Source organism: Coccinella septempunctata, chromosome 1 (assembly GCF_907165205.1).
Source record: "Coccinella septempunctata chromosome 1, icCocSept1.1, whole genome shotgun sequence".
Taxonomy (NCBI): Eukaryota; Metazoa; Arthropoda; class Insecta; order Coleoptera; family Coccinellidae; genus Coccinella; species Coccinella septempunctata.
Window position 1 is genome coordinate 35926052 of NC_058189.1, and position 72089 is coordinate 35998140.

Below are 72089 nucleotides of genomic sequence, written 5' to 3' on the forward strand. Positions count from 1 at the left end.
GTAGGTCGGACGAGGCTGATAGTGCGGTGTTGAGTCCGGGAACCATTGCTGCTTGGTACTTCATTTTTTTGCATCTTTTCATTCATACATTTATTATTGTGATAATATAATCAGGTACCGCTACTGTCGAGAAATGGTGGCCGATCACTTCTCGACTCTCCAGCCAAACCAACCGAAGATTGGCGGGCCAGGTGCTGTGGTCCAAATAGATGAAAGTCTATTTGGACACCGCAAATATAATCGGGGGCGGGTTTTGCAAGGTCACTGGGTATTAGGAATGATAGACAGTGTTACCAACGACGTTAGAATGGTGGTAGTGGAGCAGCGAGATGCTGATACATTACTGGCTGAAAAAGTCAGTCATGTTCTTCCAGGATCTGTAATCCACATAGATTGCTGGAGAGCTTATGACGGATTGTCCTCATTGTCCGGCCAGAATTAGACCCATCGAAAGGTTAATCACAGCGACCCGGAGCATAGATTTGTTGGTTGATCGTTCATTCATATTGAGTATTTTATTAATTTGAAAAATATTTTTTTTCAGCTGTGGATGGTACCTACACGCAGCAGATCGAAGATACCTGGCGTCCTGCGAAAGAATTTTTTTGTGGGCGCAGTAGATTTGCAGACACCCACTTCGCAGATAGGCTCTGCGAGTATTTGTGGCGCAGAGAAGAATAACATAGACCTTTTTGAGAGTCTCGAAGCCATACGGGCAGCCTACACGCGATGAACTTATGTGCTTAAAAACCGCCTTTCTCAAGGCGAGATCCTGATGATGAATCGGAGTGAATTTGGAAGGGTCTAGAGAATCAGCTACCAACCTCCACGTGGTATTCTCTGGACAACGTTCATTGAACGCCTAATGTTGGCACCATCATTTCATTGAGTATTAAAATTGAAGTTTGACGTTATTTTTGTTCATTATTCACCATTATGAACGGAATACTAGAATAATATTATAGTTAACATTAATGCAATCCATAAAAGCCCTTTGTTAGATTTGCCCATTATAACACCCTATCTCTTCAACATGTCACTGCAACCTTCTGTTTTTCTTATGGAGAGTAGAGAGAAGGAGAACGATCGCCGTACTAAAAATGCCTCCCCGAAAACGGGGAACGTAGGCTAGAAGTCGCTGCGATTGCTACGTTTATCGATAAGGGGTGGGGATTTTAGCGTCAATTTTAAATGAATCAAAGATGTGTGTAATATCTTTGAAATGAATGTTTTTCTTATGAAATACTGAGTGATATTTCACTTGTGAGAACAATATCTGACATTAAAAATACCTCGATTTTTCATCATATACATCCGAATATCAAAGAAAAAATTATGTTCAGTAAGAAAGTATGACGATATTTTGATGACGTTCAAGGTGTTAAGTAACTTTTTTTTAAATGCCTCATTTTGGCCACTTGAAGGAATTCATCAAATTCAGTTTCTCGTGCACTCAAATAGTATCAAGTATCTTGTTTGGTGATCAGGATCTTTCAACATTAGATCTAGCTACAAGAGATAATATTTTTTATTTATTTATTTGCTTAATGAAACCACTTTAGAATTTCATTTATTTCAATGAAATTACTATCCGCATCTTTTTAGAGTGCGAAAGCAAAGTGGAAAAGTTCGCTATTTCATATTTATTATTAGTTTGATTATAGTAATAATTTTCGTTGCCTTTCTTTCTGCTGGTGTCTTTTTACAACTATGCTTACTGCTAAAACAGGGCGAAAGTGTACCAAGTGTCATAACTCCTACCGTTCATTTTATCGGTTCCCGAATCTAAATGGAAAAGATATAGAGAAGTACTTTATTCAGTTCTATATTTTTCGAAGTTTATGCCCAACCTCATAATTCGATGTACCTACTCGTTTATCGTACAATGACAAGCGTTTGAAAACCTACTAACTTCTAATCTTTTACAGTTATATCAAACAAAACAAATCTCAAGGTATCTTTAAAATATCTCAACAGTAATAGTGATACATAAAAGTAACGTGTTGTAACGGGCCTCTCCTGTGTCTAGGCGGGGGGTTATTGGGGCTATAGCCCCCCCCAAGGCTTTTACAAGTGGTCCCTCATTAATATTCGACACCTAGAACTTTCAAGTATTGTTCGAGTAAAATAAGATAACATTATTATATGAAGCTACAAGTACAGCCATCTAGCCATCTTTTGAAAGTCAAGGTAATTCGCAAGAATTTTGTTCGTGCTGTCATCTAGTGCTTCTTTCGGGATGGGTGGTGGAAAATTCTCTACAGCCATCAGGGTGAATGAATTGGCATCCAAATATTCCTCAATTATCAACAAAGGTTTTTCGCTGCAGTGCATTATTCCAGCCAGCAACGTTAAATAATCATTCCGACAGTCAAATAGAGCAAGAAATATCTGGTATTGATGAACCAGACATTGACAAGGGTCTTCTCTCCAGTTAATTAGAAAGATCGAAAAAAGTGGATCACTTCAACACCGAATGATCCCGAATAATGTCCCTCATCAGCACTTGAGAAATGTTGCTAAGATTTTTATCCAAATTTGTACATATTACTTCAAATATTTTGTGTACTTCCTGTAACAACAGCTGAAGAAGCAGAGCACAGTTTTTATTAAGGAGACTTAAGACCTGGCTCAGAAGCACTGTGGCAGAAAACTGCTCGAATAGATTAGCTCTAATGCACATAAATTAAGAGAGTCATTAATACAAAAATGGTTGTGACCAGCTTTGCTAATGCTGGCTCAAGGCGCTTGGAGCTTTTATTTAATAACTCAAAACTAGTAAACTTTTTAATATTTGTTTTTTCTCTTTTATAGATTTATATTAATGTTTTATTTTATTTATAACGAAAAACTAGTCAATTCTTACATAATTTGATATTTTTTCTTTTTGTTCTTCATAATTTTTTATAGTTATAAGAAATAAATGTTTTTGTTACATTTTCCTCTTTTAGTGGATGATAGCTGAGCCCGCCCAACACACCTTTCTGGGTGCGCGCCTGAATGTGTCACGTCAGCAGCATTCGAGAAGACTCTGGACTACAGAATAGACCATGGTTCGGTTCTGATACGCAATGTGAAATTTTCATTGAATTATCAAGAAAAGGGCCCCTATGAAAATAAATACGTGACGCGACGAAATAGGGGTCAGTACAGTGCAAGATAACGAAAAGCAACGAAGTAGTGAAAATTCATAACTGGAAATAAATTGAGTGGTATTATTATTGTGATTAATATAGTACTAGTGTACTATAAGAGTGTACATAATTTAGTTAAAAAGTATATACTTATACGTATGAGTCCTGTGTGTCAGAAATTTTCACGTAAGCTACTGTTTGGTTTTTTCCAGGGCACGAAAATGGGCTACATGGGCTTACCCTAATGAAAAATGGGATGATCCGGCAGCTTTGTGCAAAAAAGGCCGAGTCATCTGTAGTGCTCACTTCAAAAAGGATTGTTTCACTGACCATGCTGCTCGCCACCTACACTCATATTCTAATCCAGAGGGCACAGTTGCTTTAAATGAGGAGTTAACTCAGCCAAACACTCCGCCAGCCTCTGTTTGTGTTGATGAGATTGTTGCTCTAGATTTTACACTCCCCAACGCCCCAAACAACTCACAGTAAGGAAAAACTAATCAACAGGCACCTGCGAGTTGAAATAGTGCACAATGTCCTACCTCTATCACTCCTGTTCGTACGAACGTCAGTACTTCCCCAACTCGTCTGGACTGTTATGAAACACCATCTGTTTCTTCTTTTAAAGGTAGAGCGGCACCTAAATCAATTTTGCGTCAAATTAATGCAACAAGAGTAGCACATCTCACTCCACGCGAACAATTTCTTTATCGGGGTTGGAAGAAACAAGCCAGAGAAATTCAGAGGTTGCGTAAAAATTCCAGCCCGAAAGCTGCGATGGTGGACTTGAATAACAGCCTCAAAATCAATTGGCAGAAAATGACACCAGCAGCTGCAATTTTTTTCAAGCACAGCTAAGAGTCTCTGGAAAGAAGCCAAAGGGAAGGTGAACTTTGGATGAGAAACTATTAGCCCTTACTATATTCAAGAAATCACCTTCAGGCTATAGATTTCTATTCCCATAGCCAATCCCCAGTACCCTCAACACCCTTCTGAGTGATTTTCATTTGAGGCCTGGAATAAGTGAAGAGATCCTATAGACTTTGAGAACATCAGTGGATAGTATGGCAAAAGGGCATGAAGTCTGCGCTGTAATGTTCGATGAGATGTCCATCAAGAAGCACCTCTCGTACAATCAACGCGAAGATAAAATTGATAGTTTCCAAGATCACGGCATCCAAGAACGATCACCCGAAGTTGCGGGTTATGTCATCGTCTTTATTGTTACCGGGCTCAGAAAATACTGGAAGCAACCAGTGGCCCACTACTTCAGTGCCTCTGCAATCTCGTCTACTAGGTTGAGACTTTTATTGCTTGATGTTATACAAGAATTGCAGTCGATCAAACTCAAAGTGGTGGCGTGTATATCAGATATGGGGACAAATAATGTAGCTTGCTACAAAAGTCTGGGAAAAAATGAAGCCGACAGTTTTTTTGCGGTCAATGGAGAAGAAGTAGCTATCATCTTTGACTACCCGCATCTCCTCGAATGTTTTCTCGCAATTAGCTTCAAGCCCATAATCTCACCTGCATCATCATCACTGAACTGAATGAACAAGACAATGTCTTAGGTAATAGCATGAATCTGATCATAAGTAAGAGTATAAAATGATGAAATGTTTTTCATTTCTTAATTTGGGTATATGAGGTGTTTCCGTCTAATTAATTTGTTTATTATATCCTACTTACAGGCAGTTCCATAATCGTCTTTATAATTTTAAAGTTTTTTTTAGTCTTACTAAAAATGATGAAAAAAGAAGCTTCAATCTCGAAGGCACTTTGAATTTGATTATGGAACTGGCCTTACATGGAATTTCTGCCTTTTACTGATATTTATAATTCCTTATTTTTTTGGTTCTTCAAGGTACTGCTAAATGAGAGCATTTGGTTAAACTTTATGAGGTAGACAGCTCTGAAGTACCGTGTCGAAGGGTACCGAAATTGACCAAAGCACATTTATAGACCCTCAGTTTTCTCAAAAAATGAGAGTTTGTTACGCCGCTCAAACTCTAAGCCATTCTGTGGCAGTTGGCATCCTATCATACATGGGTCGAAGTGAATGAATTATTCTCTTAACTAACATGTGTTATGCTGATATGGAAGGCCCCAATGGCGTTTAAAGACAGTCTGAGAGATATTTTATAGAAATATTTATATGTACCATTTTCTCCTCTATTAGGGCATTCCTAGAAACTGCCATTACATCCTTATATTGTACTTTTTATATGTTTCAGATGAAATAACCAGTGAAGCTTTAGCGACAGCTTCCATCTGTACGAAAGTTGATAATTTATTTGATTTGCTGAACGGAAGCTCGTCACATATAGAAGAAGGGAAGTTCCTGAAAACGCGGATCACACAAAAAAATTCTAACCTCCAATTTTGCGCTGAACACAAAGAACGCATCAAGTCTTGGAAGTTTGTCCATAGTAATCCTTCTTCCGTGTCTGGTTGAATGGAGTCGAATTAGTTTGGAGAAAATGTGAATCCTTAGATTTCAAGTTCATAGTTCCTCGGAGACTAAATCAGGATGCTCTAGAAAATTTATATGGTGTTTTGCGTGCTCTCTGTGGAGGGAACCGAAATCCGGTTGCTATTCATGATACTAAAACCATGAACTTCGAACTCGATGATAGCAGCTTTCAATGCAAGCTTTGAACTCTTCTAAACCAACCTTCTGAAGCAGAGGGGTCAAGTGAGGGAGATGAGGAAACCAGCGATGACGACTCATTTGACATTTTCACACGAGAAATTAAAGAGAAGTGTAAAAAAAAAATGAAGGAATGGGACGAAAAATATCTCAGATGTCTTATCAATTGCATACGTCGCTGGTTTCGTTGTTGACTTCTTGAGAAGAGAAGCTGTAATGCTTGCCTTAGATGGTTAACGTCACCCGCAGATGAGATTTTCAATGAGTTCATCAACTACAAAGAATATAATAATAACGGAAACAGTCTGACACGGCCCTCTTTTGAGATTGCTACAACTGTTTGAAATTGCGCCTCTTTGAATACCTGAATACCTTGATGAAAATTGTCATCTGCCCAGTGTCAAGGCTAACATTATTGCTTGTCTGCAACATTTATTCCAGAATGTGCTAAAGTTTTTAAATAATGTGAAGATTGAAAGATGAGAATAGAATAAAGTTGTATATTTTTTCTTGGATTGAATGCTATATTGAGAAACACTTTCGAAGCATATTTCAAGAACAGTTGAAGTGTTTTTGTGTGAAGTGTTGATGTCGATGTTCATTTGCTTGAAATAGGTGTTTAGAAGTCATCACTGTGAAGCGGTTTTTAGTTCAATCACTTCCCAAACAACGATGTCTCCAAATAAATACACAAATCTCAATCCAACCCCTCAAAATTTGATGATTGGGATTTCAAAGAGCGATCATTTCCACAAATTGACGATTAACATTTATCCATTTCTCGATTTTTTGAGAATAAAAAAAGAATTGCGGAAGAGATGTGCCAATAGAAGAATTCATATTAGAGGCACTAGTTGTGGTTCTCCACTTCCAGAAAAAGACAAGTGATGATTTGCTGCTATCGATCGTAAATGCGAAAACTGCGTGCGGAATGAATCCACCATATGGAGGTAATGTTGAAAGCGAATCTGAAGATAAAATTCAGAATGAGGCTGATGGGTTGACAAATCAGTTAGGGAATGAAATAGAATTTGTATCTGACCCACCAGGCATACCTGATATATCGATATATGTAAGTGGATATATTATTATACATTACACTATATTATCCTGATTCACTTGATATAGAAATTACAATTTTGGTACCATAGCAATTCACAAACAAATTATAGAGTAAAGCACTGCAGATCAAAATGCCCTTATTCTTTGAATCGAACTGGTCATTTTTTTTATAGAATGAAGAATCAAGGCCTTCGAATACTCCTAGAGTTGAAATTCCAGAAACTTCAGCACATACACAGGAGAATGTGAGTTATGTAACAATATTTCAAACTTTCAACTAAATTTTGTCGATAACACAAGTTAAAAGTGAAATAAAAGCATTGAAGCAATAAACCAACTCCTTGATTTTAGATTTAGAAAAACGCGACACGGGCATCGTATAAACCGTCAGATTCATCAGAAAAGCCTAGCACTCCTCAAGTGTTCCATCTCATTCTCGAGATGAAAATTATTTGGAAATTTTTAAAATCTATTCAAATTTAGGTCCCTCAACAGTTCAGAAAACACAAAAAAAAAAAACTCCCGTGGACGACCTGCAATTGTTGGAAAGTCACTCACTTCCTCAGATGTAGCTGCAAAATATGACAAATTATTAGATTGCCGCCTAGAAATAGCTGCATATACAAAAAAAAAAAGAGTTGGAGCAAAGAGTTCTACAAAATGCTGCTAAACATGAAAAGAAAATGTTGCTTGCAGATATTCAACTTGAGATTGAAAAAGAAAAGTTGAAAAGAATTAGGAAGGTCGGATTATCTATAATAGAAAAGGATTTATATGAAAAAGCACATGTATTGTAATGAAACTTTTGAATAAACGTGCATTTTGGTATTTTTTAAAATATTCATTATATTCAACTCATAGAAATAATGGTATGTAATAGATATGGACAGATAGATCTAAAAGTTTGAAAAATATTCATTGATCATTTGGTATTGGTAACTCTCATTTTGGATGAGGATGTCTTGTATTTGACTCATAGAGATAAGGTAATTCAGTTCTTCTTCATCGATGTCAAATGGCTGTGGAGTATCAGGTTCATTGATATATCTAGCTATGTTCTGCAAAACTGAAACAATCCTCATTCAGAAGCTATTCTCACCACACTCATTGATTCATTAAAATTTCTTCGATAAGTGGGTATTTCCAGAAGGTCGATTTGGGAATGGACATAAAAGCAATTCCATTATGAGATAGGCATTATCACAGTGTAGAACAAATTACTTAAAATTTGGAAATACTTATACATCTTATAAGGTAGGGGCGGGTAATAACGCCTAGCTAAGGATGATTTGGAATTATTCGAAAAATTCTGAACTCCAAACTCCAAATTTTATTGTTGATTAAACTTGAACATCAAATACTCTTAAGTGAAGACAAAAAAGGCAACTTCTGATGTAAGGAAAAACAGAGTTGGACAATTTCAAAAACCTTGTTATAGGCCTTATCATACTACAGAAGGATAATAAAGCCCATTAGACTTTTAGATCCATAAATATTCAAAATAAGCTTATTTTATTTGATAACTGGGACAATTATTGAATAATTATGCATAAGTTCAAATCCCAAGAAAACATATCGAATTTCTATGTGCAACAGCCTTCAGGACACTCAAAATCAACTGCATCATTCGCTGACTCTAACTAAGGCATTTGATACCATTCTGATACCGCGTCATGGCTGCTTTGAGGGCACATCAATGAATGTTTGCTACCTACAACTGAGATTTTGGACGCCGGCGACCATTATTAATTGGATTTCTGTTACTTAGGCCTTATAACCCGACATGCCTTATTACCCGCACCTACCTTAGACCCCCATACAAATTAGATCATCGAAATGTCTTCGCCCTTTGAAAGTACCCTTCAAATTAACAATCGTCCCATCTCAGCACGAAGCTGATTGGTATTTAATTCAATTGTAATAAGAATTAATTCAGACGTATACCATCCGCCTATATGAATATCGACGATCTCGTCTGTCAATTCCAAACGTTACTCCATCGGAGAAGAAGATATGTTGCTCTGACGAGGTCCAACGAGACCGAAACCATGGTCAGCATCTGCTCTTCTTCGATGGAGCGTACTCTTTTTGGTGGCCCTGACGATGGCAAATTGGCCAGCTCATTCAGATCGTAACACTTGTTGATATTCATATCGGCGGGTGGTATGCATCTGAATTTAGTTAAACTATCGATACCTAATGTATTCACAAGTACTATCATTTTACAGTTCTACATAAGAAAGAATACAAATCTCACAAATACTCCAGATGTAATAAATATTTTATGTGAATGCGCAATGACAATACTTTACAAAAATGAAATTTCTTGTGACCAGATAAAATTCTTCTTGGTCTATTGTTGGCCAGCAAATTGGTCTAGTATTGCGCCATAGAGGCGTCTCTGTATTGCGCAGTGGTATCTACATTAGAGCGGCGGCAAAACCCGGTCAAATTCCAGATATCCTAAGTATGATATTAATAAAGTTTTCACGGAAGAACATGAAGTTTGACCGTCAAAGAATTTGTCGTTTGAAATGGCGAAGCGTAGTGCCGCAAAATACCAAGCTTATCAATTCCTTCAAGAAGAGCCTGACATTTCGGTGAAAAAAACAGGAGCTGTACCGACAGCTAGACCTCTAGCTTGAGCTACCTCATTTAATAATGAAACGGTGGCAATATTCTTCAATCATTTGAAAGAGGGCACCATTACCAGATGGAACTCAAATATTCAACCTTGACGGAATCGGCACAACCTCCGTCCAGAAACCTCAGAAAGTTGTGGCCACAGAACGTAAACATCATGTTGTGGCTCTAGTAGGAGCTGTGCATATTTGTATGTGGCGCCCTTGGTGGCAGTTTGATTTGAAGCAAAATCGTTAGTAAAACAAACCGGATTTACTTTGCCGTAGCAGTTGAAAGATGATATAAAGTGGTGTTAATATTTCTATTATTTTCGACAATATTGAACATTGGTGTTTATTCAATTTTTTGATAACGTAGAAATAATATTGAAAATCAATTCTCAATGTCCGGACGTACCATTTACTGCAAGGAATTCTCGAATTCAGTGCTGTGTAGTTGGCTGTCACAATGGTTATTATAATACAGACAATTCAATAAAGTTTTAGTTTTCCGAAAAAGTGGTTCGAGAAAGAAAGGAGGCAGACATGGATTAACAGTGTGAGAAAAGTAAGGTCATAGTAATAATATGAAAGTGAAATTTTAGCAAATTGTATTATTCATTTGAAACTTTTATTGCAGTGCTGGTCCTAGTACCTACTTCGAAAGAATGGCAACCAAAGGATTTCCATAAGATATGCAGTACACATTTTGTAGGAAATGTAAAGAGCAATGATCCTGAAAGCCCTTCTTATAACCCAACCATTTTTCCAGTGGTTAGTTCAGTTTTAATTATGTGTAACCTGTCTCATTGCACTGATTTCAGGGGTACAGAAAACTGGACAACTCTTGTGATAAAATGGGAAGATACAAAAGAAAAATGGCTCGATCCTCTAAAAAAAAATATGAATAAGGAAGACTGCTCAATCTCAAACCATATGAATTAGTGGCAGTTGAAGAAGGAACGAAGGAATTTTCATGCCAAACTGATGCAACTGAATTAGAAGATGAAATCTTCTTATTTGAAAGTAATTTTATTGGCCATGGTTTAGGGGGAATGTGTGACGTTTCAACTTAATGTAACATTGTTGGTGATGGTAAAAAAAAATTATTTCTTCAAAAAGATGACAAGTGTGTTGGTAATGATGAACCCATTGAATGTATAGGATTTCACGGTATAAGATCCTTGAAAACCGACGAGGATTTAAAGTGTCTTGCTGGAGTTTATTTTGACCGATTTAATTTACTTTGCTCACTATTAAACAACAGTCATCAAGCTTAATATTGACAATAGATTGTTGCTTTTTTTGATTAAAATCAAACTTGGCATGTCATTTGTAGCATTAGGTGCTTTGTTTCAACTACACCATAATAGTTGCTATAGAATTTTCTCTTCACTTTCGGAAGAATTAGTGCAAAAGACAAAAAACTTCATATTTCGGCCTTCTCGAGATGTTGTTGATAGTACTATGCCAAAAGCAATGAAATTACTATATCCCAAGTGTAGAGCAATTGACTGCACGGAAATCAAAATAAAACAGCCAAAGGGCACAAAATTGTTTTCTTAGATTTATAGGCTACAAAATTTATTTTATCGATCGATCGTTCGGTTTTTCGAAAATAAATTTTGATCAATTCTCTAAAAGAAATGAAGAAAAAGGCCAATCTTCAAAGGCAGCTGGCCATGTTTTTGGATCATCAAGATCATTCTTTTAAAATATTTTTCAATTCAGGTCAAACAGTATCCGCTGACAAAATCGAGGACCATTGGCAATATTTAAAAAGGGAAAAAGGTCAACTAGTGTTGAAAAAATCGAATAAATATTATGCCCAGGTCCAACTGAATATGGCAGTTTTCAATTTGAAAAATTGCGACTTCGTGATTTTTCCATCTTGGGTTAAAAGTTACAAGAATGTGAATGTGCCGTTTAATGAAGAATTCACAAGAAAACTCCTTGTTAAACTGAAAATGATATATTTCAGACATATGCTTCACACATTGTGCACTTTAAAACTTGAAGTTTTCAACTCAGGCCATATTATGGTAATAACCTTAGAACATCTGTGATACATGGAATGGCCATTTTTTGTAGTACACTCATTCTATGTTTCTTTGTCTTGCACGACACTAAGGCAGAGGCATTCTTCTTATTGAAAATGGATGTGACAACAATGTCTGAGTCCACTGTCCCATTTGTAATTGACGACACCAAGCAACTATCTCACTCCAGTCTTTGGAATGTTTATTTTCCATTCCATGTATCTATGGTCTAAGCTAATACTGTATATCTTTACCCATATGGTGGTTGAAATGATAAATAACACTGTGCGTTTTCACAAATGGCCATCGACCAAAGTCCTTCGGCCTGGTTAAAATAACTAACTCATTTTAGTGAAAATTATGTATTTCTATTTTCTAGTTCAATTATTGATTTTCATCAAGTGTCAGGCACATCAATTCAATATACTAATAATAATTGCGGAACTGATCTTATGATCCAGTCCGCAGATCCCTGGGATCCACAATCGACCAGCATCATTTCATTCCTGAAATGAACGCCAGCAAACTGGATCCCCTTATCCTGGCTCTGGCACATCTCCTCCACCAGTATATATTCCAGGGAGGAAAGTTGCTTTGCTTCCAGGGTAGCCTTAGGGTAGTCCTTGTGCATGATTCCAACCCTGGAGGTTTTCTCAGCTTTGACAGCAGCTGCATAGCCAGTGACTTGCCCAGTCTTAGCTATAGCTGTCTTCTGCCTCTATGGTAGAGGCCGTGTCGGAGGTGTTATATGCACGGCCCTCTTTTATTCTGTTTTCCCGTATGTGTGACCCTCGGGGTTGGGCGCGAAAGAGCTTGCTCCTAGCCTTCTCAGGTGCAAGGCCCTGATGGAGCTGTCGCAGGTACCTTAGCACAGTTATGAAAGAATCAATGTCTGGCCCCAGTGGTGTGAAACAGTATTCACTGAAAGAGGTTGCAGTTACACGAAAAGTTGATTTGACACCTATGGCTAAACATTTTTATGAAAAATATCGTGATTTGAAAAGACGTATACGTATTTTAGAATCCTCAAGGAATTTTTTGAAAAAAACATTACTTTCGAAGAAAGAGAACCAAGACTCTATCTAATAAAACAATGTCCAGTATGGACAGAATCAGAAAGAGATTTTTTGATTCACAAATAGAGAATATCAATAAAAAGCCCAGGGGAAGACGATTTTCACTAGAAGATAAAGTAATTGCGTTAGCTCTCCTCTACAAACATAGTGGAGCAACGTACAAATGTATGTCCAGAATATTTACTTTGCCCTCCAGAAGGACCTTTAGAAACAGATTGAGCAGGATACCTATCAAACCAGGGTTTAATGAGGAAATCTTCTCAGCATTGAAGGCTGAAGTAAAGAATTTGTCCGACCCCCAGGATAAAATTTGTTTTCCTATGTTCGATGAGATGAGCATACAGCCAGGTTTATCTGTTGACAAATCAGAAGGCAGTATTGCGGGTTTTGAAAATTATGATTTCAAAACAACTGATAAGATCGCTAATCATGTTCAGGTATATATATGAACTTTGATGGCTTACTGATAATGGTTTATTCATATCGTTATATGATCACCCGAATAGATTTTCTGAAACATTATTCAACCAATTTGAATGATCTTTTTTTTTTCAGAAGCACGCAATTGTTTTTTCGAGAATTGAATTATTATAATATATTTTGCATCACAGGTATACATGCTGAGAGGAGTCCGCGGAAACTGGAAGCAACCCATTTTTTACAATTTTTGTGCGGAAACAACAAAATATCTGGACATAAAGAAAATTATAAAAGATATAATAGGGAGATGCAGTGATATTGGTCTCCAAGTTGTTGCTACTGTATGTGACCAGCGCACAAATAACGTAGCTGCAATTAATTCCCTTATTAAGGATAAGGCAGAAAAATATCTGAAACAGGTAATTTGTACATCAGAAATACGAGATGAATGGAAATGAGATTATTCCCTTGTATGACGTACCCCATCTATTGAAGGGTATAAGGAATAATTTATAATTATAATAACTCATCTAGTGTGTGAAGAACATTTTGGAGCAGAATGTTTCGGCCCAAATAAAAAACAAAAAATTTTCTATACCAACTCTCAAACTTCCATGTAATGTTACTGTTTTGAATGATGACCTTGTTGTATGATATTGGAGTTTTTTTATAGAATACTGTGCTGATGAGAATTCTGGAGATACTATCTCCTTGTATGAAATATGTGCTCAGAAAGGTATGTAGGACATATTATTAATTTCTTTCTCGATTTATTCATACAAATTATTCACATGATCATCGCATACACAACCTTCAACTTCAAGATTGGAGGTTGTGGAAGGCGAAGGTTTAGATACACAACCTTCATCTTCAAGTTTGTATGAGGTTGAAATACTCACTCAAAAAGAAGGTGAGAAGAAAGAGACTGAAATAAGAAATACCTACTCCAAAAAGTTAATTGACTGTTCTTATGGTTCTTGATAGTGTAATGGTGGAATTTTTCAGGAATCAAAAGATTAAATTCTTCTCTACGTTCAATGTCTCACCCAAGGAGAGGTATATTTTTCTCATGAAGTTAATCAACAATTTTCCTAATTTGAGTTATTTCAGTTCGTAGAAGACTCACTGATGCAGATATGTATCTAGTGAGTCAGCTCAAATATTTGAGGGCGGCAGGAAAGAAACTGAGGAGCCGAAATATGAATTTGAGGAATAAAATGGAAAAATACAACACAATGAAAATATTCAACAGGGTGAACAGAACAGCAATGGATTTCTTCATGTCCCAACACCATAACCAAATGCTAATGAAGAAGGGCCGCCGGTTCTATATTGATGATAAAATTTTTGCGCTTGCATTATATAAACAAGGTGGCAGAGGATACAGATATTTGTCTAAAATATTCAGTTTACGCACTCTCACAGAGTTACTTGGGAATATTCTATTTGAGTGTGGAGTGAATTCAAAAATTTTTGAAAGTTTGGCAAATTCAGTGGGTAAACTAAATAGATTGGACAGATTTTGTGTCCTCATGTTTGAGTCCCGGGCTTTCATACAATTTCTCTAGCGATTGTATTGAAGGCCTAGTGGACATGGGTAGTGGTAAACGAAGAGCCGAACTAGCAGATCATGCCTTGGTCTTTATGATCAAGAGCGTTCGGGGAAAATGGAAGCAGCCACTTGCTTAATATTTTTGTCAAAATTCGACGCCTACAAGCGATTTGGTTTTAATTATTAAAGATGTGGTAAGACATGTTCGTCTGGCAGGTTTGCACGTAACAGCCTCCATATGTGACCAAGGTTCAACGGCCATCAATAGAATGTTAACAGAGACTAAAGAATACTGCTTGAGGAACAGATACCAGGGCTATCTTATAGATGAACAAGAAATTGTTGGATCCTCAGATCCAATAGTTACTCCCTCCTTAAAACGTTTCAAATTCACAATCCGTGGCTTCTTATATATCTGGCAAATCTTGAAAAAGGAAGGTTTCAAATAACTAGCTGCTTGAAATTTCTTTCCCAAATAAGAAGTCACGGTGTGAGAAATGTTAATCCTACCTGTTCATCATTCATTTCTTCCCTTGAGTCCCTTCTCATCAATAATTTTCCATCACCACATTCTCCCGGCTCGAATTGTGAGGAGGATAACACTAATAACGCTCTTGATACTCTTAAAAACTTCATTCTAAAAAAAAAATAAAGCATCACATCCAGTAACAAGAGTAGAAGCACCTGTTTATACAGTGCAACAAAAATTCTCAAATATCGATAGAGACTTGGCGACCCCCAATGTTGGTGGGTATTTGGCTAAAATCATGAGAAATATTAGTAAATGTTCTGAATGTTTAGGAATTATAGAGGCCTATGATGATTTGCCTACAAATATCATTATTAAGGCAAAAACGTACCCATAATCCAAAATGGTATATCCCTCCAAAACATCCACTAGTATTTTTCATGAATTTTCTAGCCAGGTATTTAGTACAATACCCATGAAAAGTAATATGTATAATATTGAAAAGGAAGTTATCAGTGAGATATGTGGAAAAGATATTGAATTGTTGTCCTGTTAAGCCCACGCACAGGTCCATAAAGAATTTATTGAGTTTGGTGTCAGATCCATTTTTCTGTTCTATATTCAAACAGTGAATAAAATTCTATGTGGTTAAAAAAATCTACAAAATTTTTCTGATCCTATCATGAAGATGGCTTCAGAAAAATATCAGAAAAGGAGGAGGTAGATTCAACCCTTTCATGGTTTCATTTACCTCCTCATATTTATTTTTTTCTTCCCATTTTGCAGTATTTTTTATTCCTCAATTTCATATTGTAACGATAAAAGGGATAGTCCGAGAGTTTCCTGCGCCCATACATACCTTGTTATGTTTCTTGAGTTGCCTATTCCACCCATATTTAAATATTAAATTTTGATAATTTGGCTTCGGTACACATATGTCACATAGAATTTTCACATTGCTCATTCTTCGAACAGCGTTTTTCTTGAGCAGTTACACTAATAAACTGGCGAGCCTTCCAGTCCAGTGAACAGATTATCAATGTGGTGTTTGAAAGAACTAAGCGCTCCCATAACTTAATCATACATGGGAGTATCGAGAGAGGTGCTGACAGGCAAGAACAATTGCAGCAGGATTCTGATCTGGTTCAGTCAATTATGAAGGAGTGTGTTGCCTCTCAAGGTATGTTTCAGTACCTAAAGTATCTTTTTGGAGCAAAGGTCAACAGATTTTCAAATTTCTAGCTGGATGCAAGCATGCTATTGCATTTTCATATTAGTTGCCTCGTCGAACTGACTAGAAGAGTCCCACATCTGTGGAGTATTATTGGAAAAAGTGAAAACTTGCAAATGTTGGCACGAGTTTGAAATACATTGAAGCATCTGATTTGAAACCTACTAATGAAATAAACCAGCATAATCCGCTAAAAGCGGCTACACACTGCCCTACTCGGTCGGGCCAACTGTCGGGAAGACCAGATTGGGCGTTACGTACACACGGCACGACCGCCGTCTAACTTGGTCAGTTGAATTTCACGATTGCTGGAGTACGCATCGCGCGAAGCAATGATTGGAAGGTCGAGAAAAAGAAATAGTTATTGCTCTAACAGCATTATCTTGTACAACTTCCAGAAATGAAAAAAAGACGAAAGTGGAATGAAAAATGGCTATCTGAACGAGTTCAGTCATATGAGATTGCTCAAGGAATTGTATGGTGATGATTTCCAAAATTATTTCAGAATGGATTACTACTTTCATATTCTCTTTTATTGCTATAGGTACCACATATTTTTAATTTTTTTTTCACTGTGGCCACACACGCTTTTTCGTCTGAGGATCTCCATTTTTCCACCAACATTTTCAAGGCCTGAACTCAAGCATCTCTATTGCTATAATCTATTGAAGATAATACATAATAATATGTCCCATACCACATCTAAATTTTCTTTACATTTCTTTGAGTTCGGCGGAAATTTTTCTCTCCGTGACGACTAATCTTTCATCAATGAGTACCTCTCCCGTCGACATGTGAATACAGAATGACTATAATGAGCCCGTTTTCACTCTTCACCCGACAGAGCTCCACACGATCCAATTCGGTCGGTCGTGCGGTTGGATGGCTAGGCCATACGACAAATCCTCTGTCGGCGGTCGTAGCTACACAAGGCCGGATTTCACTTCCAACCCGACCAAGTCGGGCTGTCGGCCAGATCGAGTTGGGTAGTGTGTAGCCGCTTTAACTATCAAGAGAAAATTATTGACAAATGTCGCGACAAAAAAATCTTGTCAATGGGCAAGTTTCCTAAAACTCCAAAACCGAATTTGAGATTATTTATGGAAAGCCTTTTCTACTAGTTATTCAACACGTAAAAGATTCGCTTCATGATTCAGACATTTCAGAAATACACCCTTCGAAACTTCGACTATGTGAAACTTGTGACGTAGAATGCCTTTATTTAAATATAGTAATTTTTGTTAATTCGACAACACTGGAACCGATCGAGAAGATATTCACAGATTACAAAAAATTGTTTCTGTAATCTGTGTCTTTACCTTCTTAAAACCGATGACATTTTGTGTCATTGTGTGTTTTTCTTGTCAAATGTGTATAATGTGATCATCAAACTTGATATTTATTACATCTATGGTGATCAGAAAACTTTCATGACCATTACTGACACAAATGGGCGTTGCCGGATTGTAAAAATGACGTAGAATGTTCACAAGAGCACTTCTGAAATCAGAATTTTCGTAATCGAATACAGACAAAATGCAATATGTTAAAATTCGAAAAAAATATATTTCGAGATATTTGAGTTATAAGGATTTTTATGACATATATTTTGAAATTTAGGAAAATACCCCATTAATATAGCTATTATTACAACTAGGGAAATATGAACAGTATATTTCCTGAGGTTGTCAAAGTTACATCCCGAGGGCGGAGCCCGAGGGATGTATAGACAACCGAGGGAAATATATTCATATTTCCCGTGGTGTAATCAATAGTTTTTTTCTGATTGAAATAATCTGTTATGGGGAAATCATTGTTAGATTGTATATTTTTGTAATAATTAAATTTTTAACGTTGCTATGGGCCATGTTTCTGAAAATCATGGTTGACTGGTTTCATTTTGACGTCTTGTCAGAAATAAAATTATTGAAATAATGTCGAACTACGTCGAAACTCAATCGGCAAAAGCCCGTGAATCTTTGGTTCCGGCCAAATCTCAAGCTGCCTACAGTAGAGAGTACGATTGCTTTCAGGAGTGGAAAAGAAAAAATTTGGTGGACGGTGTGAGCGATAATATTTTGTTAGCATATTTCCAAGATTTGGTATGTTGCTCTGATTCTTGTTATTCTTGATGTATGATTAATTCATTCGATCCCCAGTCGCAGAAATATTCACCAAACACGTTATGGTCGAAACTATCGATGTTAAGATCAATGCTACATTTGAAAGAAAAAACTGATGTCAAATTATTCGATGAAGTCGAAGCATTTGTTAAGAACAAAAATAAAGGATACGTTCCTAAAAAATCAGCAGTGTTGTCCCGGGAGCAGCTCAAGACATTCTTGAGTGAAGCTCCTAATGACGTTTTTTTTTATGTATAAGGTAAAAGTTTCATTTTGATTTCCTCTGTTGATAAGATTTTTACATTCACAATTTTGAAGGTTGTTTTAATAATGGAAATCTTTGGCGCCTGCAGAACACAAGAGCTGGTGAATATGCTATCTTCAGATATCGAAGATCGTGGGTCGGTAATCATAATTAAAGTCTCAAAAACTAAGAATGATATAAACAGAATATTCACTATAATTGATGAAGAAGATCTGGGTGCTGCTCGTTTGGTGCGGGAGTATTCGGCGTTGCGTCCGCAAGGCGTTCTTAGGTTCTTCGTAGCTTATAGAGATAAGAAGTGTACTCTTCAGCCTGTCGGCAAAAATACCTTCGGAAAAATTCCGAGTAAGGTTGCTGAATGGTTGGGATTAGATAATCCGAAAATATATACAGGCCATTGTGGAAGACGAACATCCGCGACTTTGGTTGCCGATGCGGGAGCCTCAATGACAACACTCAAGAGACATGGTGGTTGGAAAAGTTCATCTGTTGCAGAAGGCTATCTGGCTGACAGTATGCTGCAGAAAAATAAGGTAGCGAAGATGATAGCAGGTGTGGAGGGAGAGCCATCTGCAGCATCACAGTCTTTGAAGACCGTTTTGGGAGAATCGTCCGAGACTGCTGCTGCACGGAATGTTCTCAAGAAAACTGTAGTCTCGTCGACGAATAATTATGAACAAGATATTTCTTCTTCCTCTGTATCTGGTGGAGAAACTTTCAGTGGAAATTTCAACAATTGCAGTTTCCATTTTGTTACTAAATAAAGAAATTAAATATGATTTGACGTTTTGAAAGAAATATGATTTGACGTTTCATATTTCCCTAGGGAAATATGAACTGACATTCCATATTTCCCTAGGGAAATATGAGTGTGTTATGACACATGGTAACTAAGGCGATATAGCTCAATATTGGTTCGATCAGAAAAAAAATTATTTTGAGATTCCCCATATTGAGAAATTGACGATGCATCACTTGGCGATATTATTTAAAAATAAAATCCAAAATGTACGGACATTTTTAGGGCATTGTCAAGGATTTATAACTACAGAAGCTTGTCAATTTAACTAGAGATCAGTCAAAGAATCCGATGTGGTATGAAATGAAATATGGGAGGATCACAGCCTCGAAAATTTATGAGGCATCAGTTTGCAACACTTGGATTTCTGCCTGAAAATGTTATGGGTGCTTTCAGTGCTCTAGCAACTGCAGCAATGAAAAGGGGTCTATTCTTGGAAGATGCAGTAAGAAAAGTAGTTTGTGAGATGAAAAATCTAACTAGTATCACCAAAGTTGGACACATTCTGAATAGAAACTATCCTGCATTAGGAGCAACTCCAAATGGTGTCACGGAAGAATATGTATTGGAGGTCAAGTGCCCTTCTGAAGGTACTACGATCAAAAAAATTTAGATGGAAATGGAAAATTAACGAAGAAATGTTATGAGCAAATTGGGTAATTTGCAGATGCTATTTTGTGAAAAAAATAAAGGACTTTTTTGTGTAGTCCTGATTTTGAATGAAACCAAAAAGTGGATGTTTATGAAATTGAATTAAGACATTGAGTTTTTTGATGAGGTGATAAGAAAATCCATGATTTTCTGGTGTGAAATCTTTTTTTATTAATTGGACATTGATTTAAGTCATACTTATATTATGAATTTTTCGAATTCATTTTTCTACAAGAGCCTGGACGGCGGTGACTTTGTGGCCGGTATCTTTTTTGATTTATCGAAAGCATTCCGACACGCATCCTACATTTCACAGTATACGATGATGTGACTCATCCAGATTGGGTCCAAAATTCTATGGGGTCAACTTTAGTATCGTAGCAACGTAATTTTTAAACTGAGGTTTTTTGAACCAACCCATCAAATTTAATCGAAATCGGACCTTGCATTTCATGGCTAGCTCAAATTTAGGCCAATGTTCATGAATCACCCCGTATCTCTGAAACTAATATCCTCAGGATAAAAAACAATCAACTTTTCTGAAAAGCCTGGATGACCTGCATTCACCATTAGGTTATGGCCAACGACACATGAAACACCCTGTATAAGGATGATAAAGTTAAACGAATCATTCCAGATAAAAGGCAGAGGAAAGGTAATATTTGAAAAAAAATGCTGAATTGAGAATCCTCATCTCCAGAGGAATGTTTGAGAGAAGACAAAATGCTGGAAGTTGCTGAGCTTCTTGTCCGAGAATCATATTTACTCAGAATTTTTATTCTGCATTCAGTTATCAAAAAATTTGGGAAAGGTGCAAGAGTAGGTATAAAAAAAAAGCAGAAACTGTCTTTTTTTTATAATAATCATGGCAATCTCTTCTTTACTCATAGGTTTCCAGCGAACATGATAGTTTTTCTTCGATAAGATTGGATTTTCTTTTCCCTAGCAATCCTTAGCAGAAAATGAAACATCAAAAAAGAGACACCACATTACTTATAGGTAGGTGTATAATTATTTTGAATTGATTTAGAAAACTTGTATTGAGTAGGTTGGCTATTTGATATTTCATTCAGGTCGATTCTGTTTGAAAAACTGGTATTCTAATCATTGATTTTGAGCAATATGATCTGTCAATTTCTAGAAGATCTTGTTATTTCAGTTTGTTATATCAGCAACATCATTTAAGTACTTGCTATTTCATAACAAAGTTGTAAATGGCAGTGGATCTCTTGTTTTTACATTTCTTCCAAGCGTTAGAAATTTAGAAAATAGGCAAGTAATTATAAACATGCTTCGTTTCAGTAACTTTTTGGAAACCTTCACTTGAACTTTTCATTTATAGCGAAAATATGAGACTACAATTTCGATATATTAGGGACACCAGTAATCCAGTTGAATTGCCTGATGAAAAGTTTCTGGAACTTTTTCGCTTGAATAAGGAAAGAAGAGTTGAATGGATTGGTTGAGGAACCGACCAGTAAAAATACAGTTCCTTTTTACCTACAAGTGAGTGAAAATCCATAAAGAATTTCTAGGAGATTGATTATCAAATCAATTCCATCTGATTTTTTGTTATTTTCTTATTTCCAGACATAATGCACAGTTCAACCAAAAACTCACAATCCAAATACCGAATAAAACATTAAACCAAAGAGTATCAATTGATGATACTCTTTGATTAAACACAACTTATTCTTCTTTTCCATAGAACAATTATAGAATTACATTTTTTTCTATGAAATGAGAATCTTACCCTTCAGCACAGTGTTGTCAGCTCAAACATTCGATTATTTTTCAACAATATTGCTATGGCCAAAACTCATAACCAATCTTGCGTAAAACGGTGAAACAGAATATTCGTTCGCTCAGTCATATTGCTATATTTTATAATTATAACAAGGTTGTAGATTTAGCAATATTATAACAAGATGCGAACAGAATCGACCTGATTGTGGAATACAATTGTCATCATAGCTCATACCACAGAGTGGAGCCGTATAAAAATGCAAAAGGAAAATCACAAAATTGTATACTTCATTCACATTTATTTAAGCAGTCGGTTGGCCATGAAATAATTTTCTCCAGTTTTTGTAACTAGAACAGAGCAAGGTTGGCACTTATGAAATGTCGTTAATGTCATAACGCCGTTGCCACAACTTATATCAATTTTTATAATGAAAATGCCGAAAGTGATTGAAAAAAGACACAGGGTTTCAAGAAGTGCTATTTAAAATTCAGGTCCGCTCATTCAAATAGTTATACCCTGATATTCTAAAATCCACAATACGTTAGACGGTAGCGAACATATTCAATGTGAGAGAATTTATATATTTCATCGGAATCTAAACGACTTATATTTCAGCTGAATATTTCCGCAATCAGAAAGATTGTGAATGAAGAGGATGAAAAAAAATTTCCTTCTATTGGGAGACCCAAAAAAGTGGTGGCATTTGAGAATTTTATGTTTGAGTGAATTAATGCGAAAAGTTTACTACATTATTTTCGATGAATGTCATCGTAGAATAAGTTCCCGAAAATTGATTTTTCTATTTTTCATTTAACTTGTCCTATACATTGTAAACGTCTTAAGGTACCAATAAATTCCTAATTATTATTATTATATCAATTCATTAAGATGAACAGTCACAAATACGCGCCAGTTGTCCTGCTAATTGTTTATTCATGTGAAACTTTTGTTCAAAGGTGAAGTTCATCTTGATTGAAATTTCTTTTAATTCCTTTTACTTATATTGATGCAAGATGATTCGTGTTGAAGAATTTAACATTCTTGTAATTATATGTTAATTCCTTCAGAAAATATCCATTCCCAACCACTGCAACATATGCATTTCATCTTCGGGTTAATATTTTTGAGATCTACAACTGATGTAACGTATTCCAACTTTAGCCAAAGAAGATAACTAAGGTTAACTCTTCTGAAGCTAGTGCATATTAGGATATTATACTGATCTCTTGTATTTTCCATGCAAATAACTGGATTTGATATGCCTTCAGTCAGTTTGTATAAACTTCAATTATGTTCGTCACATATTTTCCGAAGAGATTCGACATTGTGATAAAGTACGTAATAACAGGAACTTTTATGTAGAACGGGCAACATAACGTTGATTTAAAAACAAAAAATGTTTTGACAAGCGTCATAACCCCACATTTTCGTACTATACAGAGTGAAATGTGCCAAATTTCCATGGCCAACCGACTGCTAAAATAAAAGTGAATGGAGTATAGTTGCAACGTGACATTTCAAATTTCGATAAAGCATACAACGAGAGATACGAAAAAACAAAGGTAAATATGTTAAGGTAGGTAAGGAGGTGGTGATTGATAATTACAAGGGTGAAGTTGGTTGTTACTCGAAGTGTTCTTCGAGTCAACAGCACGGTAGATTTTATCCTTCACAGGAGTGAAGATTAGATTGTATTAGACATCAATCGCAAAAATTCCAGTGAACCATGGGTCAAAGATGAATGATTACTGAAAAAATAATGTTTTCGACTTCTCATGAATTTTCCGACGGGAACGGTTAGGTAAAAACTACTAGACCCCAAGCAACGTTTTTTTTTACACATTTTACTGTATCATGGTAGTTTAACTCCAGAGGATTGGTGGGGGGTAGATTTTAATGCACAAAATATTTCACCTTAAAGATCGTGTTTAGCATGTTGATAATAAATTTTCCATTTCTATCAAAAAACCCCTAGCAACGGTTATTTTTCACACTTTTTCTGTAATAAGATATATCAATTTCAAAGGATTGGTGGGGGGGGGGGGGTGTAGCATTTGATGCACAAATTATTTCACCCTATAGGTCGTGGTCAGCATGTTGATAACAACCCATTTCCATGAAAAAACCACGAGCAAAGGTTTTCTTCACAATGTATCAAGATTGTTCAATTTCGGAGGGTTGGTGGGTGGTAGTTTTCGAAGCACAAATTATTTCACCCTAAAGACTGAGTTCATAATGTTCGAAATAATCCATTTGTATAGAGAAAACCGAACAACGGGTATTTTCACATTCTATATAGTAATAAGCGATATGGAAAAAACCGTTGCTGCATCCTCTAAGTCTAGTGTAATGGAATTTTTTAAATCAATTACAGAATTCCTGGAATTCAAAAATCAATGTAGGTTACTACACAGATTAGTGAAATACATTGCTGGTATTATGAGCAGCAGAATGATTAAAAAAATTATCTGTGAAACATGTGCTCAATCATTTCTCTCGTCAGGACGGCGCTTCTTCTTAAACAAAATAGGGATGGACCCTGCAAGCATTCTTTGGACGTTGTAAAGACATACATGTTTGCAGAAAGCATAATAAGATCCTTACAAAATCGATCAGATCCAAATGTTATCAATGAAATGATAATGCTTGATTTCAAAAATGATGTCTCGATTATCTTTTCGAAGAACTTACTGCTCTACCTCACAACAAGCTACAATTTATGAAATAATTTAAATTAAGTTATTTAACATTTCGATTACAAGACATCAATAAATGAACAACACACCCAATGAGCTACACTCGAGGATTTCTTCAACAATCAACAAAAAGTTTCGATCATTCAATTAGACACTGGCCTTCCAACCCATATTCCGGCGGAAGGCACAGGCCATTCCTAGTGCAGGAGAAATGATGGATCGTGAAAAGAATATAATCTCATAAAATACCCACGTTATACTTATTCACTATATTATAAAGAGAAAGGATGAATCATTTGGCACCGAAGATCTCGATCGAATTTCGTGATGAGATAGAGCTCGATCGGGTTGTGCTTAATACCGATAAACCTTACCTGTCCTTGTTTTATCCGAATTTTAGAAGTATGAAAAAACACGCTGATGAGTTGGTAGGAGCATTTCTTTATCGACTATCGGAAAGATTCGACTTGATATGTTTGAAGGAAACTTATAAAATGAGATATCGATCATTTTTTATGGTATCGAACCAAAATTTACAAAGTGATGCACATTATACACAGGGCCGTCGCATCTCCCCCTCTTTCTAACGTCACAGATTCAAGTACTCAAACTCTATGATAATAATGAAAAACATCAGAATCTCAAATCTTGACGCAAATGACAGTCAAAAGTTTTGTTAAACTGAAATTCCAGTTACCTGACCGACAAATTTCGAGAGCACAATCAAATATAGTCCGCCGAGACTAGCGAGATATCTGTTCAATCATTCGTCTGATTGTTAGTTCTCTTACAGTATAGCAACCGCTTGAAAAAACAACAAAAGGAAGCCCTTATCCCGGTGTGCTTCTAGGACACCATATTGACCTGCAGCTGCATTAAGGGTAGGAGGAACGCCGCCTGGCTGCGCCAGGAGCTGGCCGTCTGGGCCTGCCCAAGGTACTCGACAGCCACCGAGAGCACCTTGATATGGTAAAAAAAACCAAGAGAGAAAAAATAACAATAAGAATAAACGTAAACGAAAACAAACCGCCGTAAGCCCGACCCATTTTCACTTTACTATTCCAGTCAACGATATGATTATTTTTTCTTGTTCTTTTCGCAGTTGATATTCCTACTACAGGCCAACAGTCGCAGCTCCGAAACCATTCTAGTAATCCGCTCGCTATTGATTCGCAGGTTTGGCTGGGTCGCAGGTCAGGCAACAAAACTACTATTTGGACCCAACGAACAATCAAAACCGTTACTTTTATTAGACTGTGCTAATATTCATAACCGTAACAGATGGGGAACTCAGCCCCAGCTGACAATCCACCCAATTGGAGGAATATCGATCCTCAGATACTGAGGAATTACATACTGTAAGTAGTCCTATGGACATCCATAGGACGTTTTCTTCGGACATCCATGGGACGTCCATTTCTGGTACAATGGACGTTCTATGCACATCCGAGGGACGTACAAATGTCACAACTTTGAACCGAATTCGAACGTTCATCGCAGACGTCCAATGGATATCCCATCATTAGCTATCTCAACGGTACAAAAATTTACCACGACGTTGCCTATCTATTAGAGTTTTAATGTCCTAGAACCCAGTGTCTTACACTCAGAGGCAGATGTTATTTTCTGTGTTGTTCTCATTTCCATCCATACTTACTCTTTTTCCTTCTGTAATAATAATATCTTATAATAATACTTTTTGAGTAATCGGGATGAAAACAGAATATGGAGTGTATTATATGCTTGAAAAAAGTATCAGAGGAAACGTATTACTTTTTCAATATGGAAGAACGAAAATTCTAACAGAAAAATGTATAGTGCTATGAAAATAGACATATGATGGGGATAATAGTAAAATTTATTTTTATGTATATCTAACCAGATATATGACAATAAAAATGTCTTGATATGTAGGTACAAAACGCAATATAATAGCAATATTTTGACAGAAAAAATTCTTACCTAAAAGAGGCAACAACAAACTCGAAAAAAAGCAAAATTATTTAACATGTCATACAACAAAACTTTGATGACGAGAAGGCAGAATCATATATATCTATTTGAAAAGCAGTTTACAAAAATTTCATCTTCATTCAAATGATGAATGTGTGTAATTTCCTGCTACATTTTAATCATCCAATAGGTATACCTATATATTCTTCCCATTGACCATAATATTTTCTCTAATTGGAATTAAATTGACAGTGACCGATTCCTGTAGCTACACAGGTAGCTTTAAAATTAGCTATTTCGTAAAATATGAGGTTCATTATGACATTATGAATGATTCAGATAATTTCGATTCCATAAAGATAAATAGCTATCTTTATATCACAGTCGATAAATAAAGAGTATACATATTTTTGGAGATTCGATTAATGTGATAATCGTGAGCTGAGTTTCTCTTTATTTTCTCGTTTGCTTAATATGATCAAGTGTCCTTGAATAGGTATTGAAGGTTTAAGATCACGCAAATCAGTTTGTTTTTCTCCTTTTCCGTACCTACCTCGAACACTTTTCTGCAGGTGATATAGATATTGAAGAAATATATCATTACCAACATAAGAACAAGACTATTGTCTGACCATCTCTTATTTTCGAAATTGAGTGAAATGTTGCTTTTCTACTGATCTGATGTTAACTGCAACATCACTTACGTTGCCTCTCATATACTGAAAAATTGTCCTTCTGCAAAAGAGCAGTTTTTATGCGGTTATTGTAGTGTAACCGTGAAAACAAAATGTTCCAATTTGATCACAGTGTTTGTTGATCAACTCAAAAGAAAGGGATTTGGAATGCTCCAAGAAACAATCATTTTGATGCCTCCTTCAAATTCGAAATGTCCTAACTGTTCTGATGCACTACAAATTCGAAAAACATACGCTAATTTTTTATTAATTGATTGTGATGTTGGGAAATCGGTTCGTCTTAACGAAATCGAATTGATTTTAAACATTGAAAATAAAACTCATATTTTACGAGGGATAGCTAATTTTGAAGCTCCCTGTGTAGCTACTGGAATCGGACACTATTCCTATTGTAATAGAAGAATTGATGGACAATGGGAAGAATGCAATGACTTATCAAAAAAATATAATGTAGTGAGGAATGACATAATGGTGAACCCACATTTGCTTTTATAAACCATTTAAATGAAGCTGATATATTTGTCAGCTTCTTTCAAGATGGAAATGAAAGGCCCTTTCGTTTGCATAAAAAGTGTAGCACTTTTCTACACTCGATTTGATTTACACCAGTGTAGAGGAAGTGTAGTTTATCTACACATAGTCAAAAGGAGATGTAGATAATTGGCACCTCCTCTACACTGGTGTAAATTCAATCAGCAAACGAATACTAAAATCGAGTGTAGAAAAGTGCTACACTTTTTATGCAAACGAAAGGGCCTGAAATTGCCTACTTGTGTACCTAGATATTGAGAAGTTAATGTTATTTTGAAGTATTAAATATATGTATTTATTTTATTGTTTCTGTTGGATGATTTTTCGTATAAAATACTACTACATATTATATTATATTTTGTTATTATTACGTTATGAGTCATTTTTCTTCTCATATAACCCTATATGAATATAAATTCTACTATTATATCTCCATTATACGTCTAATATTAGAAGTATAAATAAGTTCTTGCGGATATTTGTCGGAAATTGAAGCTTAATTGTGGAAAATTGGTTATGTCATTTAGGGCAGTTGGGGTAAGTGAGCGCTAAATTTATGAAATAGAATATTTTGAAAATTATCGAAAATATGGTTTAAATCAAATCACACAAAAAATAATTCAGTTCGGAGGTAAAAATTACAGAATGCCCGAATCATAACAGTGATAACAGACTCTCGATTAATGAAATTTGTGAAAAAGAACCTCACTTCATATAAACATTATCTGAATAATTCAGAAAAAAGTTTTGTGTCTAATTTCATGGTGATTTGAAAATGTTGGTGCTGAACGTGAAGTCAGTGGACATTCACAAGATGCTACCGGATATCCACTAGGTGTCCGTGTTGGACGTTATACGGACCATGTAACATATACATGTTATTTGGTCCATATTACGTCCCTTACGGACTCCTAGTGAATATGCAGTATGGACATTCAAAAGATGTCCCTACCGGATATCCACTAGGTGTACGTGATGGACGTTATACGGACCATGTAATATATATGTATAACGTCCAGTTTCATAATAAAATTTAAAGTCACTTTAAGCTTAAAACTTCCTTTACTGTCATATTTAGTAGAGTTAAAGGAGGCTTCAAAATTAAAGGCACTTTAGGTTTGATTATGAAGCTGGACTCAAGTTATATGGTCCGTACTATGTTCATCACGGACACCTAATGGATATCCAGTAAAGACATATTTTTGACATTGCCTGTATTAAGTCGGTCAGGGACTTTTTTGGAAATATATGATACGGACATATGTCATACAGTCCGTATTATGTCCATCACGGGCATCCAATGGATATCCGATACGGACATTGTTCATGAATCGGACTAACAATGGATATATATCGTGGACGTCCTAAAACTGTCCGAAAAAGGATGGCCAAAGGACATACAAATCAAGTCCATGGACGTTCCGACGTTAAATGGACATGAATTGTGCGTCCCATGGACGTTGTGTGCTATTAGGGTAAGTAATCAGGTCAGTGGCAGTTAGATGACTTTTGGTAATCTAGAACTAGGTCCATGCTAATAGAGTGAACAATAATCGCCTATCACAATAACAGAACTGCAATGATGCTGAAATAATTGATGTATTTGAAATCAGGGCCGCCGTCAGGACCGGCAAACCGGGCACCCTGCCGTTGCGGCACATTCTGGGGGCGGCAAATCAGTTGATAAAACGGTACCTACCAATTTTTTTGAACACATTTTTTTTTCTTCAAAAGCGAAAAGACGAATATTATTTATTTTTAGAGTGAAATCGAAAAGGCGGTTTTTGCGCTTAGTCGCCAAACAATTCACATATGTTCTTCTCAAAGTACCGAATAAAAATGCATATTAACCAGAAACAAGGGGAATACTGCAAGGTGGAGCACGATCAAATATGCCGCATTCTACTCATAAATAACTATGGAACTAAATATCTCCATCGCAGTGGCCACTTACTGTCTCTTTTTTTGCTCTTTAGCAAGTCGGTCTTTTTGATAAACGTCACAGACTGTATAGTTTTTGGAATGGCTTCCAAGATAATTCAGGAATAATTTTATATTCTGTTTACCAATCTGATTTCGAAATGTTAATTTCTGGGAGGAATTTAAAATACTTGAGAAGCAAGAGTACCTATCAAACCTTTACAATAGTATATCGTGTTTATACGAATTGAGATGTTGTTTATCTATGTAGTTTAGAATTTCAATTGCATCATATTGAATGTCAGTTCTATATCTGTATTTTTCAAACGATCCACTGTATATATTTTACTGTATGATGCCGGCGCCGGCGTGGTCAGTAGATATATAACCCACTCTCTTGTATTCTTATTTTTTCTCATCTTTTTTTTAGATTCAACATTTACTAAGGCATACCAATTCATTAGAAAAACTTATCTCTGAATACCTACATTTTGAACATATTTATTCCATGAAGAATGATGTACTTAAATTCATTATAGTCCCGGCAAGGTGGCAAAATATCATTTTGCGGGGGCGGCGAAATTTTATTTTGCCAAGGCGGCAAAATGTCTGGCGGCGGCCCTGTGTATTTGTCATCTAGAACCCTACGATCACGACCAGAGGCTCGATTCTCGAATGTGTAGGATTGCAATCCCATAGGAAAAAAGTGGCATTTGCTATGGAATTTTCAAATTCTGTAGTTTCGAACTGAAGTATGGGAACATATTACTTTACATTTTAGAGGAACTCCTTCCAATGATTTTTTTTCTATAGGAACAAGCTGTTTCCAATGGGAAAATCAATAATAAGATGTCTAATAATATGGTGTATGCACTGATTAGCTTTTGTTATTCCTATTCTGAAAATAAGAGATAAGTTTCCTCAAGTCAACTGTAGGTAGCGCTATTAAAAATATATGACAGATTCTCATTTCAAATATTTTTTTTATTCTGGTAAACGTGTTGTATTGATAGTTTTTGCGAGTAAAAATTAGTGTTTATGCATTGTGTTGATAGTTTTTGCGAGTAATAATGAGTGTTTATATGTAGTGTTAATAGTTTTTGCCATTAATAATTTGTGTTCATATTTTTGATATTCGGATTTTCATTATTTTTGAGGAAAGGTATAAGACTTTCATTTTACTAAAATGTCCTTCTGTTGTTTGTGTGGACAACCCAGAGATAGAGACGAAAATATCCGAATTTTTCGAGTACCAAAGGTGAGTTATAGATATTTTCGATCCAGGAATGACTGAATATAGATTTCTACATATACCGAAACTATATTAATTCATCGGAATAATTTTGGATATCAAATGAACTGCTCTTTGAAATACCATGTTTAATTTTCAATGGAATCAATTTTCCAGTTCTGCATTCAGTAATAAATCTACATGTAAAAGAAGCAAGCGAGAACTCATTTGTCTGTGTTTGTATATCTTACTACTGATAGAGTCCATTTATTTTTAGGACGACAAGCTATGTGTACAGTGGATTGATGCTGTTGGAAGATATCTTCCTACTTCGTCTTTCCTTTGTTCCAATCATTTTCATAGCGAGACCATGGGTACAAGGAGGCTGCTCAAGAACACAGTACCATTACGAATGTAAGAATTTTAACTAATTCAATATCATCATCGCCTTTTTCAATATTCTCTAGCAATATTAATGGAAGTCAACATACCTTTATGTAGGCTTATAAATATTATTTTTTGAAATGACAATTGAACAGATTACCTTAAATTCGATGTCTCATGAAAAGTTTCAAAGCTCTTTCCATGAGAAACAAATAATTGTTAAATTTTCTACAATTCTTTGTTAAATTTCCTACAATTCTTTGTGTTCAAGTTATTAACAAAAATTTATTTTCTTGGGAAATCGGTTTAGAGACAAAATGAAAAATGAACAATAGTATTCACTGAATAGAATATATCAAACAATATGTACTTTTGTTAGACAACCCAAAGACTCTTCCTATTGCCGGCAATTGTCGATGACTGCATATAGTTGGATATAAAAATTGCAGACCATAAAGTGAATAGATATTCAAAAATCTTTTCAGGAAATCTAATTTTTTTTCTACATGTTATAGTATTAGCCTCATTTTTCTGAAAAACCAGCAATCACAGCAGCAGTTCAACACATAACAGGATATACCTCTCAATGAAAAAGTGACTGCTTCGTGGAGAAACTTTTATTTGATCTAACATATATTGCCATCTATCAATCAGAAGTCATTATGGTAATGTGATGTAAAATAAATAATATTCATAATTAAACAAAATATCAACATGAAAATTATATAGTACCAATATCCTAGATCCCCCAATTTCCAATTTCCCAAATCCTCCATCTCCAAACAAAAAAAGAAAGATTTCTGATACTAAATTCGATATCATCACAAACCTTTTCGATTTAATTAAGAATTATGATTTGACCATCCAACTTCCCTCCAACTGGAGTATGCATAAATTACCTACCCACATTGTATTCTCCAAAATGGGACTCCACAATGACAATATGCCTTATTTGGAGAGAACAGTTGTACTAACAGAAAAAACAATTTCGGCACAAGTTATAAACAGAGCCATAGACGTGATGGAATATGTAACAACTGTGAAGGATTCAGAAAATTACATTTAAAAAGAAAATTACATTAAAAAATTGAACCGTGGAAAAATATGTACAGCTCAGAGCAAAAACTGCCACATTTTTATTTCTGCTAATTCAAAAGAATGTACTGCTTACGCTAATTTTAAATATAGAACGAGGATGCAGGATAGAAAAAAAAAGCATGGTTTCTAGAAGAACGAATAAAAAAATAATTTACTTGAGGAATAGAAATAAAAAACTAGACTCTGTTATTAAAAGATTAAAAAAGGAAAAAAATGAAACAAAAAAATTGGACTTCTTAATGAAAGATTTACCTACTGCTCATCAGAACATGGTTAGAGCCTGTTACAATTCTAGCCACTGTAAAAAGAATGGAGTGCGTTATAGCCTTGATTGGGTGTATTCCTGTTTTCTCATGAAAATTAAAAGTTCAAAATTGTACAATCATATCAGGGAAAATAAAATTTTGCCATTGCCATGTCCAAGCACACTTTCAAGGTGATTATCTACAGTGATTATTCTATCATAGTTACAATACTTAAAATTTTTGTTGTTTTCTTCAGATATATCAGAAATATCGATGGCTCTTTTGGATTTCAAAGAGAAGTGTTTGAAATGCTGAAGGAAAAAACCAAGCATATGGAAGTGTGGGAGCGGCACGGATGCTTGCTCGTGGACGAGTGCAAAGTATCAAAAACTAAAAAATTTGACAAAAACCTAATGGAATTTGTTGGATTTATTGATTTGGTACATCACACCCCACAAAAAATGGAAAATAGTCTTGGAGATCATGCTTTGGTCATTATGTTTCAACCATTCGCAGGGCATGGTCTAGCATTAGCCTGTTTTTTAAGTGGGGGTGACATATCAGGAGAGATATTATCTAAAATTATGCTTGAATGCATAATTTTATGCGAAAATGCAGGACTCTATATAGACGTTAATACCAGTGATGGGGCAATCTGGAATAGAAAAATGTGGACCTGAATATAGAGAACACTAAAGAACCATGGTGTGAACACCCCATGGATGAAACGCGAAAATTAAGAATGTGTTCAGATTTTCCTCACTTGATCAAGTGTTTGAGGAATAATTTAATAAAGAAGAAGAATTTCAGGATACATCAACATAAAATCCTTCGATCCAAAATAACCATACTAAAATTATTCCAGAAGGTTGTGTGGAATTTCGGCATTTTGAAAACTTGGTTGAGTATGAATCAAGTAAAATGTTCAAAATGGCTTATAAATTGACCTTAAGTCATATATATCCAAAGTATGGGGAAAAAATAAATATAAGGTTAGCATTTCAGGTAGGATCTAAATTTGAAGAATTAGGAAAAATGAAAATATACTTTTGATTCATTTTCTAGTTATTCAGTAATACAACTGCTGCAGCGTTGGATATATACCAAACCAACAAAGTTTTCAAGAATGTGGATGCAACAATAGCATTCTGCCAGAGAATCAACAAACTTATCGACATAATGAATTCCTCTAAACCTTATAATGGTCTAAAGCCCGTTTGCAACAGCCGAGAATTCTCTGGAGAATTCTCTACAAAATTCTCGCAAGAAAACGGCCGAGATTATTTTGTATGCAACTGAATAGAGAATTTTACCGAAATTGCGTATGTAACGGTACATAATTCACGGCGCATGAAATCTCGAGTAAATTTTGTAGAGAATTCTCGGCCGTTGCAAACGGGCTTAAGACTAAACTCGCAAGAATATGAGGTGATTATCACTCAGAATAATATCTACAATAAGTAATTTGGCACTACATCGCTGAGGACACTAAACCGAATAAATATAAATTTTCAATTAGATACAAAAGCCAGGCAGCAAGACCTAAGTCGTTAGCCTTTTGAAACATTGTTTCAATAAAGTTTATAACTACTACTACAGTCATCATTCGTTCAATGAATGAACGTGCAAAAAAAAAATGACTCATATCCTCATGTCCATGTTAATAAGTTCCATAAATTAATTTACAGGAACTGGATAATTTCCTTATATACTTAGATTTATGGCAGCAGATTTCTCCTCCTCACTTTTTTTTGTCAAAATAAACATATGAAGGATTTCAAGCGACAATATCATGCACTTTAGATTTGTGCAGACATCTGGCTGAATTAGGCTTCAAATATTTTATGATTATTTCACCCCTCATCCTGGAATATTCTTTTATATGTTTGAGAACAAAACGAACAATAGAGATAATTCAACGATTATTATCATTGTAAACGAAATCTATATACAACAATTAAGGAAGGATGTAACAATAAAACAAGAATTTGAATAATATTTAATTAAACTCAACAAGAAATAACTTATTCTCCTCTACATCACATAGAGACATAACTGACAAAATTTTATACACAATTGGGACTTCCCTACAGGCCTTTTTCAATAAAGGGCATCAATCCTTTGAAAATTCTTTGATCTGGAAACATACGAAGAAGAGTAAACGGGAAAAAAGCTTTCATCACACTAATCTGAAAACTGAAAAGTGCTGACTTAATATACATATATAATCATTTAGTACTTGCCCTTTCGAGAAACTTGTAGTATTGAGGAAGTACAACGAAACATACAAGATAGCATAATTCCTGGAGACGGACACTGAACCAGGCAGCTTCAAAACCATCTGCCTACTGAGCGACAGAATACACAAGGAGCTAGAAGGTAAGCCAGCAATCGCGGATGATCAGCAAGGTTTCAGGGAGGATAGATCGACGATAATATCCATAGATGAAGTTCGCAAGATGGGCGTAAGGAGGAACGCACAGGACACGGGCCAAAACCATTCTGACAACATTCGACGTCAAGTACGCATTCAACTCTGTCGGATAGAAGAAGACACTAGAGGATCTGAAGAACAAGGGAGTATCGGCACATGCAGAACGTCATCAAGAGCTACTTCCATAACAAGATACTGAGAACGGCGCACAAAAAAGGAAAGCCTACCATGTGGGGTCCCACAAGGGTGAGGTCCAACAAATTTCAATTTAATAAGAAAAATTATAAACTATGTGACATCTTGTACAACGCAGTGCTGGAACTGAAAGCTGAAGCTTGCGACATGAAACTGATGACATACGCAGACGACCTTGCCATGATATTAAGAAATAACAAAGAGGCTGAGAAGAAGCAGAGGACTACAACTAACGTCGATCAAATCCGAAATACCTACTGTTACAGGGAGAAGACCACTAGAAAAGACAAAACCGAAAATCAAGAGAGTGGAAATAGAGCCCTTTAACGCCCTCTATCTTTTTCCACAGCAATATTTCATTGAGGTATATTTGGTCCTATCGCCATATTTTGGTCCAAACAATCTGCCCTTAGCCTATGCCCCAATAGTTATGAATCACCCTGTATATGGGATAGGGTGAGTACAACCTTTTTTGTTTATTGTTTTTTCATCATATTCATTCTATTCTACATTTAAAATGCCAGGATCCTCAGCAGTGTCTGGATTCAAAAGCTATTCTTGCAAATTTCTCTCATGTGTAAATTCTTTTTATTCCCATGTTCCTGTAGGTTTTAAACAGAAGAAATTTTTTAGATTTCCAAGGAATACTTCTCGAGCAGCTGCTCGGAAGCAAGTTTGCTGTATAGGTTCAACAAAAAGTGTGGCTAATTATTATGTATGCAGTGATCATTTTTCACCATCGGCCTTCTGCAACACAATTGAACCTTCTCGTCTGAATCATCAAACTGTCCCTGAATCTTTTTCCCGAAAGACTCTTCTTGGCGATCACTGCTATGCTAGTTCTCTGTTTGATGCGAATATCAAAAGTCCACTAGTTCATGAGGAAACAAACCCAAATGCCATCAGACTTCTGCAACCCAAATGAACCTTCTCGTCTGAATCATCAAGCTGTCCCTGAATTTTATTCCCGAAAGACCCCCTTCTTGGCGATCACTGCTATGCTAGTTCTTTGTATGATGCGAATATCGAAATTCCACTAGTTCATGGGGAAACAAACCCAAATGCCACCTTGAATATTAATAATCATGACAGTTTGAAATCCAAGTCTTCTAATATCTTCTCAGAAACTTCTCCCTCAAATTTGGAATGTCATATTTCATCCCAAAATGTATCATCTGATATTTGCATAGAATCGATGAATCAAGATACTACTGAACTACAATCTCACTCAGAAAACATTGATTTTGACCACCATGGATCTTCTTCAAGCAGTAGAGCATATTCTGACAAGCAGGATAAATATGCTTTCTTGAATGATAACTTGAAAGGATCCTTGCTAAATAATGACAAATTTCATCAAAAAGAAGCCACAATGCACCAAGTTGAAAGAAATCTTCGTTCCAGGTTGTCTAAATTGAAAAATTTATTAGAAAATCAGAAAACCCAGTTAAATTCTTTGAAACGGTTATATTCAGAGGGCAGGTTTGAGTTCATTGAAAATAATTTTCATGAATTCACATAAGACTTTTTCAACTCCCAGCTGAGAAATGTCAACAAACCGCCCTCAGGCCGAAGATGGTCAGTTAAAGATACAGCCTTTGCACTTTCACTGTATAAAAAGAGTCCCAGATTATATAGATATATGTGTTCATTTTTTCAGTTGCCTTCTCCTAGGACCCTTAAATCTCTTTTATCAAAAATTCCTTTGGAATGTGGCATCATAGAGCCTGTTTTTGAATATTTAAAATTACAGACTGAGGAGATGGATGAGCTTGATTGATTTATTATTTTTGATGAAGTAGTGGATTATCTTATGAGAATTACAAGCAGATAATTTCGGGTGTTGTAGATCTGGGCCCAGTAGGCAGAACATCAGAACTAGCCAATCATACTCTAGTTTTCATGATCCGGGGTATCAAAAACAATTTCAATTTTCCAGTAGGTTATTTTTTCACGAAAGATACCATAAAATCATCAGATCTGAAATATTTAATTCTCTATGTTATAAAAGAACTTAGCAAATTTGTGCCACTGTTTGCGACCAGGGCACCACTAACAGAACTGCCGTCAGTTCTTTCCTTTCTGCCTATAATTTTGTGGTCGATGGAAGACCTATTTTCACCATCTTTGATGTTCCCCACTTGTTACAAAATACAAGAAAAGCGTTAATTAAATGTAGGATAGAATTTGTCAATGGAAAGTTTGAAACTATGGATGACATCAAGCAAGCTTTCCATCTTGAAGTTAAACGCACATAAAAAGTATTTTGTAAATTAAGGTCCGTAAGATTAATGGTAGTTTAAACCAAGAATGAGGGTTTAAACTTTGGATAACGATTATTTCTTAAGATCAAACATAGTTAATCCATCAAGGATGGTTTAAACTATCGATTAGTTTAAACCTTCGGGACGGTAGGTTTAAACCTTTCAAAAGGGATTAAACCCTATATATTCTATGAAACTATTTTTTACCTGCTTCTATGAAGTTTTTTGAAGTTTCTTGTTTGTTTTGATTCAAGAAATTGTGTTTAGGTTTGCGTTGCCGGTTAGAGAATTATTGAGTTCAATGTTTGAGAATGAACATGGAATTGGAATATGATGATTGGAAGTGATTCGAATTCAGATATTGAAATCTTGCAGAGTTGAATGTTTTCAATAGGTATCATGATAGACCATATATTATCCGTGATCAAGAAAATCATTGGGATATATGGGATGATATCGAATTCGATCTCCAAAACTTCTGCAAGAGCAATTTTTAGTGGGATTGAGAAAAAAATGAGCCACCCCACCTCAAGGTTAAATATCAACATTCAATTTCATATTTTGTCTCACTTGCAATCCATCTTCTGAATTGCTATGTTCAAAAGCAATTCCTTATTTCCACTTCGAAATGTGCCTTTCGTAAGATACTAAATACAGATATTTTCAGAAACGAAGCACAGAATGCAATGTATCAACCATAGGTTTCACCTCACACCTTAATAATATAACAATAATAATGCTGATACAAAGATCGTAACAGAATAAACTGATCGCTGCAGTTTGACAGAAGCACTGATCCAAAGATTGACACAGAAAACTAAGAAATGACAATCAATGAATCACAATTAGATCAAATAGCCAACTATTTTGACAACTGCACAGGATTAGTTAATCTCATCTAATTTTGTAATTGATCTTAACACGATGGTTTAAACCATAGATCAACTTTAATCGGAGATTTCTTAATCGGAAGTTTAAACTACGATTAATCTTACGGGCCTAAATGAGAATAATTTCAATTTCAATGACACTTACATGAAAATGAAAGTGAGTGTAGCTGCACGACAACTTAGCCACACAATGGCAGCAGCCATTGAAACTTTTCATGCAGGTGGTGATATGGACACTTCTACGTTAGCAACAGCAGAATTTTGTCATATTATTGATAATTTATTTATTTTTCGAAGGAAAAAATATCGGTCTGCATTATCTGAAAATTCACCTCATTTAGAATTTTGGTCTGATATGTTGACTCACATTAAAGATTGGAAATTTTTAGAAAATGGGAATATTAGGAATTTTAATTTTGTTGAGGGATGGCAAACTACCATAAGGTCAGTTATGACTCTGTTGAAGTATTTGCATGCAGAAGGGCTGCAATTTTTAAATTCAAGAAATCTTAATCAAGACCCTTTAGAAAATTTTTTTGGACAAATAAGGCAGCACGTTTTTTTTTAAACCAACCCTACTTCAGTACAGTTTGTTGCAGCTCTTGAAACTATCGTTATCAATAATTTCAGTTCACCTATTTCTAAATCTTATAATTGAGGCGTTCAGAACCAGAGTGGACCATCCCACAAAATCTTCAATATTAAGCTAAGATTGGTTTTCGACAAGTTATGATACATATTATAGAGTTACATTGAATATTCTCAGATACGATAATGCTATAAAATTTATCGCCACCGGATAGGATGGTCCACCCTTTCGATCCTAATTATAAATCGGGACCATATCGGACTAGGTGGCTTGGTCCGCTTTGGCATTTCTGACAGTGATCAATAGCTAACGAAAAGTGAATGCTAAAATTCGCTATTTTGAGTTGTTTATTTGTTGAAATATTGAAGTACCAGTTCGAAAATTATGCAATCAAGTTTCTCATCTGAATGTACATCCCACGAGATAGGAGGTAAGTTTTTTTGTATTTGAAATAAAGTTATTTTATATTCAATCAATTCGCACCTAATATTTAGGCACAAACTCAGATGTTCGTCGTGAACCCCTAGACTTTGAAGATTACGGAAGTTCTGAGGATAACCTGCTGCGTGATTCAGAGTTTGAGAGTGAAACGAATATTGTTGAACAAGAAACGAAGTTGAAAAACTTAGAGGAGAAACTGAAATCAAGAAAGAGGATAAGAAGCGAGAGTAAATGGAAAAAAAACAAACGGAAATATTTACGAGCTAGTGGTCAAAGTTATACCAATGTCAAAGGCGAAACTGTCCGCGCTAAAATATTCTTTCCTGCAGATAACTGCTGTAAGTTAGAATGTTTTAAGGTAATAGGTCCAGAAATCCAAACGGATATACACAATAAATTTTATGGTCTTGCCAATTTCGACGCGCAGACTGGATATATATTTTCGCAAGTCAAAGTTAAGCCAGTTGCTCGTCATTACTCCTCAACTGCTGCCAGTTCTACTAACAAATCGAAATATTTGACGAGGGAATATTATTTACCTAACAGCGAAGGAAGTGACGTAAGAATTTGCAAAAATTTCTTCAAGAAAATTTTAATGGTATCAGACGGTAAAATTGATAGAACCCTAAAAAAAAACTAATTTAATGGTACCTAAGGATCAACGAGGTCGTCACCCTCCTGCGAATAAAACCCCCGTAGAAAAAATTGAAAGTGTTTGTGACTTCATCAGATCATTTCCAACATATATTTCTCATTACTCGAGGAATAAGACGGATAGAAAATACCTTAGTCCTGACTTGAATATTAGAATTCTGTATACTGAGTATAAGAAAAAAACTGCTAATCCTGTGTCAGAATTCAAGTTTCGCGATGTGTTCAACACTAAATTTGATCTTCATTTTCACCCACCTATTGTAGACTCCTGTAAGACGTGTGACTCTCTACAAAATAAAATAAAATATGAAGTTGATGAAGGAAAAAAACAACAACTAAATTTTCAACTAGAACTTCATCAGCGCAAAGCACAACAACTACGAGATGCTATGAATAAAGATGCGGGAATTTCAAAAGACGAAGTTACAGTTATAGCTTTCGACCTGATGAAAACATTGCCTACGCCTGTTATCTCCACCGGTATAACATATTATAAGAGGCAATTATGGACCTACTGTTTGGGAGTCCACAACTTGCAGAGTACTGAAGCTACAATGTTTGTATGGGATGAATCTATAGCATCTCGTGGTGCTCAAGAAATAGGATCATGCCTGATGAATTATATAAGACACAACGTGAAGACCAAAAAAGTTATAATGTATTCTGACGGTTTCGGTGGTCAGAACAGAAATATTAAGATGGCTCTTATTTGCCAATACATGGCTCAATCACAGGAATTTGAGGTAGACGAAATTCAGCACAACTTTTTGGTTAGCGGCCATTCGTTTCTTGTGTGTGACAGAGATTTTGGTGTCATTGAAAAAAATAAAAAATTCTTTCCGAATATTTATGTCCCCAATGATTGGGTGAATGTCATCACTGGAGCGAAGAAAAAAAATCCTTTTAAAGTAGTTTTGATGAAGAAGGAGATGTTTTATTCTACAGTCAACTTAGAGAAATCGATTACGAACAGAAAGATAAGTTCAGATGCTTGAAAAGTTGAATGGTTGAAAATTCACTCGATTGTAATAAAAAAAGAGGATCCATTTATAATTTACTTCAAATATGGAATAAGCGAAGTTCAACCATTACAACAATTCGATATTCAAAAAAGAAACGCTTCGAAATATTGCTTCCAAGGACCTCTGCCTTTATTATACCCTAATGGAAACAGTGTGACTGCTGCAAAAAAGAAAGATCTTCTACAGTTAATTGAATTTATTCCGCCAATTTTTCACAATTTTTTCACTCTTTGAGATGTTCGTCAGCAGCACGGGACGAAATTTCCATAGTGGTCAAAAATGATGATGATGTGAATCCTCTGGTTGATAAAACTTATGTATAATTTTTTTTTCAAAATAAGATACATTTTCCTGTAAAATCCGTTCGTTCCTATTTTTGTGTCATTTTTCTCAGAAGAATGTTAATTTTGTAATAAAAAATTTTAAAATCTGCTTTTTTTTTGTTATGACCCAATATGAAAAAATTTAAAAATATCAGAACCAATGCGGACCAACCCACATTATTTCCATTTCATTTGAAGATTTCATGTTATTTTTTCACTTGCAGCGAAAAACATCCCACCACAAGTATTCTGACAAGAATTGGATCGTAATAGAGCATTCTCAAATATTTGAAAAAATCTTAAAAAATCATTATTTTTGCAAACCTTTTTATCTCCATTCGTATCAGCAATGGGATGGTCCGCTCTGGTTCTCAGCGCCTGAATTGTGAAAACAATTTATGTCAAGCTTTAGGTAATTTTGGGGATTTCATTCAAAAGTTTGCTATTGACAATTACTAAATTGAAGATGATATATCACTTTGCTTCTGATATCACTGATGATGCAGATGATATCACCGAGATGAATTATGCCACTCCTCACGTAGCGGGATACATTTGGAAGGAATTGGATATAAAAAATTGTGATAATTGTAAAACAAATTCAGTTTCCAACGAATTGTCTAATGGATATTGATATGTGTCGTTTAAAGAATATGATGAAAAAACTAGATTAAACTATGCACATGAAAAGTTGATCAAATTAGTTGATATTTTACATAAGAAATTGAATTCATTATTACATCATTATCATCATATAAGTAGACTAGAAGATAAGTTCACCGAATCATTCACTAGCGAAAGTGAAGAATTCAAATTTTGTAGTACACATGATGTCAATAAAGAAATAGTAAAAACTTATTATATTTTAAATTAACCATTTTCAAATATATCAGAAAAAAGAATCATCACAATAAATTCATGAGTACTGGCCATTATAAAAACAGAAAATTTTCTACCTTTTCCGAATATTCATATCAAATTCCAATATTCCTACCTACATCTATAATGAATATTTTCAACAACAAATCGAAACACCCAAAAAAGTCAACTACGTTCACCCAGGAAATTTTATTTTCCTGAAAGATAAGCAGGCAAGGGGAAAAACCTCGTTAGTATGTAGAGACACAATCTGCTCTGCCAGAATCATTATGCAGGAGGGTCAACCTTTAATTTTGAGGTGATTTTTCCCGGATAATAATCATATTATATTCTTTATAATAATAATAACAATTTCTGCAAAATTTATCTATGAAATGAGAGGTGGATAAATGATTGAATTTTCCTATCGAATAAAGTTATGGACAAAGATGAGGATCACCAAGTAGCACTTTGAAATCTATTCCTAACAATTTTAATACTTCAACAACATATAATTTTATAGCAAAGCATAACCATGTTCCAGATCTTGTTATGCTACAAGATATCAGAACAAAACAGATTTTGGTATTCCGGAGTAAGGGTGAATCTCTTAAGGTCAGTTCATATTATCCGTCCGTCTCAGTTCAGTTCAGCTCAGTCAAAATATCTTTTAATGTGTTTTATATGGACTAATTCATACTATCCGTCTCCGACCCTTCAGCACCTATCGGCACGCTTACGACCGTCCGACGGTATTCTTCCAGAGAATATTTTGCGGATGGGCTGAAGGGCGTGGTTGGACTGAATGGGACTGAACGTATAATATGAATAAGCAACCGCTCAGTTCAGCTCAGTCAATCGAGGGTTTTCCTTTGTTGTGAAAGCTTCTTTGAACTTTTTTTTTGTATTAAATTACTGCGAAATTTTTCACAGTATACAGGATGATTCATAACTATTGGGACATAGGCTGAGGGCAGATTGTTTGGACCAAAATATGGCGATAGGACCAAATATACCTTAATGAAATATTGCTGTGCAAAAAAGATAGAGGTCGTTAAAGTTGATTTTTTTTTCGTTTTTTGCTAATAAGTTCACTGTATATTTTTTATTTCCGTTTTTAAGAAAAACACAATTGAACAGTTCAGAGCATCGGAAGGGGATTTGAAGTAACGGCTTATTTATTTTATTTATTTATTTCGACGATAAAGCATGATTATGCTTTATTTTAAATTTAAAACAATGTAACATAAAAAGAATAAACTTAAATTAAATTTTCTACGTGTCCTCCCCCTACTTCTATGCCTTTTCTAATTCTTTCAATAAAGGACTTTCGAACTTTGAAGAAAATATTATTCTGTCCCCTCATAAAGAATTCAACTTTAACGCCCCCTATCTTTTTCCACGGCAATATTTTATTGAGCTATATTTGGTCCTATCGCCATATTTTGGTCCAAACAATCTGCCCTCATCCCATTTCCCAATATGAATTACACTGTATAATAGAAATGATATCCTGTTCATTCTAAAATAGCCATGATGTGTGGACCAATTTCTTTTATAATGTCCAATATTCACCTTCAACTTTCCTCTTTTCAAATTTTGGTTAGACACCCAATCTTTTTACCGACATTTAGTTCTTCTTCATCTTCGTCTAACAATAATGCAAAAGCACATCATTCATTCAGGCGTAATTGCAGCAATTTCATTTTCAGCAGAAGTTAAAGGGTTTACGTCCTATGAGATAGGGCACGTAAGGGAAACAACGAAAATAATAATACTCATAATTTAACAATAATTTTAGGGTCCTTCTTGTACTCTTTTGATCAAAATGAAAGGCTTCATGTGTCAAGTGCTGGTCGATTCGAATGCAACCGAATATTCACGACACACGAAGCGGAAGGTGACTGAGACGATCGTGACTGATAATATGAACGCAACCTCCGTCAACTGCTAATGATCCTTCCGCCGGCCTGAACTGAGCGGAACGTATAATATGAATCGACCTTTACTCTACTGCAAATCTACATGGAAGAGGGGGTTAGGCATGATGAGGCTTCACTGAGACTACCCAATGGGTTCAACCCTGTGAAGGCTATGATGCAACGAGGACGAAGAAAGTTCAACCGCCTATTCCTGTATCATTGGAAGATGCAGCTGTACGTTAAGCCAATCCATCGTAAATCAATATTCTTCAGACTTTTTTTATTCACTTCATCTGTTTTCTAGAAAAAAAATTGAACTGCATATTTCATTCGCGATTATGTTTCAGTTATCGGAAGTACTTTGTTGAATTAGGGCCTCAACAGAAAACCTTCTTTGCTGGGTTTAGAGATGGGTGCCTCTTCTTCGTTTCCGTGGCATCTTGAATGAGGCAATTGATGTGAATAATCTATACCTGAACATGGACGGCACACGCAAAATTGTACCCAGAGCAGGTGGAGCACGTTAGTTGTTCATAGTCCACTGGATGAAGGATCGAAGGATCACAGAGTATAATCCCTTGATTATTGTTTCGTTTGGCATTTCTTTTTTTTTTTTTTTTTTCATTGGGGGCATATCCAGTGGTGTTTTGCCCCATGCCGAACCGGACTAGGCAGACCTACATTGGGGTACCTACTGCACTTTACTAGACAGCTGTTTGGTACCTCCTTTGTCCTCTCTGTCCTGTGCGATTATAAGCTGGCCCTGAGACAAGCATTTTTAGAAGTTTTTAATGGAATTTCCTTGAGAGGCTGCTGGTTTCACTTTGCCAAAAATGTTTTCATGAAACCCTGCTGATAAACCATGAACTCCTGTTGATGAACATCTTGCACTGAATCCTGGTGATTATAACAAATCTTGTTTTATGTTTGATATCACTGAAGCCGAGAAGTGAAGGCTGCTAAAAAATGAAAGCTTACGTCATCAAGTGGCCATAACTTTTTTCAAGCGATGTATTGAACATTTGTCAAACCTGTTTGTAATGGGTATCTTTCGTGAGGCATTGGTGATCTCGTCTTTCACTAATAATTTTGAGAAAATTCTTGCAGTTTTTTCTTGAACTTCAGAACCCTTAGTGGCTGTCAGAATGGTTTTCTCGAATCAAGAAGTTCCGAAACAGCACTTTTCAGCTTCATTCGGGCGATTATGAAGGCTTTGGAGTGTGGGGATATTCCAACTGGTTTTTTGTCGACTTTTCGAAGGCCTTCGACTTTGTCTCGAACACTCAACCATATTGAGGAAGATCGAGAAGTGTGGGAGTCGAAACGAACAACTGAGACTTGTTCAATCATATCTAGAAACAGGGCGCAGAGAGTTGCAATGACGGTTGATGGTGTCATTTATCTATCGTCCTCAGTGCTGATGGACACAGGGATTCCATCAGGTAGCATCTTGCGACCGCTCCTATTTCTAGTGTTTTAACGGTTTCGTGGTAGATACCGTTGTCTTTAGTTCTTTTGCCTAGTGAGTATTTCGAAACGATGACTTCGACGCTACCAATAATGACAACTTGATACGACTTTTTGCTTTAGGGTCTGTTACCTTGGATTGACCAATCGAAACGCACAACACTGCTCATTGGTGTTCTCTTTGCTGATTTCATTGATGTTCTCTTTCAGCCTAAATTTTGTTAAGTTTTCTGATTTAACCAGTCGACTTTCTCAAGCATGTCCTATAACACCAAATTCATTTTCATTTTGTAGCGATTAGATCATTACTTTAATGCCATCTATCTGCTTTTTTGTCTTCAGCAGCTGGCCTGAATTGATAATTGATCAGAACGTTTCATATTTTTCCTTTAATCAAGTTAGTTGTAGTATTTGAATAACCTCATTGTAGTTCCATGGGGTGACTGGTTTAAAAGTGTTCGGACAACTTGAGAAGGGCCTACCTTACATTTGGAAAGTTGTTTGATTGCTCCCTTGACTTTCAGCAAACTCTGCAAGTGAAGGAACGAAGAATATTCCTTCAACCTCTTTAGCATGACCACATAACACATTTGTTAGAGCACCCTTAGATGAACAATTCGTGAATGCATCCTATGTAGGCATTCCATATCAGAGAACACTATTTCCGTGACCTGTAATTTACACCTATAACTTGCACCTTGGTGGAGGTGGAGGCTTTAGAAACCGTAGAATCATAGACAAAGGAAGAAAAGACGCGCTTTCAGTTTTCAGCATTGGTAAGTCATGTTGTCGTCATAGTTTTGTAATGTATTTTTAATAAATTTAACACTTTTGATGTGTTTTAAATGCATCATACGAGGGTTTGTTCTCTGCAGTGAATACATAATTTCTGCATCAATTATATCAACAAGTTTGATTCATGTATAATAATACATGAATCAAACTAATAATCTAATAAGATTATAAACATCTTTCTTTGGGTTGAGACACACATTTTTTGTAACAATTTAATTTAAATATGAATTTTGTGGTGCAATCGCGGAGTCTAGAAGTGGAAGGGGGCCTTGATACAAGATACAACTTCAGTCATCCATTAGGTTTACGTGAAAGGTAAGTATAGTTTAAGGGTAGCATTAATTCTGTGCACCTATTGTTATAATCGATTAGTACGGCATCATTAAAATTTCAATTTTCATGTTGCATCCCAAACTGTGCTAACATAAATTACAAGGGGTCTAAAACTAACAACCACTTTTTTCGATGTCCTCCAAGTAGAATTTCAGAATGGGATAATGCAATTAAATCAGTTCATTCTAATTGTATTTTCAATAAGAATAGTAGAATATGTGAGGATCATTTCAGTTTGAAAAATTTTTACAATACATTTAAATCTAGACTTCTTCCTTTAGCTCTACCGGATTTTCCAAATTTTTCACCGCATTCAGATCAGGACAATTTAATTATCGACAATTATTTTGAAGTTGGAGGTTCGAAATCATCTAGTGCTTGGAGAAGATTAGATTTTCCAAATTTAAATAACAACACTTTTCCAAGTACTAGTTCATCAGACATACACTCAAATTCTTCCAGTACAGTGACTGCTTTCTGTTTTGTGAAAAAGAGGTCAGGCATTTTAAATAATATAAATATCGAGAGTATGAATCAGTTATCACATAGAGAAACATATTTTTATGATATTACTAAAAACCAAAAAGAGCAGTTGTCTAGATTGAAAAAAACCATTGAAACGTCCAAACACATAAGGTAAAATTAGTTGAGAAGATCAGTTCTTCAAAAAAATTTTTACAACTCAAGCAATCAATTAGTAGTAAGTAGTAAAGGGGGTTCAATTTATTCTTCTCAATTCAGAAATGCTAAACAAAAGAAACATGGGGTGCGTTGAACACCCGAAGACAAAGTTTTTGCATTAGCATAAACGAGGTCTGCGTTACTACAAATTTCATGGGCGCCCGCAGGTGGAGGCCAGGGAGGGCCATGGTAGGGATGGGCGAAAAATATCGATATATCGAATTATAGATATTTTTTTTGAAAATAATCGATAAATATCGTCGATATTCCGAATTCCGATACTATCGATATTTATTTCGATGTATCAAATTTCGATATTTTTCCATGTGTCGCACATCGTTGATCTGATGTGTTTTGTGTGTAGTATAACGACTACGACAATGAGTGGTGTATTGGGTTGACTTCGTAATAATAATAATAGGAGCAGATTGACAGGGGAACACATCAAACAGAGGGTACTCCTTTTGTCAATACCAGACGAATACTGGTTTCAATAAAATAGTTTTGTATTTTGAATAATAAAAATATTAACAATTCCAAATCTGTGCTTCATTCCGAATGCTCATGGTTAACCACAAATTTTGTATATATCGTCGAACCGATATATTCAAATAATAAAAATATTGATAATACTTCCAAATCTGTGTTTCTTTCCGTATAATCTAATACATATATCGATATTTTTTCACGATATATATCGATACTGTCGAGAAATATCGATACAATATATATCGATATTTTTTTTACGTTTGCCCATCCCTAGGCCATGGCCTCCCCTGAGATTCTGATCGCCTTATTGTTTTTCAGCACAACACCTTCAATATTATCTTTTTTTTGTGAAACAATTGGTCAGCTAGATATAAATCTTTGCGAGTTTTCGCTGAAAACTTTGAAACTATATTCAAAAAGAAATTTCAATGAATTCTTCAACAACAAAAAGAGCTGCTCAATTATGGGCTGCAATAAACTGTTTCACTTTTGTGGTTTGTTTAACGGTAGCAAGTAAATATTCAAATATATTGGAACCAATAGCAAATACACTACAAGGTGTTTTTATCAATTTTTTTATCAATGGTCAACGCCACATAAATTTAATTATAGATATATGTGGAAAACATCGTTCCGATGATGCATGCTTCACAGAAATTTTTTCCAAAGCATCATCTATTGCTCAGAGTCTCAATATAGAGATTGGAAAACCACGAATTTGCGGTAGACAAATGTACAGATCTAATTATGAAGCATCTTCAGCTGAAGATTACTTCAAGAAATCTATATTCATCCAATATTTATATCATCTGATTTCAGCCCTTGAAACGAGATTCTCAAAAGAATATTCTTCTTCTTTCTTGTTCAATATTTTGCCCAAGAATTCAAAATTACTAGATATTGAATCTTTTGCATCTAAGGTCGGCCATATTTATAACATTGAAGATTTTATGGAGCTCAATGCAGCCGTTCGGTCTTGACGATCATTTAATTGATTCCATCTTTTTGGAAATTTTTCGGTAGTCACCGTTAGAGTAATTTTTCTCTCAATAAATCTAAGCGTAGATGGAAATGTGATACATATTCTGAAAGAGCAACTCCTCTAGTTAAAAATCTGAAATTTTATGGAGCTCTATGCATCCGTTCGGTCTCGACGATCATTTAATTGATTCCATCTTTTTGGAAATTTCTCGTTAGTCACCGTTAGAGAAATTTTTCTTTCAATAAAACTAACCGTAGATGATATTTTGCTTTGCCCCCTCTAAGAAAAATTTCTGCGGGCGCCCATGACAGATTTTTACGATTGCCAAGTAAATCAACGTTAAATACCGTTTTAAGTTCCTTTTCTTTTGATACTGGCATCAATAAACAAATTTTTAAGAAATCATCTGTCAAATTTTCAAAATTAAAAACCCTCCATAAATTTTGTTGTTTGATGGTCGATGAAATGTCTTTATCTCACGACTTACATTATGACCATGCCTTAAGTAAAGTAGTAGGACATGTAGATTAAGGTTCAAATATTGGACGATTCAAAGAAATCACAAATTATACTTTAGTGTTTAAGATTTCCGGGCTTCATAAGCCTTGGAAACAGCCAATAGCCTACTATTTTACTAAAGATCAGATAAAGACAACTCATCTCAAAATTCTTATTGAAGAAGTCATAGTTGCTCTGCAGGAAATTCCTCTTCGGGCGATTTGTACAGCTTGTGATCAAGGCACTACCAATGCAGCTGCCATTAAACAGTTGATCGATGAATGCCATACTAATCAACCAGGACCTTACTTCATTGTAAATGATCAAAAAGTTGTTGTGTTACATGATCCTCCACATTTATTGAGAAACACACGTAATGCCTTAAAGTCTTATAATATCAAATTTGCGGAGAACAAAACTGCCGAATGTGAGCATATTATTATTACATTGTCAAGCAAAGATTATAGAGTAGAAAGATAGGAAACGAAGCGACTAAAGTGATGTGAGCGCCATCTGTGTTTCGAATGTGTTTTCAAGGCTTTAAGACTGGTTAAAATTTTAATTCGAGGGACGTATGAAATTTTGCGAGATGTCAGAGTCATATGTCCATGTTGATCAAACAGGTTTTGAATGTTTTGATTCTCGTATCCATAGACAACCTCGTATGGCCTTTTGTTTTTCAAGCCCGTTCTAGTTACTGATTATTGAAATTTTTGTCTAATTTCTTGGCGAAAACCTATAAATATCGTTCGAAAATTATTGTATGGTGAAGAACTGTGGATCAAATAAAACGAATTTCAAAGGAAAATGGGAATGTAAGTATTAAAACTGGTAACATGTGACTCGGTCATTCATTGATTCTTATTTTCAGTGCTACGAAGTGGATAAAATTTTCAGGGCGTAAAGACCTGCAAAAACTACTGACTACACCATGTGCAATGAACATTTTACTGCAAGTGGATTGAGAACTGTTCATCCACGTAAATTGGTTCATAACAATTTCTGATATGTATTGTACAAATTCAACTCAGTTTCTTAATTCACAACGTTTTCACAGAAAAAAACGCCTTTGACGTACCTATAGCAGAGAACCATATACTCTTGTATCCTAGTCAAAGCTCTATTCGTTGTCCATAATTTCAAATTTTTGTAAATTGTTTATAGATTGCAAATAAAAATTTAACACATCCAGCAGCGTATTTCATTGATACCAATCGATTCCAAACAATGTTCAGATGAAAATTAACATCCAGGTCACAAAACAAAAACATCCTTTTGTTTCCTGGCCTCAACAAGGTCGATATTGAAATTCAATACAAGGAATAGAATTCGAATTTCGCGCCCCTCAATTATAAAACAGAAAACTATTATTGAACAGTTTTTCTGTATTGATAATACGATTTCAGCGCCATTTCATTGTCAAATGTGTTTTCTCTGGCCAAAATGTAGTCTGTTTTTAGTACTAGCGATATGAGGGAATATCTTCAGTCCAGTTGAAAAGAAAGTGTTCTTAACAATACTCGAAAGATACGCATCTACGATAGAAAATAAGAAAACGGACGGCTCTTCACTTCATGCCCAAAAATTAGACTTAGCGTGGAATAAGATAACCGAGGATTACAATATTCCACTTCGGAAGCTACACACCCCGTAAGTGATTTCACTTGCATCTATAAATCGTAAATGTATCTGTAATTTTACCCCTTCTGTCCTGAAAATACTTGCTCTTACCATTTCCTCAATAGATTATTGTTGACTAGCACTCTGATATATAGGTACGTACCATCTTTCCTTTCAGTAGCTATTCGTGGAATTGATAATACAATTTTTTCATTATTTTATTTATCTAATACTACTTCAAGTTTCGAACAAGCAATTAAGGCGATTGTGGGCTAATATGAAGCAACGGCAAAGAGAAACCTTAACCAAAGAACGACAATATCGAAAGGCCGCAGGAGGTGGACCATCCACATCAGATGCTGCCATAGATCCAGATGTAGCAGAAATTGCACCAGCACTAATTGTGGGGATCGACGGTGCTTTGGATTCCGATACAACGATAGGTAGATACTGTTATGGTTTAAGTTTTCTAAAAATAATTTCGTTTAGTTTGTTCAATTAGTATTAGGAACTAGATTTCTGTTAAATTATATGAAATTTATTCATCACAGATGCTGTGTTAGGATGGCATGGAAACATAAAAAAAAAATTGAGAGTTGTCAGTCGGGAATTTGAGAAAAGTCAGTTTAGAATTGAATTTCATTTTCAAGTAGCGATTCCGTTGATATGAATAACAAATTAATTTATAAAATGAAATAAAGGTATAATAAACGGATCGTAACATTATGGTTCAGTTTCAGTTTCTTTGATGGGAGAAAATCCTAAGATGGAGGTGATATTACACATAAGAAATTAAAGAAGAAAGAAAGACAAATTTGATAGGAACATTGAGATTCTTCAAGTGATATGGAGAAAATTTCCGAAATTTTAAAGTGCAACAATATAGTACAACAACAATGAATTCGACCAGTGACAGAGCATCAGATAAGTAGTGTCATAGGAGCTAACTTCCGTGAAGTGATATTCACAGGACAATCAGAGATATAAAGTAAGGTAATTTAGTAATTAGTATTTGAGTGTTTGCACTTTATTATTTTCTGATTGATTATAGGTTGTTGATTGAATATTAAATTTTTTTATATATATCATTGATAAATATCATAAAGCACATTGCAGCTGAGAATCCCCTTGAGAAAGAGTTAATAGAAAAATATTTCAAAATTCATTGAAAGTTAGTATTAAATCAATTTCAAAAGGTTTTTGAATCCGTTTCAACTAAATTTAAATTTTTTTATTCATGACAGGTTGACAATAAAGGGATTGGTATAAAACGGATCATAACAAATTGGCGCCCAACGTGGGGCGATTTGAGTGATAGAAACACTCAAAATATGGAATCCAGAAACAAGAGTTTAGCTGGAGCACAAGAAAACAATAATTCCATTATACTGGATTTTATTTTGAAGATGAGAGAAGATATGAACAAGAAATTCGATGAACAGTCTAAGAAACTTGCTGAACTTTTTAAGAAATTTGATGAGCATTCCAACAAAGTGGATGAACAATTCATAAAATTGGATGAACAATTTGGGAAATTTGGTCAAAATGGTACGGAAATAGAAAGAAAAATTAAAGAATGTGCAGAGAGAATGGAGAACAAAGAAACAAATATTTTATCAATGGAACAAACAGACAGACGAAATCAGGAGGAATTAGATTTTACAGAGCATTATATTCGAAAAGAGGTACAGGAACAACTGGATGATGACATAAACGAAATAAAGGAGACTGATGAAATACAAAAAGAAACATCAGAAAGAGTCATGTACAAAGAAAATTCTACGTCAGAAATAATCAAGTTAGGGGATAAAAAATGGAATTTCAATGGAAAAGAAAAAGGAAAATATACTGTCCTTGTGCCATCAATTAGGAATGTTGAGGAATTGGTAAATCGAGCATTGTCATGGTTCAATGATGAAGAAGGAGCATATATAAGAAAGTGGAATTACACAAGGAACAGAAAATGGAGAATATCATCCAAAAAGTGAGGGAAAAAGTGGAATGGATTGTAGAGAATTATTTAAGGAGAAGAAAGAGAAAAAAATGGAGAAAACAAAAAAAGTTCAAGAAAAAAGATTTAGGCTAATAATTGATGAATTTTTTTTTGTGTGTGTAGAATTCAGTTTGTTAAATTTAAAATGTTTATTCCCAAAATTTTCAATTTGGGTAATAAATATTTTAATTTTGGGGATTTTGTTATAGTTTAGATATTTTTCCAGCCGTTGAAGAAAACCATCAATTTAGCCACCTTTTGCCCACACCATCATCCCCACCAGAAACTGAGCAATATTTCATTGAAGAAACAAAGACTTCCGCAGTTCCTCATATACGTTCAATACAATCTCCGATACAACACTCAGCGCAATCTCCAATTCTACACCCATCTCCACGACGCCAACACATGAACACAAATATATAAAATACAATTCTTGAGAAAGAATTTATAGCCAGACAGAAAAGAGCGGAACAGTTACATCAAAAAGAACTGGAGCTATTGAATTTCGAAATTATGGAAGCAAAAGCAAGAGCAGATGAGGCCAAATACAGGGCTCAAGAAGCACGCGCGAAAGGTACATTTCAAGAAATGTTAATTCATTCAAAGACCACTGACTGAACACTTGAAAAATTATCAACTAGAATTTAGAATTAAATGTTTATTTAAGTAAAATACCATCATAGTTTGTTATTTTTGAAACAAAGGTTCATTTTATGTTATTCAATTCCAATATTATTTTTCAGATGGATGGACATCATTTTCAATTGTTGTTGGTTGAATAAATTTACTGTAGGTAATTTTCAATAATTGAATTTCTTAGTGCAAATCCTGAGAAGGAGCTTGGAAATTCACTATTACTATTATCTGAATCATCAATTACAGCATCAGATTGAGGAAATAACATTCTATCGTTCAAAATAAATGATAAATTATGCAATACAGCACAAGCTACAATAAAATGAGAGACTGTTTGGATCTTATTGCCCAGATTTCTTGCCAGACAAAGGAACCTCCTTTCCCATATTCCAAATGTACGCTCTACTATATTTCTTGTTTTTATCTGGGCTCTGTTGTACCTTATTGAGGTGGAGGTGTTATAGGGGTCAGTAAAAATGGCTTGGACACTAATTGAGAAGTCTGATTTTCTATTGCGATGAACTTCAAGATATCAGCACCTTGGAGTCGACACTATTTTAACATGACATGCAGTCAATTGCACCATCAATTCCAGTAAGCCCAGGCTTGGTCTCATGTTTTCCCAAGTCCTTGAATAGTTTGCGATTCTGAAGTAACCGATTGCCAGTAGGGAATTTGATAAATTGTTCGTGGAGTTTTGCTAATAATTTTGAAACCTTAGTAATGATTTTTGAAGCAGTAGGTGGCGAAAATTGGAAAAGATCACCACAGACGGACTAAAAAAGAAGTATTACTCATTTTATACTTTGTACGTAGTGATCGATTTCGTCGTAGTAGTTGACCACATCTTCCATGGATTCCATATTGACTTTAATAACGCCGATTTTTGGAAGCACAAAAGACAATCAAATTACTGTCAGTTTACACAGCAAACCAAACCAACTTTCATTTCGAGATCATCTTGAGCCAGGGTTCGACCATACTCAAAATTTGACTTTCCCAAAACCTATCTTGAGATCATTCGAGAACTTGAGTCACATTTATTAATAAGCGCCTACTCAAGTGAGATCACCGATTGAGTCGTCATCTTGACAGAGTCTCAAGTCAAATTTATCAGACTGATGTCTCAAGACGCTACTTAAGACATTCTCAATACTTGAGATCTGACTATTAATACGGGCCTAGATTTGGTATACCTTCAATCAGTTTGTATGAACGTCAATTTTACTTTTACGTGGAACGGACAACTTAGCGCTGATTTGAAACCAAAAATGTTTTGACAAGCGTCTATACAGAGTGGAATGTGTCAAATTTCCATGGCCAACCGAGTGCTAAAATAAAAGTAAATGCAGTATCTATGGAAAAAACTGCTCGCTTCATAGCGGCAAATCTTAGTATTATACAGAAAAGGGTCGAAAAGTGTTAGTCTACAGGGAGTGCAAGAAAAATTTTTCAGGGAATAGGAATCCTGGGTAATCAACCACCATTTGAGTGAAAATCTGATTTGGACAGTCGTTTATGGACGTTTGCACCGTTTCTCTAAACAACGATTTTAAACAACGTTTAATTCCCTAACCGGGTTGCACCGTTCTTAAACGTTGATTATAAGGCCTTTAACTGTCGTTTAAACTAAACGCAGAAATTTGCCCGTTTAAAGCTCTATTAAATCTTCTTGAAATTGAAGTAAAACTTCAAATTCGATTGACAAATGTGTTTTCTATTTGTGTTGACATAAAATTCGAATTAATAATGGATGATTTGGAAGATGAGATATAACTTGATAATCTTGATGCACTTGGCAATATTGAATTTGGATTTCCCAGACGTTTACTCGGAGAAAAAATTATTTCGAAGTAATGGACAACCTCATTATTTTCAGAAGATTTCCTTTAACGAAAGAAACCGAGTTATTTTTGTTGCCATATATGGAGAATGATTTAGAATTTAATAATTAATTATATTATAGAAATATTGATATTTCAGGCATAATAGTGTGGCAACAATGAATCAATTGATAGCTACATTGAGGTTTTATGCTAGTGCTGGTTACTTGGCTTCTGTTGCCAATTTCATAAATGTAGATATATCGACAGCATCAAGAATTATTGGTCAATTTTCATTAGCAATTGGTAAATTATATTCCGAATTCATTAAAATGCTGAGGAAATAGTGAAAATTCAACAGTCCTTTCTCAAGAAGGCTTCTTTTCCTAGACTAATAGAATGTGTGGATGCTACTCATAGTTCTCATGTTCGCACTTCACATTCGAAACACAACACCGAAACTCCAAAAGAAATGTTTGAATTTTCCACCTTGACAACAGAACTTTAGTCACAAAACCTTGAATTCTTTTTCTTTTTTATTTATCTTCTATGATGCGCTTGGCTGAAATTTTGAATTTTCTATGCTGTAAGTGGTGTTGCCAAACCTATCGATGATTAAAGTAAACAGCGATTATGATTCCACGGTGCAAACCGACAACCGCTAAGCAACGTTTAAATATTAAACATCGATTAGTTTAACCATGGTTACCAGCGAAACGGTGCAAACGAGCATTAAACTTGGAAGTTTTAAAGAAAAAACTTCGCTCCTAGTGGAATTATATCGAACAATTTTATTTTTCAAACGAATTGTTGAAATTATCGAATTCATATGTACCGACCATCAAATAATCATATTCTTTCAACCTATAATCCTAATCCGAATTGTAGAAGTGATTTTTGGGCGAAAATATGGAGGATAGAGCCTCCATGATTCTGTCAGCTAGCCAACTTCACGCCGCTGATAACTCTGAGGTGTCGTTGGCACACGTCATAATGCGCATGATTTACGGCCGTTTTCAATAATCCTATCTATCCATTGTTTCAGTTACTGAATATAGAAAATGCATGTGATTTCGTTTCTATGATCTATCTGTAGATATATTTTAGAATTGTTACCAATGGTTACTAATCGTCAGTAAGTGAAACGATGGATAGATAGGTTTATTGAAAACGGCCGTTAAACATCACTGCATTCGAGAATTGTGAGATAGATACTTTATTTTTTTAATGAATGCTAGTGATGCTCGTTTTCGAGAGTCTCATCTCGAAAACGATCACGCGATGAACATCTTCAACAAAAACCAGACACAAGCAGTATCGCCTCCTAAAGCGGTGCTGACCCAGCTCAAGGAAGAGAGACCTGCCCCCAGAGCCCGTTGGCTTGATGAAGCGAAGAGCGAAAACGAAAAACAAATAGAAAACGTCTTCTACTCAGAACGAGCAGCTCACCACCACGGTTTACACTCTTTACTTTTTGTTGGCATTGATACTGACATGCTAATAAAACGAGGGTACTTCACTCAGGTGATACAACCTTTCCTCAGCCGAGGAGTACCAGTACTCACAAATCAGTACCACCTATGCGTAAATGCAGGTGAAAAATTCATCGGAAAGTTTTCAGCTGAAAACTTTCGAACCGACGAAAGCGGCAAGGCTTTCACCACACTATCTGAAATAGTGTCAGAACAACAAGTGCTAAAAGATGAATCAGTATCATCTACACTTAAAAGTATCTGGCCGACAACATACAGATGCTTTTCCGCATGAATTTCTTTCACAACCAAATGCGCACACAATTTATGGGAAAACCAAGTTTTTCATACAAACCTAATATTCGAGATGAGACAATATCTCCATTGCAGCTAATGCAATGAGTAGATCAAAATATCATACATCTACAGTATAGACGCAGAAGAAAAGCAAAATCTCGCCAGTAGTTTTCTAGCGTAACATATTCCTTCTAACAAAATCCACTGGTCCCTTTTATGAAGATGAACAACTAACACCCGATGGGTTTGGAGGGGACAGCGCCGGATTCGTATCGGCGATTTCATGATGTATTGGTTCTATCGGTGTTTTCCCGAGAAGAGAATGAAAATGGAGAACTTCGGATCAAAGAAATTATGGAGAAATGCCCAATTATTAGATCTGTTCAGTCACAGGAGGGCACTCAGTCGCAATTAGCCCCAAGAAATTATAAGTCTGTTCTTTTTTATGTCTTTTTGTAGATTAATTTCCGGTAACGGGATACAGCAATGAATGAATGAATGAATGATGCTGTCCATCTACGAGGTTAGGCGTGATGAAGATTCGAAGAGGCTATATACACGATTGAAAAAAGAACTGAACCAACTTACACATAATACGGCGAAGAACAAGGACGCACAATACATGGAGGAATCGGTAGACAAAAATCGTGCTATTTGGAATGTAATAAATTCCAAGATAAAAAGTAAACCGAGTAATTCACGGGGTTCTGACCTCTCTGAGGAGAAATTCAATCGATTTTTCACAACAATTGCGGAAAAGTTGATGGTGAGGGATGGCAGCATGGACGAGTGTGTGGACCTGATGAGACGGAAACGGGTTGGGCACCTTCATTCGTTTTTTTTTGTCCCCGACTACACCCGAGGAAGTCAAAGGAATAGTGGGTAAAATGAAAAATAAGAAGTCCAGAGATATATATGGATTCTCAGTAAGATTGCTTAAAGAGGTAATCGACTGTCTTGTTGATCCAATCTCAAAACTGGTGAATAACTGTTTCGAGCAGGGGTATTTTCCGGACAAATTGAAAATAGCTAGTCATTCCAGTATACAAAAAGGGCGAGAAAATTTCCTATAGTAATTAAAGACCGATTTCGATGCTTCCAGCTGTCGAAAGTTTTTGAATCCTTTGTCAAAATAAGATTGGTCTCGTACCTGGAGAGGTTTTCAGTCATCAGTATAGAACAACATGGCTTCAGAAAAGGGAGATCTACTATCACTGCGCTGATCGAGATGATCGAGTTCTTAATATAGGCATTAGACGATTCAGAGGAGGTGGTCATTTCCTGCCTGGACTTAAGCAAGGCTTTTGATTGCGTCGATCATAAAAAGCTCTTGCTCAAACTCGAATATGTTGGCATAAGAGGCAAAGCACTATTTTTACTAAAAGCATATATAGTGAACCGGCAGCAGGTGGTTGATTTCGAGGGTAGAACATCTACCAAAAGGGAGGTTACCTCGGGCGTTCCGCAGGGGTCAGTACTCGGGCCGATTTTATTTTTGATATATGTTGATGGTATGCTGTCAAATGTCACCACAGATGAGGAGACACTTTTTGCAGATGATACCTCTCTCATGAATAGGGCCAAGAACCCGAAATCACTCCAGGAAAAAACTGGAAAATCTCTAGCCGAGGCTGAAGAATGGTTAAAGCCCGTTTGCAACAGCCGAGAATTCTCTAGAGAATTTACTCGAAAATTCATTCGCCGTGAATTCTTTACCGTTGCATACGCACTTTCGGTAGAATTCTCTGTTCAGTTGCATACAAAATAATCTCTGCCGTTTTCTTGCGAGAATTTTGTAGAGAATTCTCGGCTGTTGCAAACGGGCTTTAGAAGCAATAACATGAAGCTTAACTGTGAGAAGACCCAATAGTTATTAGTAACCACCAAATCTAATAACACAGAGAGTGCTTCTATATTAGGATTGAAGATCAGCGGTAATCTAACCTGGACGGCACATATAAATGGACTCTGCACGAAGTTGTCGACTGCATTACACGCGATGAAACAAATTAAGAACACCTTTCTGAGAGAGAAACTATTTTAACTTACTAAGCACAGTTCCATATGACTTATGGCATAATCCTATGGGGCTCATCTCATAATGCACAGAGAGTTTATCTCAAACAGAAGAGAGCATTAAGGCTGATATCTGGAGTCGATCACACATTTCCAAATTCATATTAAGGCATTACTACAGGATGATGCTTTTTACTCCATGGATGAATTTGTGGCCAGTTTGAACAAGAAAACATGATATTGTATTGATATATGATATTTTATTGTGTATAGTCTTCTTGTTTAATTATGATGTTGATATTTGCCTTATACGGGTAATATGAATGTGTAATGTATTTTGTTTACAAGTTTATTTTAAAGATAGAAGAGATTGTTATAGAATTTTATGACGCACCCTGTAATTTTTTGAGGGAAATAAAATTGAATTGAATTGAATTGTCTCGTAAATAATTCCGACGAATTTGAAAACTTTGGAATCATTTCGTGTGCAGAAGCTTCATTAACAAGCGAATCGAGATCGGCAATGCTTTATTGAAATTCAAATTCATCAATCGATTATAGCATTTCACATCTGACATTAAGGTCCGTATTAATAGTCAGATCTCAAGTATTGAGAATGTCTAAAGTAGCGTCTTGAGACATCAGTCTAATTAATAAATTTGATAATTAATAAATTTGACTTGAGTCTGTGTCAAGATGACGTCTCAATCGGCGATCTCACTTGAGTAGGCGCTTATTAATAAATGTGACTCAAGACTGATCTCAAGATAGGTTTTGGGAACGTCAAATTTTGAGTATGGTCGAACCCTGACTCAAGATGATCTCGAAATGAAAGTTGGTTTGGTTTGCTGTGTAAACTGACAGTAATTTAATTGTCTTTTGTGCTTCAGAAAATCGGCATTATTAAAGTCAATATGGAATCCATGGGAGATATGGCCAACTACTACGGCGAAATCGATTTCATGAAGTTTATCGCAACAGAAAATCAGACTTTTCAATTAATGTCCAAGCCATTGTTGGGCCTAATAAAGAATTTTTGGATATTGTAGCAAGATGGGCAGGAAGCATGAACGACTCCAGGATCTTCCAAATGTTCAGAGTTCACATGAGGTACACACAACGTGTACTGGATAGGCGTCTTGTTGGGGATAATGGTTACCCATCATTACCATTATTACTAACACCTATATCACCACAAGACGCTCCATCAATAAGGTTCAACAGAGATAGACAACTTTACAATAATATTTTGAGTATTTTTTTTTTTTGCGATTTTTTGCATTGACTCTGTAGCGTCCTCAACGCGGTTTCACGCCATCTCGTTAACTCACCTAACTCCAAAGATGGAAACTCCGCCTCCCCCTCAAGTTTGAATTATCGAGGATACTCTGGTCCTGTGGGTGGTAGGTCTTCTCTAGGCCTCATGCTATAGGACGGATGCTGTAGTCAGATGTTACGTCCAGGCTTCTGCTGTTTATAAAGCAAGAGTGTCCTACTTCGATGGCACTACTTCCCACGGATTACAGAAAGTTGTTTCTGTGATCTGTGCTAATTCCGCGGTCTGGTCGAAAAACAATATTTTCATCAATTAATCAACATCCCTTTAACCTAATTTCGCGAGTGAATTTGTACCCCAAGATCCCATCTAGATCACATGCATCGGCGGCTGATTTCGTTCGTTCGCGATCGAAAATCCTGCTTCGTTACACTTTATTGTGAGCCACAGTATTGAAAAATATCAAGCAAGAATACAAATGCTAATTTCTCTTTCGTTTTGTAGTCCCAAGTTCTCAAGATCATTACTCAAGACATTCATACGTTGAGGTTCAAGTCTGAAAAAACTTTGGAGTATAAAAGAAAAACTATTTTTAAATCAAAAAATCTCCAATAAAATCAGTGATCTCAAAGTCTATCAAATCATATGCAGCTGTGAGGAAAATTGAATCTGAAGCGATTGCATCCAGGGACAGAATGTAACAAAGCAAATTTTCAATTAGTTTTGTTTCCGAATTATTCATTTTCATATTTCCGTAACGTGAATTGATTAAGTCGACCGGTTTCAGGCCGCGCGGATCCATGTGTTCCCGGATCGCGATGTCTTCAACGTGAGGTCAAGGGGGGATATCGTATACCGAATTTGTTTAATTGCTCATTTGACAATTTTACAAAAAAGGGCCGTGCCGGGTATAAATTCGAGCGATTTCGTAAATTCAGTCAATGAAGCCAGAGTGTTCCGACCGTCCGAGAAGTATACCAGATAGTAAGTACATTCAAGGGTTACACATGGGCAAGGTCTCAGGTATGATTATTTTAATTACTCTTTTGGTTAATTTGCCGGTTTATTTCTTTTCCCACATACCCTTCTTTCCGCCGTGGAGTTGTGTAGTAGCTTCAAATTGCCTACACTACTCCATGGACTTTCCCAGTATGCGTAGGTGTGTACGCTAGCTTCAAATGGCGCGTACATGCTTCCGTGTCATCCTTTCACCGTACCGCCCGGGTCCTGGAGGCCATGCATTAGCTTGAAACGACCTGCATGTCTCCTGGTATCCTAAAAGTACAGGGGTGTACGATGTTAGCTTCAAACGGCCCATCCTACACTCTTATCAGGTACGTTCCGCCGTCTCTACCTCAGCCCACCCTTACCGTACCGCCTGAGTTCCTAGAGGTGATGCATTAGCTTCAAACGGCCTGCATCTCTCTTGGGATTCCGAGTGTGCGGGAGTGTACGATGTTAGCTTCAAACTGCCCATCCTACACACATGCCAGGTATGTTCCTTTGTTACCCCTTTTTTACCCCGCCTTTCCCTAACCGTACCGCCCGAGTTCTTGGAGATTATGCATTAGCTTCAAACGGCCTGCGTCGCTCCTGGAATTCCGAGTGTACAGAGGTGTACGATGTTAGCTTCAAACGGCCCATCCTACACAACTGTCCGGTATGATCCCCTTCGAACTAGGCCACCTACCGGGGTTACGGGGGTAGGTACAGCCCCCGTGATTTCGGAACACCTTGGATTCCGAGGACACCCTTGCGGGTGTGTTCGCCGTCCTTGTTCCGTGGTTTAGTTTTTCCCTCGGTTCACCAAAGTATACCGGCAAACCGCCGTCCGTCTTAACACCAGTCTCGCTTATAATAACCGACTTTGCCGATGTTACTACCCGCCGCTTGTACGCAACGTAGAGTTTACTTGCACTGTTTTCACTTAAGCTCTTGCTTCATTCTAACTCCGACCGCTTCATCCCGCATTCTTACTTTGCTCACTCATCATGTTTCGACATTAAAAGCACGTTACATCCCGCTTCTGCTTCTGCACCGCTTATTCACCCTACACCCTGTACGACATCATTATGTATATAGAAGATATTGAATAGAAGTTTCATGATTATTGTGTGTTTTATTTTTCTCCCGAAAAGAGTTTTTAAGATATTTCAGAGATAGGGGACTGTCCGAACTTCATGAACATCTGACCCCTGGACATAACTTTCTCTGACTGTAGCTCCTGGTCACCTGTGGGATACCGCCTACAGGTTCCGAGTGTCCTCAACACTTTAAACTAGAGGTGGCGCCCGGGGTTTCTATCTTCGGAGAAGAAGACGGCAACAGATGGAGACAGGAGGTCGTCACAAGAAATGAAGATGATATAATAGATTTGATAAAAAGGCAAATAGATCACGGAGAATACCTTCAAGAAGTTTGTTTGTCATTCAACGTAAAACTTTAGAGCAAAGAACTATTTGGCGTAATAGAAAGCGAGTCAAAAAATGAACTACCAATTTTATATTTCGTTGCAACAGGCAGCGTTGCTAGAAAGACCAAATTTCTTGATTTTTAGAATCGGAAGAATGAAGAGACTCACAGCCGTCTTTAAGGAGAGCCTGGTTCACGATTAAAATGTAACGTCTCAGTAGGGCCGATGCTATTATGTCCCTGATACGTTGACCATAGATTAGAGAGAGGTTGTTTCGGCGCATGACGCTTGCAATTCGTAATTTCGCAAGTTCAGTTGGTGAATTACCGCGTCGGCGTGAAGTTTTTGAAACAAGTGGTGTGAAAATTATGAAATCTGGTGGCTTTTCAGTTTTTTAGTTTTGAGATAGATTAAAGTGAAAAGTGTAAGTAGTGTTGTAATGAATTTTGTATTGGATTACCTTTTTAACAGTAAGTACTGTTATGGTTGCGTTTCCCCAATATAATATTGTTTAGTTTATTTTTTTCCAATGAGTAATAGGAATCAGAAGAAATTTTTGTAATTTCATAAGAAATTTATTCAGCATAGTTGCTATGTTAGGAAATTTTGGATGGCATGGAAACATAAAAAAAAAATAGAAGGTTGTCAGTCAGAATTGTTTTCAGAAAAATCACTTATTTAATTGAATGAATTGTTTTCTGTTTTATGAGTTTCGATTCCGTTGATTGTAATAACGAATTAAAATAAATAAAATTAAAGAGAACGTAGACCAACAAAATGAAATCTTACAAAGAGTGATGAACAAAAAAAAATGATTTAGTACACCACAAATCATTAATTCAGATAATTCCAAATGGAACTTCAATGGAAAAATAAAAAGACAACATCCTGTTCCATTTCTTAGATATTTAAAAAATAAGGAGGGATTTTTCTCAACATTTAGAACGTTTAAAGAATGAATAAGAAATTTATTATCTGAAGAGGCACTATTATGTTTCAATGATTAAGAAGGAACATATAAGAAATTGGAATTACACAAGGAACAGAAAATAGGAGAATATCATCCAGAAAGTGAGTGTGAATTTGAAACAGAATGGAGAGAAAAACATTAAGAGGATGAAAAGAAAAAAATAGAGAAAATATATAAGATTAAAAAAAAAGACAAAGGAGAATAGTTTATGAATTTTTTTTAGTAAAATCGCAGTTCAGTTCAGTTTTATCAAGATTTAGAATTCATTCATACAGTAAAAATTAATTCAGTTTGGAAAATTTAAAATGTTTATTCCCAAAATTTTCAATTTGGGGAATAAATATTTTAATTTTGGGGATTTTGTTATGGGTGAGTTTCATCAATATAATATTGTTTAGTTCAGTTTGTCCAATGGGTACTGGGAATTAGAAAAAATTTAGTCAATTTATGAAGAATTTATTTATCATAGATGCTATGCTAGAAATTTTGGATGGCATGGACACATAAAAAAAAAATAGAAGTTTGTCAGTCAGAATAGTTTTCAGAAAAGTCACTTATTTATTTGAATGAATTGTTTTCTGTTTTATAAGTTTCGATTCCGTTGATTGTAATATCGAATTAATTTATAAAATAAAATAAAGGAATCCAACGGATCCTAACAGTACATAGCCTTTTGAACTCCCGTGAAGAAGTCATTTTCAATCAAGGTCAAGAAATGTTTTGTACCTTCTTGTAAAATTATTTCCCAACCCGGAAAGACGGTTATGTGAGTTGCTTTGGTTTCCCCAAAAATGAAGAAAAGAAGCTTCAATGGCTTAAATACATCCCCCGAAAAAATTTCGTTCCCATAGTGGGGTTTGTGAAAAACATTTTGAAGAGTCCGATATAATCAGACTTAATAAGCATTCACAGCCGTATGGTTCATTAAAACTCATCATTAAGATATCCAAAATCAATAGAAAACGCGGTTTCAAAAATTTTTCCAAATTTTCCAGCTTATCTTTCAAAACCAGTTCATAAAAAAAGAACAGAACCACAGTCTAGAAGGAATACAATTTTAAGTAGGAACAATGATGAAATCGAGACTTTTTCAAATTCCGAAGTCATTAAAGGTTTTGATGATTTAATCCAATAACTTTTCAAGTGAAATTGATTTATCAGGATGGGAAACCAAAAGCTTGAGGATTCTATTTATTTTTATATACTCAAGTTCGAAGAATTATTGTCCTTGAATGTTTCAATAAGAATCGGTAAAAATCTCCAAGTAAAAATTTTAAAAAAAATGTTCAATTGTCCTACAATGATTAGAAATGGAATCTTCCCTTTGATCTCACCCTTAGCTGATGGTCTCAACTTTCAAATTTACTTTGAATGAATCTTCGACTTCATTAGAGACCTATTTATCAGATGCAACGATGGAAATTTTGGAAAATTGAGACAGTGACTGATCAATTACGGCAAATCGTCAACAAAAAAATGAAATACTCGACTGCACCATTATTATGTCTTTCATTCTGTATTCCCAGTCAGCGTCGTGTTATGAATTATTGAGGAATTATTTTGTGTTGCCGAATAAAAGGTATTTGCGATCAATTTCTTGATTATAGTTAAAAAAAAAAAAAATCGGTTCCGCTTTTCAATTCTAATCATTTGGCAAAAACAGTAGGTACTTTCCTATATGATCTGTTCGGCAGCCGGAAATTTAAAAGAAATTGTATAATTATTACCGGTTCAGAATATGAAGGGCTCAGAAATGATAGACATTAAAAACCAAATAATTTCCTTCATTCAGAATTGTGGCTTCGAAGTACTGGCTATAATAACGGATAATCATTCGATCAATAGAGTGAATTTTCGAATTCTTTCAAAATTCCTAATCCGAAAGATGAGCAGACGTGCATATTTCTTACATTCGATTCCGTACATATTTTCAAAAATATATGGAAAAATTGGTTAAATTTGAAAAATTTCCAGAAAACTTTTGCTTATTGTGATTGGGACCTACACAGGGTTCGTAACGCTAAATTTCAAAATTTAATAGATATTTATAAAAAAGAACAAAATTCTTTGGTGAAAGAGGAGTTCAAAATCAATTATAAATCTCTTTATCCTTCTGTTTTCGATAGGCAAAAAGTACTTCTGGAAGATATTTTCCAAGTATCAACGATATCCAATTCAATGAACGATACTGCTCAGTTTATCGAAATTATTAGAAAATGGTGGGATATTTTCAATACTAATTCTAATATGAATGGAATAATAAAAAGGAATTAGTCATCCGCACCGTTCGAAAGAAATAATCAGGAAAACGAAGTTAAATTGCAATTCTTGAATAAATTTATTATTTGACCGGATAGATGGCATGAATTATCGGTATTTAATGGAAAACTTTCGATTGAAACTTATCAGGCTATACGTTAATCCACGTTAATCTCGTCGAAATAATCAATTATTCTTTCAAAATATATGATGATTTGGAATAAATATTACCTGGAAAATTCAGTACGAACAAATTAGAGAAAAGATTCGGATTGTATCGATCTCTCTGGGGATATAATGATAACGTATCTTTTGACGGTATTCTGGGCGCCGAAAAAAAATCTTTAAGCCATATCATGTTCCCGTATATACTGCGATTCAAGAATTTCATTTCAAGTGGTCCAGCAACCCTGCTGAAATATTCCAACATTCGAAATGAGTAACTACGAGGCTACGTTTTAACGTAGGTTCTTTTGAAATTATCAACCGTTTTTGAACATTGGGCTTGCGCTTGGTTTGCCGCTTCAGTCTTCAGTTCATTTGAAACGTTCTGGCTGATATTTTGATTGTTTTCTAGAGTTTCGAGATTTTCCATCGTTTTTTTTTTAAGTTGTTTTTTGTTATTGTTTTTATTGTTGTTATTGAGTGTTTTTTGAAGTTCGTGTTGTTTTTTTAATTAATTTATTCCTTGATAAAGAAGAAGGTGAGTAAATATAAAAGGGTAATTTCATATTACTTTTCTGAAAAGAAAATGTTGGTACATAACATAATTGGAAAGTGAAATTAGGTAAACCTGATGAGGTAGAGCTATAACCTAGCCGATTCCAAAAAACCTAAGTATTATAGGTCTAGTTGTAACATCTCCATTTCCGACAGGGCTATCCATATAAGTATTTGGAAAATACAAGGCACAAGTCTGTTCATTTACCAATGAACACCCATGTTCTTATGAATTATTGATTTCAAAAACAATTTTTTTCAGATGGAACTAGTTGAAGTACCTAAAGGTCTATATTTCAGCCGAAAACTTCATCTTTGTAAAAGATAAACAGGCATCAGGAGGCAGGACATATTTAAAATGTCAAGATCCATTGTGCTCTGCCAGAATTATAATGCAGGAGTGTCAGCAATGGATTTTGAGGTGAGTTTTCTGGGGTAATACCTAATGGACAAGTTTCCTAAAACTCTAAAATCGAATTTAAGATTATTCACTCATTGTTAGGTTATTTACTTAATGAATATAACTAAATATTACTAAGTATCTAATAACTACCTTCTAAGGTTTCAATTTATTGCAAATAAACTCAATACTTGATCTAGAATATGATTTTAGAGTGGAGCATAACCATTTGGTTGATTTGGTCCTGCTTCAAGATATTCGGCTAAAAAGTATCTTAGCATTCAGAAGTAGGACCGAAACATCAACCCTCCTCCATTTATTCAAGGAGTAAGGGATTCGCCACAATGAAGCATCACTGAGGCTAACAAATGGATTTCATACTGTAAAACCGATGATGCAGCGGGAAAGGAGGAAAGTCCAACCTCCCATACCAGCTACATTGGAGGATGCGGCTGGCTATTTGGCAAATGCATCTTGAGTTGAATATTTTTCAAACATATTTTATTCACTTCATCTGTCTAGAAGAAAATAGAATTACATTTTTCAGATTCAATTGTTCCTGTTATCGAAAATATTCATTGGAACTGGAGCCACAACAGAGACCATTCTTCAATGGCATCAGGGATGGATGCTTCTTTTTTTGTGTCCCCTGGTATTCTCAGAGAGGCAATTGATGGGAATAGTCTCCACTTGCACATGGACGCGACCTTCAAAATTGTGCCCAGAGCAGATGGAGCCCATCAGTTGTTCGTCCATTGGATGAGGGTTCACACGGTGAGCATAACTTTTTTATTATTTTCTAGTTTGGTATTTCTTATTTTTTCTTGTTCCTGGAAGGCATACCTGTGGTGTTTTGTATGATGCCAAACCACACCAGAGAAACATACACTGGGTACTGCGATACACCAGGGCCACCAGGCAATTATTTGGCGCCTCCCATATCTCATCTGTCCTTTGCGACTATGAGTTGGCCCTGAGACATGCAGTTCGAGAAGTGTTTGCTGAAATTTCCTTGAGAGGTTGCTGGTTCCACTTCGCAAAAAATGAATTTCTCAAAGGTGGGTACGATATGGCATTCAAAATCAAGTGTTTATGAAAGCATATGGATTTTTTTTAATTGATAAATATTCTTCAGCTCGCAAAATGCATATAAATGACGAAGTTGTCGTCAGAATGGCTATGGCCCTTCCACTGTTGCCGGCAGAACGAATTTCTGAAGGGATAGACTTCGTTTGCGAAAGAATTAGTAATGATGGATTCACAAGGTATATACAGAGACAGTGGCGTAACACCACCGAACCAATAACGCCATAGAGTCTCTGCATAGACAATTATTAAGAATTATAGGCCGCGCACACCCGAATTTTTGGGTGTTTATCCAATTCCTTCAGAAATTCCAACACTACAAGTGCTCTGATCTAATCAGAGTACTACTAAGCGCAGTTGAGAAGACGGGAGAGACGTCGTTAAATTGAGCTCAATCAACGGATCAGTAAGTAGCATCAAGTATGACATATATGTAGTCACTTATTGGATAAAAGCCATTAATTTTAATTAATGCCAAGCACAACTGCCCCTCTATTATGACTCAATTGTGATGAATTTTAATTATTTTCCAGATAATGCTCAGCATCGATTTGAGGAAGATGGCAATCTGCGTCATTTTCTAAGTGTAACCAGCCATAGGGTCATTAGCATTCACAGATTATTCGACCCAAATGTGCCAAGTAAGTAAGACATTGAAAAACAATTAAGTCAGATTTTAATGAAAATATGGGCCAAAAGATGTCCCCCACACAAAATCATTCGACGTGTTTAGGGAAATTTTTCCAATTACTATGGGATAAGAAATATGGGGTGGCTCGTCTGAGATGGAACACCTTGTATATTCTGAAATATGAGATTTAAAAACGAACAAAAACGAACTCACGTTAATTGAACCTGCGTGAATTATATCGGAACGCATCCGAATGTTGAAGAGGAGTGAAGCGGTTGAACCGTGGGGGAGACGTTCTCATTGGCCGCTTGAAATACGATTCACTTCAATCTACAGCACTGGTTCTTAACCGGTGGTCCGCGGACCACTGGTGGTCCCTGGAAGCACCCGAAGTGGTCTGCGAAGCCATCCGACAGGAAATAGGGTTGAACCACACTGAAGAGCACTTATTGATAACAATTATTTTATATTAGTTTTTTAGAAAAATGCCACCAAAACGAAAATATGACGGGTATTATATTGAACTGGGTTTCTTGAATAGAAAAAATGGGGAGACTAGACCCCAATGCTCTCTCTTTTCATCGACATATTTATGAGAGCAGGGGTTTTCGATTCTACTGGTAATTAAAAACAAGCATCGCAAACGGTTGGATGCCAGTGCCGACATGCCAGTTTGGCATTAAGTACCTAGCACTGAACCAAGGATTCATAAATTGGTGAAGAGTATGCAGTGAAAAAAATCGCATTGAAATAATAAAGCTTCGATTTATACCCCACCTCAAATTTTAATAATTATTTTTTTATAGATAGAATTTTTTATAAGGAATCGAATAGTACTAGTAATTTTTGTAAAGTGCTTTTTCTCGAATTCGACAAAGTGCCTACGTCAGATTTTTTTGCCGATTTTTTCCTGGATGCAAGAGAAGATACAGAATCTATTCGTACAACTATCAATCCCGGCAAACTTTTAATTTGAGAGAAACGATTTTTCGAAAATTTCATCAAAATACGTGCTATATCATTATAATATTATCATGAAAAATTATATTTTCACTTTTCGGTCCTTTAAACTTAAATTTAAATCGCCAAAAATGATACTTTCATGTATGAAATTATTTTTTCACTGTCCTAACCCAACCTAACCTAACCTCAAATTAATTCAGTTCAATTTTTAGCCAAAATTGATAAATTATTCACATTTCTTCCAATGAATAACCTCAAAATCCCAATTGGTTGCGTTCTGTTGAGAAAGAAATTCGAATTAATCGAGAATTACAGTGAACAAACATTCAAATGTCATAATTGAGTGCATTTAACGAACATTTCAAAAAATCATAGCTAATGAACTATAAATTTCCGCAGATTGAGATTACTACCATTCGATTCCTCATGAAAAATTCTATCTATAAAAAAATAATCATCAAAATCTGAGGTGGGGCATAAATCGAAGTCGAGCCCGTTCATTCAAATTTATAACTACAACAACCTTGTTTATTCATTTACAATAATTGACATTTACGTACTTAATATTACCTCGGAACAGTTGGTGGTCCGTGACAAGACAACAATTTTTAAAATGGTCCCTGATCACTAAAAGGTTAAGAACCACTGATCTACAGTTTCAAAGCTACGGAGGATCTATACAGCGTTGCCAAATCAATAAAAAGATTTTCGATAAAAAAATTATTTTCGAACACAGTAAATAAATCAAATAGGTATATGTGATGATATTCAAAAGTATTGATGTGTTTCAGAGTCAACGAAGATTATGGTGGGATTCTATTTTCCGCGAGCTTTTCAACAAGCCCACACATCGTATATGTTTCCAGTTTCCATTTGAAAAACGGAATGGTATCCGGCTAAGGAATTGAAGAAAAAACAGTCAATTTTATAGAAAATCAATTGACGGGTTTAAGAGCTTTCATTTTGATTTATTGGTCCAATATTATATTTCAGACTTATGCCATATCATGTTCCCACATATACTACGATTCAAGAATTTCATTTCAAGTGGTCCGGCAACCCTGCTGAAATATTCCAACATTCGAAATGAGTGGCTACGAGGCTACGTATTAACCACCCAATAGCGGAACGGAATCAGCAGCGAATTGAAATTAGAAAATCTTTTGAAATTATCAACCGTTTTTGAACATTTGGCTTGCGCTTGGTTTGCCGCTTCAGTTTTCAGTTCATTTGAAACGTTCTGGCTGCTATTTTGGTTGTTTTCTAGAGTTTCGAGATTTTCCTTCGTTTTTTTTTTAAGTTATTTGTTATTGTTTTTATTGTTGTTATTGAGTGTTTTTTGAAGTTCGTGTTGTTTTTTTTTATTTATTCCTTGATAAAGAAGTAGGTGAGTAAATATAAAAGGGTAATTTCATATTATGTTGGTACATAACATAATTAGGTGAACCTGATGAGGTAGAGCTATAACCTAGTCGATTCCAAAAAACCTAAGTATTATAGGTCTAGTTGTAACATCTCCATTTCCGACAGGGCTATCCATATAAGTATTTGGAAAATACAAGGCACAAGTCTGTTCATTTACCAATGAACACCCATGTTCTTATGAATTATTGATTTCAAAAACAATTTTTTTCAGATGGAACTAGTTGAAGTACCTAAAGGTACTCACTATATTTCAGCCGAAAACTTCATCTTTGTGAAAGATAAACGGGCATCAGGAGGCAGGACATATTTAAAATGTCAAGATCCATTGTGCTCTGCCAGAATTATAATGCAGGAGTGTCAGCAATGGATTTTGAGGTGAGTTTTCTGGGGTAATACCTAATGGGCAATTTTCCTGAAACTCCAAAATCGAATTTAAGATTATTTACTCATTGTTTGGTTATTTACTTAATGAATATAACTACATATTACTAAGTATCTAATAACTACCTTCTAAGGTTTCAATTTTTTGCAAATAAACTCAATACTTGATATAGAATGTGATTTTAAAGTGGAGCATAACCATTTGGTTGATTTGGTCCTGCTTCAAGATATTCGGCTAAAAAGTATCTTAGCATTCAGAAGCAGGACCGAAACATC

General features: G+C 35.6%; 2 protein-coding genes across 2 annotated transcripts; both read left to right on the forward strand.

Annotated features, from left to right (window-relative positions):
* Positions 1–32648: 32648 nt before the first annotated feature.
* LOC123318359 lies at positions 32649–33429 on the forward strand. Its single transcript, XM_044904972.1, has one exon. The coding sequence runs from the start codon at positions 32763–32765 to the stop codon at positions 33270–33272; it is 510 nt and encodes a 169-aa protein (XP_044760907.1). The 5' UTR covers positions 32649–32762; the 3' UTR covers positions 33273–33429.
* A 5673-nt stretch (positions 33430–39102) lies between these two features.
* LOC123306370 lies at positions 39103–53454 on the forward strand. Its single transcript, XM_044888346.1, has 5 exons — positions 39103–39394; positions 39459–40034; positions 40105–40829; positions 52294–52935; positions 53269–53454. The coding sequence occupies exons 1-5, from the start codon at positions 39349–39351 to the stop codon at positions 53452–53454; spliced, it is 2175 nt and encodes a 724-aa protein (XP_044744281.1). The 5' UTR covers positions 39103–39348.
* Positions 53455–72089: the final 18635 nt, after the last annotated feature.

What these genes read in the sequence shown, in the direction of transcription:
- LOC123306370 (XM_044888346.1), top strand. Translation starts at nt 39,349, where the DNA reads ATGCAATCAAGTTTCTCATCTGAATGTACATCCCACGAGATAGGAG. An exon ending in TAAAATTGATAGAACCCTAA is followed by an intron (nt 40,035 to 40,104) that starts AAAAAAACTAAT and finishes AAACCCCCGTAG; the next exon opens with AAAAAATTGAAAGTGTTTGT. An exon ending in AAATTCAGCACAACTTTTTG is followed by an intron (nt 40,830 to 52,293) that starts GTTAGCGGCCAT and finishes TATTCATGACAG; the next exon opens with GTTGACAATAAAGGGATTGG.
- LOC123318359 (XM_044904972.1), top strand. Translation starts at nt 32,763, where the DNA reads ATGTCCAAGCACACTTTCAAGGTGATTATCTACAGTGATTATTCTATC.